We start from the raw sequence: 72,089 nt of genomic DNA on the forward strand, positions 1-72,089 counted from the left end.
TTGTTATGTGATTTACGCTCACGAGTAGCAGAAGCTCTAAGGAAATAAGATTAGATTAGTTCTGAAGGATGATTTGAGTTAGAGTAGAGTGGCAACTTGAACAAAAGGGAAGCGAGGTGGATCTGAGAGGAATTGAACCCGAATCTAACGAAGCAAAGAGAATCTGGTCGGACCAAAGCGGTACGACTGGCAGAAGTGAATTGATGACATTTGTCTTGTCGAATCTGAGCAGTCTGGTATTGGTTGGAATCTTTGACAGATATGAACAACCCACATGAAACATAATGGATTTGAGTGATCTAGTCAGAGTGGTCTTATTAGCGGTATCTGATTAGAGTTCGTGAAGGTTGAGGGGCGATAACTAGGTCAAGGCTCTGATACCATGTGTACTTATATATTTTATTGATTATTTTGAGATGTATTTTACATAGCAATAAGAAGTTGTTAAATATACAAGCCTATACAAATAAATATGGAAAGACAATAAATATGAATGCAAATACTCCTAAATTGCATAATTTACATTTACAAATATTTCACTATATTTGTACATAGTTTGATTGATTTTGCTATATTTAGAAAAAAAATACCGAAAAGTATACGAAAAAGGTAAGATTATGGTGCTCTTTTTAAGTTTATGGTTAATGCAATAATATTTGTCTAAGTTTGAGGGCAATTTTACAAAATTGAAAGTTATAAAAGAGAGAATGTTCAAAATATCTTGACAAGCTTTATGGAAATTTTTTATCACTTCTCCTTAAAAACCATAGAAAAATGTAATCTTAAGTTGGATGCAAATGACTTTTAACTATGACATACCAAGTCAATTATGAAATCTGAACTGTTACGTGGATCCATGTGATTTGAAGGAACAAATTGGATAATTTAATCATGAATGTTTGAGATTGCATGTAATTAGTGTCTTTAATAGACTTGTGGTTGGATTAGAAAATATAATATGTGTGTTTAATAAAATTAAGTCGGCAATTGTGATCTCTCTCTTCACTCTCTAAATGTTCATATTTTTATCTTTTTATTATTAAAAGGTTAATTTATATAAATATAACAAAACCCAAAAATAGTTATGGTTCTTCTACCAAAAAATTAAAGCCCATGAATCCATCATTGTTTTTCATAAATTCCATATTTTCCCTTTGTTGTTTTTTAATATTGTAGCATCATTCTGTTCACTTTCACTTCTTTTTCTTCTTTATAATTTATTCTTCTCTACTTCATATTATTAAATTCTTCATATTATTACTTCTTTGTCTTCATATTCCCACTTCTTCTTGTTTACGATTTCTTCATTTTCTTTTCTAGAATTTCTTCCTTCTTCTTCATCTATCATCTTTTTTCTTCTTGATACATGATCTAAATGATATTGGTATAGGATCTAAACAATCATGAAAGATCGTGTACCAATATTTAGATGATCAGTTGTCTATCTCGGATAGATAGAGATAGATCACTATCACTAATAGATCATTTAAATTTGGTATAAGATCATTTAGACCGGGTACAAGGGTACAAGATCGTTTAGATAGGTACAAAATTGTTTAAACTAGGTACGCGACTAGGTACAAGATCTCTTAGATTAGGTATAAGATCGCTTAGACTGGTACAAGATCGTTTAGACTGGGTACAAGGGTACAAGATCGTTTAAACTGGGAATAAGGGTACAAGACCGTTTAGATTGGGTATAAGGGTACAAGATCGCTTAGATAGGTACAAGATCATTTAGACTGGGTACAAGATCGTTTAGACTAGATACAAGATCGTTTAGACTGGATACAACATCGCTTAAAGTAGGTACAAGATCATTTAAACTAGGTACAAGATCATTTAGATTGTGGTACAAGGGTACAAGGTCGTTTAGATATGTATAAGATCAATTAGATTGGGTACAAAATCATTTATAATCATTTTTTCACGTGTTTGTGATCGGGAGGTATTTTGGTTATTTCACGTTATGGGATTGTGGGTTTTTTCCTTTTTTCAAAGTTGTTCTATAAGGCGTAAATATTTTCATGTTTGATATATTTTCCTTATTAAAATGTTCATCTTTGTGCTCGTATTTTTAATTTTGGTTCATTTTAGTTGAGCTTTTAAATAGTAATTATTTTGGTCCGAACATGAAATGAAAAATGAATTAACCAAAATTATCACTTTTTAAAAGTAGACAAACATAATAAACATTTGGAAAAGTACTTGGATTTAAATCTGTTGGAATTTATGTCCTAAAACTTGTACTTTGTTATTTGATTCAATAAAGTTTATTATTGAATGCTATAATCTTAAAACCAATAAGTATTAAGGTCTCAAGGCTATTTTACTGAGTTTGTCAATATACTTAAACTTTATGTAGAGACATAAACATGGATTAAGTTCGAGTTAATAGCCCAAATAGTCTATAGTATATGAATAATGTTGGGTGCCTTATTTTGGAAAAACACTATGGATGCGGCCCGCTCTGTAATTAGTACAAACGATGTAATCCTAAATCGTTCATGTAAAGACGTGGAAGTGGGGGCATCCTATGTAAATGGTTTGCATAAGACTGGAACCACGAAATAGTCACTTTTAGTTATAACACCGTAAACTATAAATTGACTATTTCAATTATGATGACCTAGGTAACTTGATCTTAATCCTGAGCTAACTATGAACTTTTGTTCATTCGGTAGTATCCTTAGATCTGCATAGGTGAGGGCAGCTCATCATTGCTGGTCCAATAAGCCTCCCATTTCAGGGATAAGACCGAGTGGATAGCTAGAGACATAGGGTGCAAGACGGAATTCACTCCTACCCACTTCTGGGATAGTAGATAGGTTGTTCCCTTAAGGATTGAATCCAAGTCTTGAACAAGGGGTCCCACCTTCTCATTGGCTTGAGAAGGATTCAGGTTTATAGGTTGGACCTTAAACCAATTGTTCAATAGTGGATCAGTGGGTCTTAAGAAGCAAGATGTAATCTCGGGGGTAAAATGGTATTTTGACCCAGCCAAGATTACGAACAACCTGCGAAGGATCAACTAACTCATTATGGTTATATCAGGTCGACAGAAATATATCTATAGTGAAGGGAGTGCAACTATGAGTTTTTAGTGGAATGACTCATTAGTTAACGAATGTTGATTAAGGTTGGTCTAAAAGAGTTTAGCCAGTTAATCTCGAATCGTTAGAGCCTATAATCTATAGGTCCATTAGGTTCCCCTACTAAGCTCATATTGATTCAACTAAGAACAATATGTTGGAATAATTCGAATTAGGAAAAGAGAGAGAAATCGACAAGTATATAAGATATAAGTCAGTAGATATAAACTTTAAGCTTTGTGTTTAAATATGATTTAAATAAATATGAATGTAGATTCATATTTAAAAGCTTGGAAAGTTTTGAAACGGTCAAAGTTGTAAAAGTCAACATGTTGACTTTTGACTTTGAAAAACAAAACTTTGATCGAATTTATATTCAAATATGATTTGAATTTTATAAAAATGAATGCGGATTCATACTCGGGAGGTTAGAATTAGTCAGGACGGGTAAAATAGCAAAAAGTCAAAAGTTGTCTTTTGACCAACAAAAGTCAAAGTTTGACTAATAAAAGTCAAAGTTTGACTTTGACTTAAATTGGTCAAAATGACCAAATTGTCCTTTGACTAATATATTTTCTACTAAATGTTAGTGGGAAATGTGGCAGATTGTAATGCAATTAGAAGCCACTAATTCCATTAATAGTTAGTGGATTAATTAGGTGTTGAGTTTATATGAAATAAATTGCATGCAAATTGCATGTAATTTTTCTATTTAAACTTCTCATTTCAGAATGAGAAGGGATGATGATTCTCATATAAAAAAAACTCTAAACGATTCACCTACCTCTTTCTTTCTCTCTAAACGATTTCCTTCATAGAAACGAGTCCCACAACTCAGTTCTTAGTCCTGAGATTAGTAGGTCAACTTAGTGGTTGTCCTTGCTCGTGATCTGAAGGCAGAGAAGAAGTTTTAGAACGAAGTAGAAGTTGAGAACTTCAAAGGTAAGTTCATCGTTTACCTTTTTCACTCTTCGTTTAGGTCTTTCGTTTAGAAGTTGCATGTTAATTTCTAAATCTTTAGATGCATATAGAGTAAAATATGATTCTTTCTTTCGCTGCTGCATGCTTTTGGTGTTTTTTTCCACCAAAATTAGCAAAATTTAAATATAGGACCAACATAAACATTTTAAATGTTTAAGAACCAAAATAAAACTAGATGAGTATCTTATTGCACCCAGACTCCCTTATGATTAACTGATTTCATTGTTTTAATAGTTTTTTTTTTAATTATAATAACAAATTAAAACATGTGCTTCCATCACCCTCGTTACAGGATCAAATGGTGTGATCCTGGTGTAAATTAATGGAAGGAAATTGTCGTGATGTGACAAACCACTATCCTAAAATCAATTCATCTGCGCAATAATATTGGTGCTAGTCGCGATATTGGTTGCTCTCTGAGGTTAACATAGCTCCTCTATTCAGACATGGACTTGTCAGGATAAGAAATAAAATCAAGAGGAAGAAAGCTTAGAACAGAAAAACGAGATAAAGACAAAGAGAGACATATCCAAATTTTATTGCACAAGCACAAGAGAAGGAAGATGATAGTTCAAGAGGAGGAAGAGAAACAAACGGCTAGGGTTTTCCAATGGGTGAAAAGCGGTAAAACATATAAATACAAAATGTTTAATTTTCAAAGAACAGTAAAAAAAAAGGTAATAAAAAGTTGTTTCTTTTTTGCACAAGCACGATTACTTAAACTCAAACCCACATTCAAATGGGTAGATGGCGGCGGCAACGTGTTAGAATTTATGTCCTAAAACTCGTAGTTTGTAGTTAAAATTATATTCTATTCAATAAAGTGGTTATTAAGGACTTATTAGTGAAAATAGAATACTATAATCTTAAAGCCAATAAAGTAAGGTCCCGAGGCTATCTAATGTAGTCTTAAACTTTATATAGACATAATCGTGGATCAAGTTTGAGTTTATAGCCCAAACGGTCTATAGTGTATGAATAAGGTTGAACGCCTTATTCAGGGAACACTATTGATACGGTCTGCTCTGTAGTTAGTACAAATGATGTGATCCTGAATCGTTCATATAAAGACATGGAAGTGGGGGTATCCTATGTAAAGAGTTTACATAAGACTAGAACCATGAAATAGTCACTTTTAAGTTATAATACTGTTAACTATATAAACTGATGATTTCAATTATGATGACCTAGATAACTTAATCATAATCTTGAGCTAACTATGAACTTCTGTTCAAACGGTATTATCCTTATATCTGCATAGGTGAGGGTAGCTCAACGACGCTGTTTCCATAAGCCTCCCATTTCAGGGATAAGATCAGGTGGATGGTGTTGGAGTTGATGCCCTAAATCTCGTGGTCTTGTAGTTTGTAATTGTATATATTATACAAACTTTTTATTTATCTAATAAAATAAAGTGTTTTATTTTATTTGACATTTAGTTGCATTAACCCACAAAACCAATAAACTAACATTCAAGGTTATCTTTTGTAACCCAAACATGTATGTGGAGACATACAAGTGGATCATGTTTAAGTGATAACCTAAATGGTCTGTAGTAAATGGATAAGGCTAGATACCTTATCCTGGTGACACTACGAATACGGCGTGCTTCGTAGTTGTTACAATTGTTCTAAAGTGTTACAAATGATTTGATCCTAATCATTCATGTCGAGACATTAGAGCATGGGTATTATATACAAAGAGTTTGTATAAGACCGAACCATGAAATGAATAGTCTTTCTTATTAACACCGTTACTAGTTGAGACTACATTTCACCAGGATGACTATAAGTGACTTGACCTGAATCTTGAGTGAGTTGTGAACTCCTGCCTATGAAGACGATCCTTTGATTTGTATGGGTGAGAGTGGCCTATGTAGCCGACTCAATATGCCTACCATTTTGGAGATTCGCCTGATTGGTGAGTTGGGAACACACCTACACAAGAAGGAATTCACTCCTTCTCTATAGATAGAGTAGGTAAAGAAATTGCTCTCTTAAGGGTTGATTTTAAGGCTTGAACAATGTGGTGCCACACCCTCTCTTGGTCTGAGAGGAGTTTAGTTATAGTAGGACTATAATTATTGTTCATTAGAGGAATCAATGGTACTTAAGGAGTTAGATGTAATTATAGGGGCAAAATGGTAATTTTTGGCCTAGCTGTACTTACTAGGGGTGTACATAAGCCGGGTTGGGCCGAGTTGGAGAAAAAATATGGACCAACCCAAAGTGACCGGGTTGGCAAAATTTGAACCCTATCGGTTCAATATTCAAGGGTCAACCCAACCCAACCCAACCCTAAAAATTTGGGTTGGGCCAGGTTGGGTTGGCGGGTTGGTCTTTTTTTTTTTTTTTTAATTATATTGTATTTTAAAATTTTTTATTGGTAAGAATTTAATTTTCACCATTTTCATAGTCTTTCAACCCAAATTTTCATATTCTTTTCAAATTTGAAGTCTACAATAATATTCATTCAAAAGTTCACAATCATTAAAAAAATTAATCACACAAACTAGCAATGTCCATGGACCAAAATGACTCCTCAAATTTATATAAGCATTAGAACTTAAAACTTACATGATTGTATAACTATCCAACTAAAGCAGTAATTTTTAGATGAATTTATAATGACACCCAACCTTTTGGCACCTCTCCAATTGATAAAATACAATACTTTAGTTAATTTAATAATGATGTTCTGCATTTAGAAGGTGACCAAAATTAGTGTTTGCGAGATGCATACATGCCAGCCTTCTCATCACTTACTCAACAACAAATAGCAATGTAATAATGAGACTTTAAACTATATATCAATTAACCCAAAATCTTACTCTTTAATTCAAAAGAAAAATAGAGTCAAAGAAACAGTGCACATGTAAATCTTTACTCCCTCAAACCCCTATTTTATAAACACTTCTAAATATTCAATTCCACACTGTACTCTCATAAGTCATAAGCCACCCCCCTCAAATAAAATCATCTACAAAGGATTTTTCTATGTGTGATTAGAATTAATAAGTTGAAAATAATAATAATAATACACACTGAGGTTTGAACAAAATATTGCAGTATTTTTCAAAGCAAAAAAAAAAAAAAAAAACAATTAGAAAAAAAAAATGAAAGTTAGGTCAGATGGGAACAATGAACAAACCTTGTACAAGACAAGATGAAGAACCCGACAAAGCAAGATGAAGAACTCAGAATGTGAAGTATGTATAACTTGCGATCTGAATGTGCAGTCGATTGGAACGTGTAAAGGCCGTCGCAACGTGTCGTGCCGTCGAACTTAAATGTGCAAAGACCGCTGGAATGTAAGGGTCGCCGGAATCTTATCGATTATCGCCAAAGAGATTACGAAATATGTCGAACTGTCGAAGGATTGAATGCGCTAAAAGGGGGATGGGGCGATGGCGAACGCGAAACGAAATGGAAAGGCAAAGGAACGCTGAAATGGAAATGTTAATTTAGGTTTTTTTTTATATATATATAGATATACCCTTAAACCGGGTTGGGTTGGGTCAACCCGGCCCTTAATTTCCCAACCCGGTAACCCGACCCATCTTTTTTTTTTTTTAACCCAACCCAACCCAACCCTTACGGTTTGGGTTGGGTAGTCCGGGTTGGTCGGGTTACGGAATTTTTTGAACACCCCTAGTACTTACGAGCAATTTGTGAAGGGTCATTGCACTGTTGATTGGTTATATCTAATGGACACAAAAATATATCTACAGTAAGAAGAGTGCAACTATTAGTCTTTAGTGGAATGACTAATAGTTAATGAATAGAGATTAATTTAATTAAAGAGTTTAATTAATTAATCCCATTTCATTGGAGCTTCAATCTGTAGGTCCATAAGGTCCCCTTGTTAGCTCAATAAGGATAAATGATAATCAAATTTATTTTGGTTTAATTTGAATTGTTCAAATTGATTAAAGGGAATAAATTGATATGATACAATTAATATAATGTATTTGATACATTATAATGTAAAGTTTTTATGAGAGAAGTTAATATTTGAATATGATTCAAATAATAATAATAATATGAATAAGATTCATAAATAAACTACAGGTTAAAATTAATATGAATTGATTCATATTAGAACTATAGATTATATGAGAGATCTAAACCATTAGTTATATTATATATGATATAATATGATATGATATAAAGTTTATATTATATGAGATATAATATATATTAATTAAATTTATATTAATTTTATTTAATTTAATTAATATTTTTTAAATAAATAGAATGAATAACTCACTTGGGAGTTATTCTACATGGGAAAGAGGGAGGAAATTATTTAATAACTTCCTCCTCCAGATTTGTTTTTAAAAGAAAAAGAGATAGATTTTTTTTAACACTCTCTTATCGATCTCTCTGTATTCCAAAAGGAAACAGAATTCTCTCAAAAGAAATTTCCCTCACCAAAATTACGGAAGCCCACAACTCTCTGTGATTCTTTACCTGAAGAATAACAAGGAAGATTTCGTGGTGTCTTGAAAGCTTGGAAGAAGAGTTCTTTAAGGTTTTACAAAGGTTAGTTTCTTTTCACCTTTTCCTCCATAAGAAGCATGCTTAAGTTTTGTTTATTGTTTTTCTTTGAATTTATTGATTTTACAAATTGAATTTCACTTGCACGGCGTTCATACGCTTCCGCTTTGGGAATTCAATTTCTTCAGATGGCTAGGGACATAGGGTGCAAGATTGAATTCTCTCCTACCTGCTTTATGGTTAGTAGATAGGTTGTTCCTTTAAGGACTGAATCCAAGTCTTGAACAAGGGATCCCACTCTTTCATTGGCCCGAGAGGAATTCGGTTTATAGGTTAGACATTAAACCAATTGTTCAAAAGTGGATCAGTGGGATTTAAGGAAGAAGATGTAGTTTGAGGGTAAAACAGTATTGTGACCTAATCGAGGTTACGAACAACTTGTGAAGGATTAACTTACTGATCATGGTTATATCAGATGGACAAGAATACATCTATAGTGAGGGAACTGCAACTATGGAACTTTGGTAGAATGATCATCAGTTAACGACTTTGTTATCTTATTTTTGGTATTTCCTATTATGGGCTTGTGGGCCTTCTCCATTTCCAAAATTGTTCTGCACAGTGTAAATATTTTATCGATTTGTTATATTTTTGAAAAAAAAACCCCTATTATCATCTAAGAAACTGTATATTTCATTTGAATTTTATCATTTTTTTTGTATTTTTTAAATTTCTTAATTTTCTCTCCACTTTATAAATATATATAAAAACAACAAATTATAAATATTATGATCTAACAAACGGTATATTATTATTTAGCAATCTAAATAAAATAATATAACAAAAAACCCTAAATCTCATGTTTTTGATTGTTGGTTCAACAAACCTTTCTCGAATTCTATCGTCTTGGTTAACTTTTGACGATTACCCTCTCTAGGTCACCGACTTTAGTCATTTGCACACAAGCTTTATGCTTTTGTTTCTACTTTGTGAACATGATTTTCATTAATGACGATCTAGGATTGATGGTGTATATATGTTTAGATTTGGCTTTCAAGATCTTATAAGCAAACTGGTCACATGAAACTTGAATACTCACTTGCCCACAATAAAATTCACTTGTACAATGAACTATGTTTTGTCTCACCATATCGTCGGTTCCCTCACATACATGTGTTCTATTTGATGTTTTGGTAGGTGCATCTCAATTACCGTGGTATTTGGTTTAGTTATATAGAATTTTAGTGTTTTTTGAAATATTTAGAAAGTCTCCAAGTTGAACTCTTTAACATTATTGTACGTTTTAATTCAATTGAGGGCACTTTTGACAATTAATTCTACTCTTTTATATTTTTATTATTTATTCAATTTTTTCATTTTTTTTTTGCAAAGTAAACCTTTAATTTTGTCATTTATCTAGTCATCCCTTGAATTTAATAAAAAGAAAAACCCCACTGTTCACACAAGATTTTTGAAGAAATTTGGTTTGTGAAGTTGAACTTGTGTTGATGTTGTATTTATGTTGATTTGATGCGATGTGGTTTGATCTCTAGAATTCGATCTTCTGATTCACTCTTGTCTGGATACTTATACTTGATTTGAGGAAGCGAAACACGTGATATATTTAAAGTTGGAGTCTTGGAAGAAAGCTTGTATCTTCAAAGGAGCTTCAATCTTCGAGGGTGATCGATTTCAGGAGTTGAGGAGTCTTCTATCTCTTGGGAGAATTCTCTCTAGACCTTCTGAAGTCAAAAAATTTCCTTATCCACAAATGAATAGAACTCGAGTTCCCTGGTGGGCTTTTATGGACTTGAGCTTGGTACCCATGGGCTCAATCATATGGATTTAGATCATATTTAATTTTGGGCTAAATTAAGCTTATTTTTGGGCTTAATTGAATTTTAACCGAAGTAAATAATATTTAATTGAACCAAAATAATTAATTTGATCCAATAAAGACATATGACATCATTAAAATTGTCCAATTTATCTTAAAATTTAATTTGGGACACATGCCAATTTTTAGTTAATCCCAAATACAATTATCTTAGTAAATGACATGATAATTTGTAATTGGTTTCAAAATTTCTTATTCAACACCGACGATGGAGTTTCAATCAAAATTCAACATTGATCACAAGCCATTATAAATTCCATAATTGTTTAAAGAAAAAGAGGATAGATATGAAAGAAAGAAAACAAAGAAAGAAAACATGTTTTCTATTTCTCCCTAAACTTTAAATAATTGTTCTAAAAAAATCAAGAAAAAAAAAAGGCAAGGCATATCTAAACATAATTCTCTCCTCTGATCTCCCTCACGAGAGAGAGAAAAGACAAATAAAATATAAACTCTATTTATATCTTTACCCAATGACCATTCTTCTCCATTGAATAATTTAAAAGTTTCAAAGTTGTTATTATCATTCAACATTGAGGTGCATTTTCTATAAGTTATTAAAAGAATAAATAAAAGATATAAAATAAAGTGAATTTGGTTTTCTCCAAGTAATTCTTAATTGTTTCTTTCTTTTTTGCCTTCCAAAGAGGGGAAAAGAGGAATGGGTAGTTATTTTCTAAAATCATATGATTTTTAACTCACCAATCCCACCAAGAAAAGACATCAAAATGTAAACCAAATCATTTCAACAGTCAATTGAAATTGTAAAGAGGAAAAGAAAATCAGAAAGTGGTATAATGCCCTTCAATGGGAGACCAACTTGCATTCCAAAAGAAGAACAGGTTAGGTCAAGCAACAACAATAATTTAACATTTCTTTTCTATTTTATATTTTAATCACCATATCAGAGAGCATATCCCCTTTTACTTTTCCTACAAATTCCAAAGAGGCCAAAAAGAGACTATGAATCTACTCACGACACGTGTAAACTCAATGTAAAGAAAATTTTGAAGTCATCTATAATTATTTTGCCTTGCACATTGAAAAAGAGAAAAAAATACATATCTTAGCACTTGTTTAGATAAAAAAAAAAAAACAAAAAAAGAAAAAAAAGAAAGAAAGAAAGTGAAACTTGAATAATATCTAGACTTTTTTATTATCTTTACTTCCTATCATTCATTTGAAAACTTCCTATTAACTAAATTACGCCATACCTATATTTTCAAATATATATTTGTAACAATTATTTAAATTATCAAAAAGCATGTTTATACATTATACTTAAATGAAAGTTCAATCGCAAAATTGAAGTGATTAAATAAATTTGGGAACTAAATTAGAATAAGCTTATGGAGTAATAAGAATTAGGAAGGAAGAAAAAACATTATAGTCTAGTGTATAAACAAATGTATTCATAACATTTCTAATTACGCTGATGTGGCAAATGAAAACACTGCCACATCATCTTTGTCCTCATCATCATGGGAGGAAACAAGAGGAGTTTAAAATAATATAGTTGAGGAGATGTGCTATAAAAACCTAAGAGAGACTTAAAGAATAAATATATCTTTTTTTTAATTTTAGAAAAGGCATTAGCCTTATCATGTTTCCCATGAGACTTACATTCCACTCTTATCATGTCCCTTTGTCTTTCACCAATTATTTTTCTGGGTGAATTTTCAAATCCCCTTTTTCATTTTATTCTTGTCGTCAAATTTTGGATTCTTGTCGTCAAATTTTGGATTATTATTATTATTATTATTATTATTATTATTATTATTATTATTATTATTATTATTATTATTATTATTATTATTATTATTATTATTATTATGATTATTATTATGATTATTATTATGATTATTATTATTATTATTATGATTATTATGATTATTATGATTATTATTATGATTATTATGATTATTATTATTATTATTATTATTATTATTATTATTATTATTATTATTATTATTATTATTATTATTATTATTATTATTATTATTATTATTATTATTATTATTATTATTATTATTATTATTATTATTATTATTATTATTATTATTATTATTATTATTATTATTATTATTATTATTATTATTATTATTATTATTATTATTATTATTATTATTATTATTATTATTATTATTATTATTATTATTATTATTATTATTATTATTATTATTATTATTATTATTATTATTATTATTATTATTATTATTATTATTATTATTATTATTATTATTATTATTATTATTATTATTATTATTATTATTATTATTATTATTATTATTATTATTATTATTATTATTATTATTATTATTATTATTATTATTATTATTATTATTATTATTATTATTATTATTATTATTATTATTATTATTATTATTATTATTATTATTATTATTATTATTATTATTATTATTATTATTATTATTATTATTATTATTATTATTATTATTATTATTATTATTATTATTATTATTATTATTATTATTATTATTATTATTATTATTATTATTATTATTATTATTATTATTATTATTATTATTATTATTATTATTATTATTATTATTATTATTATTATTATTATTATTATTATTATTATTATTATTATTATTATTATTATTATTATTATTATTATTATTATTATTATTATTATTATTATTATTATTATTATTATTATTATTATTATTATTATTATTGTAACGACCCAACTCTTTATACTAAGCTGAGGTCGTTACTAAAAGGGAACGATGACAAGAGACACTTTTTTTTGAAACGAGGGAAGAATAAATTTTCATTAAAAATGGAATATTAAAACACTGAAACATAAACGCGGAAGCAAAACTGAGTCCCCATATGGCATGCCACGGATCCTTCTCTGTCGCTCGCCAGCTTTCCTCTACCTTTACCTTCGCCTGAAATGTTAAACATAGAAAGAGTGAGTATAAACATATACTCAGTAAGGGACCTACTACTAGTCCCACTAGGTGTCTGTTAACTTCCCATTAGAGTCCTGAAAATGGTACCCAATCTCTGGCACGTTCCCGAACACGTGCAACATGCGTTCCCGTAGGAACGAAAATCTGGTCTTCGGTGTCCCGGGGGAGCACCTAGGACATGCTGGTCTGTAGTGAACCCGAGGGTAACACTAAGACAATCGGGATGCGAGGACCCCGTCGAATCACTCGAATCATATCTATATCCATGCTAGACTGGCGTCCCGTCGGACCACACAGTCCTAAATAGGTGGTGATCCCGAAGGACACCCATGCAGGTACGACTCTAATAGACAAAGTTAACAGAACACCCTATCCATAGCATGTAGCATAACATAACATCATAATATGGCATGAGTATTAATCTTAACGTCCTTAATCATGTGATTAATATATCATGCATTAACAATCATCAACAGTCATCAACAACATACTACCGGTCATTAACATAACATCAGTCATCATCATCAATCATCAACATAATAATCTCAGTCATCATCATCAACATCAACTATCATCATAATCTCAGTATAATCATTATCCTCAAATTATGCATCTTAGCTACCATCAATGCATAATCATAATTACATGCGGTCTCTTGAATTCAGTTCGAAGGTCTAGTAGGAGAATCTCTTACCTGGAGATTTTAGCCAAACAAGGTACTCCCTAGTTGACAGTAAAATTCTCCAATTAACTTGATCCTAATCATAAAAGGAAAACTTAGTATCTTAATTAATGAAATTGGCAATTGGCTAACACCCAAAAATTCTCCCAAATTAATTAACTTTCTAAAAATTGGGGTTGAAACCAATTCAACCTTGATTGGGAAAAATCCAAGATTTAGATCTTAAAAAGTTTAGCCAATTGAACCTTTAAAGAAGCCTCAAATAGATCCAAAATTAAATCAATAAAATATTAATTTAATATCATTTGCTTACCAAGGTTACTCAAATGGAGGTTGAAAAATCCTCTTATCCTTGATGAAAAATTCATCACTTTAAATCCTCAAGTTTCCAAAGAGACCAATCTTAACTTCAACTGAGGCGGCGACAGCAGAGGGTTATCTTAGAGAAGAAAATGAAGAACCTTTTTCTTTTTCCTTTATTTTCCAACTTAAGCATTCCAATCTATTTATAGACCCAAATAATAACAATAATAATAATAGTTATTATTTCCTTTTCCTTTTCCTTTTAGGATATATATATATATTATAATAACAATAATATTTATTATTATTATTTTCTTTTCCTTTTCCTTTTAGGATATATATATAATACCAAAAAATATACATATATCTTTATTCCCATTATCTTTCCTAAATCAATGCCTTAATCTTAGGCATTTATAACTATTAGTAATAATAATAATACTTCTTTATTATTATTATTTTTCTCTCACCAAAATCTACAATAAATATATATTTATTTAAACCATTATTCTCTCTTATAAATAAATATATATCTTTTTCGTCCAATCAAATCAATCTATCTCTTTCCTCATGGGTTATCTTCTTTTCCAAATAAATATAATTATATTTCATCATAGAATTAACTTCACTTTTCCAAATTATTAATTAAATATATATATCCATATATATATATACTCAATTAATTACAATTCCACCAAAACTAACTTTTCCCTCCAAAATCTCAAATTAACTTAAGTCCTCAATTAATTTAATCAATCAAATCTTTTCTAATAAATCACTTATAACTTCCAAAATATATTTATCTTTCTACAGAATAATTAATTATCATCCACAATAATTAATTATTATTTACCTTTCTTCCAAAATAATTAATTATCTTCCACAATAATTAATTATTATTTATCTTCTCCAAAAATAATTAATTATCTTCCACAATAATTAATTAGTATTTATCTTTCTCCAAAAATAATTATTAATTATCTTCCACAATAATTAATTATTATTTATCTTTCTCCAAAATAATTATTAATTATCTTCCACAATAATTAATTATTATTTATCTTTCTCCAAAATAATTATCCTTTTACAAATAATTATATTTTCCCAAAATATAATTATTTTACTTTTTCTCCCTTACCAAATATCTTTTCTCCAAAATACAATTACCTTTTCCTTAAATAGTTATATTTCAATAAATATAATTATCTTTTCCTTTAACATAATAATTATATATATATATTTCCACGTATACATATAATTATCAAATCTCCAACAAACTTTCCACCCTACGATTTAATTAAATAACGTCCATAATTATTTAATTAAATTCAACTTCAACAACACTAAAAATCCACAACTTTACTTAATCCTCTTAACCTACCATTTAATAAAACTCAACAAACACCACGTGTCAAAACCTTTAATTAATTAAATATTCATCCAAGAAATATTTAATTAATTTTAATTCCCACATAAATCAAATAATTCTCATTAAATGGATTCAAAATAACGCCCAATAAATTATCTTAATTAAACAAAATTAAGATAACTAACTCCAAAATTTTCTTAATTTTTGGGGCGTTACAATCTTCCCTCCTTTTTGAAACTTTCGTCCTCGAAAGTTCTAATCTTTGAACAACTTGGGATACTGGGTTCTCATGTCTTAATTAAAAACAATTTCAACCAAACTCCATAATCTTTAATTAAACATACACACCCATGTATATATATTTAATTAATCCAACACAAAACAACCGAATACATTCCTTAACTTCTAATTCCACTTAATGTAACACCCATAATAAGTTCCTTAAATTTATGGGGTGTTACAATCTTCCCTCGCTAAGAAACTTTCGTCCTCGAAAGTTTTAGTCCTTGAACAATTTCGAGTATCGAGCTCCCTTGTCATACTCTTGTTCCTAAGTAGCCTTCTCAACTTGGTAACTCTGCCATAAACTTTTTCCTAAGTGCAACTCTCATGTTGCGCAAAGCTTCGCTTCTCTTGACAAAATATTACTTTTCTCAAACACTTTTCTTTCCTTTACACTTATCCAAGTGAAACTTAATTCATAACTCTTCAAAAACTACGTTCTATTTTCCAACTTCGGACTTCCACCCTTAATAAGGCATTCTCCACCATTTAGCAATCTTTAGAACTCACTAATTTCTCTTTTCTTGTTTGATAAAGTTCAAACTCATGTCCAACTATTGGCTTTCTTTAATGACATCAACTTAGCTAGTTTATTCTAAAGAAGTTCGTTATTTCATCACTTGTACTTTAAACTAGCTATAACTTATCCTTCATGGTAAACTCAAAACAATTTCTTGAAATCTCACCAAAATAACTATGCACTAAAGTTTACTTTGTTCCTTCTCCAGCAACTCAATTCTAAACACCGTCAAATGTGTTTGATATACTTGAACTTAACCATGCCTTTAGTTTCCTTTAAAACCACCAACATAACTAATGTCTTAGATATCCAGCCACAAAGCAGTTCATCACGCTGAACACGTCCAACTCTTTTGCCTACTTAATCACCCCTTTGAGCACCTCTACGTGGCAACATTTTTCTTAAAACTTTACCACCAAAGCCATCACCATTAAATCATAACATTCATGCAGTTCTAGTTTAATACAGGCAAGGTCACGTGCATATTCATAATCATGTATCATAAAATACATACCTGGCGAGTGACGAAGGACCGTAATAGCCATATATAGAGACAAAATCAGAGACTCACATCGTAAGTTAGTCTACAGAACCTAAAAGCTGACGCTCTGATACCAACTGTAACGACCCAACTCTTTATACTAAGCTGAGGTCGTTACTAAAAGGGAACGATGACAAGAGACACTTTTTTTTGAAACGAGGGAAGAATAAATTTTCATTAAAAATGGAATATTAAAACACTGAAACATAAACGCGGAAGCAAAACTGAGTCCCCATATGGCATGCCACGGATCCTTCTCTGTCGCTCGCCAGCTTTCCTCTACCTTTACCTTCGCCTGAAATGTTAAACATAGAAAGAGTGAGTATAAACATATACTCAGTAAGGGACCTACTACTAGTCCCACTAGGTGTCTGTTAACTTCCCATTAGAGTCCTGAAAATGGTACCCAATCTCTGGCACGTTCCCGAACACGTGCAACATGCGTTCCCGTAGGAACGAAAATCTGGTCTTCGGTGTCCCGGGGGAGCACCTAGGACATGCTGGTCTGTAGTGAACCCGAGGGTAACACTAAGACAATCGGGATGCGAGGACCCCGTCGAATCACTCGAATCATATCTATATCCATGTTAGACTGGCGTCCCGTCGGACCACACAGTCCTAAATAGGTGGTGATCCCGAAGGACACCCATGCAGGTACGACTCCATAGCATGTAGCATAACATAACATCATAATATGGCATGAGTATTAATCTTAACGTCCTTAATCATGTGATTAATATATCATGCATTAACAATCATCAACAGTCATCAACAACATACTACCGGTCATTAACATAACATCAGTCATCATCATCAATCATCAACATAATAATCTCAGTCATCATCATCAACATCAACTATCATCATAATCTCAGTATAATCATTATCCTCAAATTATGCATCTTAGCTACCATCAATGCATAATCATAATTACATGCGGTCTCTTGAATTCAGTTCGAAGGTCTAGTAGGAGAATCTCTTACCTGGAGATTTTAGCCAAACAAGGTACTCCCTAGTTGACAGTAAAATTCTCCAATTAACTTGATCCTAATCATAAAAGGAAAACTTAGTATCTTAATTAATGAAATTGGCAATTGGCTAACACCCAAAAATTCTCCCAAATTAATTAACTTTCTAAAAATTGGGGTTGAAACCAATTCAACCTTGATTGGGAAAAATCCAAGATTTAGATCTTAAAAAGTTTAGCCAATTGAACCTTTAAAGAAGCCTCAAATAGATCCAAAATTAAATCAATAAAATATTAATTTAATATCATTTGCTTACCAAGGTTACTCAAATGGAGGTTGAAAAATCCTCTTATCCTTGATGAAAAATTCATCACTTTAAATCCTCAAGTTTCCAAAGAGACCAATCTTAACTTCAACTGAGGCGGCGACAGCAGAGGGTTATCTTAGAGAAGAAAATGAAGAACCTTTTTCTTTTTCCTTTATTTTCCAACTTAAGCATTCCAATCTATTTATAGACCCAAATAATAACAATAATAATAATAGTTATTATTTCCTTTTCCATTTCCTTTTCCTTTTCCTTTTAGGATATATATATATATTATAATAACAATAATATTTATTATTATTATTTTCTTTTCCTTTTCCTTTTAGGATATATATATAATACCAAAAAATATACATATATCTTTATTCCCATTATCTTTCCTAAATCAATGCCTTAATCTTAGGCATTTATAACTATTAGTAATAATAATAATACTTCTTTATTATTATTATTTTTCTCTCACCAAAATCTACAATAAATATATATTTATTTAAACCATTATTCTCTCTTATAAATAAATATATATCTTTTTCGTCCAATCAAATCAATCTATCTCTTTCCTCATGGGTTATCTTCTTTTCCAAATAAATATAATTATATTTCATCATAGAATTAACTTCACTTTTCCAAATTATTAATTAAATATATATATCCATATATATATATACTCAATTAATTACAATTCCACCAAAACTAACTTTTCCCTCCAAAATCTCAAATTAACTTAAGTCCTCAATTAATTTAATCAATCAAATCTTTTCTAATAAATCACTTATAACTTCCAAAATGAATTATCTTAACTCAACCATAACAACTTCACTCCATAAACAATATTTATCTTTCTACAGAATAATTAATTATCATCCACAATAATTAATTATTATTTACCTTTCTTCCAAAATAATTAATTATCTTCCACAATAATTAATTATTATTTATCTTCTCCAAAAATAATTAATTATCTTCCACAATAATTAATTAGTATTTATCTTTCTCCAAAAATAATTATTAATTATCTTCCACAATAATTAATTATTATTTATCTTTCTCCAAAATAATTATTAATTATCTTCCACAATAATTAATTATTATTTATCTTTCTCCAAAATAATTATCCTTTTACAAATAATTATATTTTCCCAAAATATAATTATTTTACTTTTTCTCCCTTACCAAATATCTTTTCTCCAAAATACAATTACCTTTTCCTTAAATAGTTATATTTCAATAAATATAATTATCTTTTCCTTTAACATAATAATTAGATATATATATTTCCACGTATACATATAATTATCAAATCTCCAACAAACTTTCCACCCTACGATTTAATTAAATAACGTCCATAATTATTTAATTAAATTCAACTTCAACAACACTAAAAATCCACAACTTTACTTAATCCTCTTAACCTACCATTTAATAAAACTCAACAAACACCACGTGTCAAAACCTTTAATTAATTAAATATTCATCCAAGAAATATTTAATTAATTTTAATTCCCACATAAATCAAATAATTCTCATTAAATGGATTCAAAATAACGCCCAATAAATTATCTTAATTAAACAAAATTAAGATAACTAACTCCAAAATTTTCTTAATTTTTGGGGCGTTACAATTATTATTATTATTATTATTATTATTATTATTATTATTATTATTATTATTATTATTATTATTATTATTATTATTATTATTATTATTATTATTATTATTATTATTATTATTATTATTATTATTATTATTATTATTATTATTATTATTATTATTATTATTATTATTATTATTATTATTATTATTATTATTATTATTATTATTATTATTATTATTATTATTATTATTATTATTATTATTATTATTATTATTATTATTATTATTATTATTATTATTATTATTATTATTATTATTATTATTATTATTATTATTATTATTATTATTATTATTATTATTATTATTATTATTATTATTATTATTATTATTATTATTATTATTATTATTATTATTATTATTATTATTATTATTATTATTATTATTATTATTATTATTATTATTATTATTATTATTATTATTATTATTATTATTATTATTATTATTATTATTATTATTATTATTATTATTATTATTATTATTATTATTATTATTATTATTATTATTATTATTATTATTATTATTATTATTATTATTATTATTATTATTATTATTATTATTATTATTATTATTATTATTATTATTATTATTATTATTATTATTATTATTATTATTATTATTATTATTATTATTATTATTATTATTATTATTATTATTATTATTATTATTATTATTATTATTATTATTATTATTATTATTATTATTATTATTATTATTATTATTATTATTATTATTATTATTATTATTATTATTATTATTATTATTATTATTATTATTATTATTATTATTATTATTATTATTATTATTATTATTATTATTATTATTATTATTATTATTATTATTATTATTATTATTATTATTATTATTATTATTATTATTATTATTATTATTATTATTATTATTATTATTATTATTATTATTATTATTATTATTATTATTATTATTATTATTATTATTATTATTATTATTATTATTATTATTATTATTATTATTATTATTATTATTATTATTATTATTATTATTATTATTATTATTATTATTATTATTATTATTATTATTATTATTATTATTATTATTATTATTATTATTATTATTATTATTATTATTATTATTATTATTATTATTATTATTATTATTATTATTATTATTATTATTATTATTATTATTATTATTATTATTATTATTATTATTATTATTATTATTATTATTATTATTATTATTATTATTATTATTATTATTATTATTATTATTATTATTATTATTATTATTATTATTATTATTATTATTATTATTATTATTATTATTATTATTATTATTATTATTATTATTATTATTATTATTATTATTATTATTATTATTATTATTAGTAGTACTACTACTACTACTACTACTACTACTACTACTACTACTACTACTACTACTACTACTACTACTACTACTACTACTACTACTACTACTACTACTACTACTACTACTACTACTACTACTACTACTACTACTACTACTACTACTACTACTACTACTACTACTACTACTACTACTACTACTACTACTACTACTACTACTACTACTACTATTATTACTACTACTACTACTACTACTACTATTATTATTATTATTATTATTATTATTATTATTATTATTATTATTATTACTACTACTACTACTACTACTACTACTACTACTATTATTATTACTACTACTACTACTATTATTATTATTACTACTATTATTATTATTATTATTTTGAACTTTGTTCGTGTTTTAGCTTATGAATTTTAAATTATCTGAGTTTATTTTATGTATTTTTAATTATCCAATTTTAATCTAGTTATTTCCAGTAAATCTAAACTTTATTCCCTACCATTGTTTATTGTTGCTTTTCTAATTAAAAAAAAAAAAAAGGAAAAATTTCCTTTTATTTATTATCTCTATTTCATGTACTGAATACCAAATGAGATAATTTAACCAATATTTTTGTAAACAATAATTTATTATTAGATAATTGTTTTGGACCATTTTTGACTTACTTTTTATGGTTAATTCTTTCCCTATTTCATATTTTATTCACTAAATCACTTATATTATAGGAAATAATAATTTAGATATTACAACAAATCCAATGCAACAAAATTCCTAGGAAAATTCTTTTAACAATGTATACGACTTAAATTGCTTTTCTTGATTAATCTTTGGGTTATTTTCTATCTTGCTTTTAATAAAAAAAAATCCATTTCTTGTTGGTTTGGACATCCAACGATTCATCAGTTAAAAATTAATTTTAGAGGCGTTAAGCACAAACTTCAAAAATGATTGTTTGATGATTGTAGAATAATTCTCTAGCATATTCATCATATTGAATTGTCTTTAATTGTCAATTTGAAATTTACCCACAACAATCTTTCTTTAGATAGAGGCATTCCTCACTTTAGGAAGTTGAGCAGAAACAGGTGTAGGAAGCAAAGAAGTAGCAATGAATGGGAAAAATCTCATGTAAGATAGGGAAACTTCATTTACGATATGAACGAAATTGGGTAGCAAAACCTATAGCGTGAAAATTCCTTCTCAAAACTAAGTTACTTCTTTCTCAACAACCTACTAGTCGAGAAAAGAGTTTTGTCATAGTGAGGGTTCAAAGAGAGTGATTTATTACGAGATAAATTCATTGTTCTTTCTTAATCGAGCCTAACTCCTCTTATTTTATTGTCTACAATATTATCAGTGTATACCATATTAGTTGTCTTAGAAACATTAGACATTGCAATCCACTAGATCAGTTTGCTCATAAAGGGAAGAAATCTCTTAGCAACCTAGAGGAACAAATAGAAGCTATAGAGAAGTGTGTACCTTGACTTCCAAGGTTAGGTCTTAGTAGCTTGACTTCCAAGGAGAGAAAGGGAACCCCACCAGATGAAGCCCCTGCCACCAAGGACAACACTTGAAAGACCGACAGAGTGGTTTCGCCTAATGAAGAGTACAAGTTGGAACCTCGTTTCTCGAGGAATGCCTCAACTTAATTCTTTGATCTTTATGAAATTTTAATCGAGCATGTGGAAACCTGTAACACCCCAAAAATTAAGATAAATTTTTGGAATTCATTATCTTAGTTTTGTGTAATAAGATTCAAAATAGCGGATGTTACTTTAACGATTTATTAATTATTCTTTAGAAATTGGAGTTTAATTAAATAATTTTGGGTGCTTATTTAATTATTTGGAGAAGCCGTTGATTCAAGTCGAAGCTATCGTTCGAGCCGCTTCTTCGTGAACCACGTAAACCGAGCCACACACGCAGACGAGCGAGCCAAGTACCTGGTCAGCAAGCCAATCCGAGCCGCGCTGAGAGCTGAACCCTCCTTGTAAGCCACCGATCCGAGTTGCCACTCCCTTCAGCCGCGCGCGCCCAGCCAATTTTGCCTTTAGCCGAGCCGACCAGCAAATTTTTTTACATTTATTTTGACCTATTTGGACCTATTTTGGTTCAGTTGGATAACACTTTGGAAAAATAATTTGTGGAATTCTGCCAATAAGGTTTCAACCTTAACTTTGGGATTTTTCTATTGGAAAGCTTCAGATGTGCTAGATAGGGAATAAACATTTAACAAATCTCGAGGTAAGAGATTCTACTATTGGTCCTTCAAATTGAATTTAAGAGACAACATGTATTACGACTATACATTGAGGGTAGCTAAAATGCATAATACGATGCTATAGATAATGATTGATGTTAAGTTGACGGCATTGACTGATGTTATGTTGTTAATGATGACTGTTATGTTTATGATTATTATGATACATGATATATTAATCACATGCTTAAGGACGTTACAATTAATATTCATGTTATGTTATGATGCTTATGATATAATCACATGCTTTTGGTTTATGGTGTGTTTGTTAACTTTATATGATAAGTTTCTTACCCCACCTGTATTGTGATCCTATCTATGGGACCACTCGCACGACTAGGGGTGTTCCTACAAAATCACTTGCACGATTAGGGGTGTGCCTAAGGATCACGTGCACGGTTAGGGGACAGTTATATTATGTATACAGGGTCGCTCGCACGACTAGAGGTGTTCCGACGAGACCACTCGAACGATTAAAGGTGTACCTACGTATTACATATATATTTATGGAGTGTGTACCAGCGATCACTCGCACGACTAGGGGTGTTTCTATGAAATCGCTTGCACGATTTAGAGGTGTTACGTACGGTCTCACTCACTCAGGTATGCTCCGTTGGACACACGATGCTACGCTTATGTTTCTAATGAAAAGTTAACAGATCACCCAGTGGAACTAGTAGTGGGTCTCTTACTGAGTATATTTATATACTCACTCTTTCCTATGTTAATATTTCAGGCTAAGGTAGAGAACTTAAGAAGCCGGCGAGCGATAGAAAAGGATCCATGGTACGCCATATGGGACACAGTTTAGCTTCCGCACTTATTTTTATGCTTTTCAGTGTTTTGAATTTTAACCATTTTACTTGAGATGTTGTCATATTTATTTGTTTTTATTCTTAGAACCCGCGCGTCACGTTTTCAAATTACTTTTGTTGGTTTTGATAATCTTATATTTCATGAGTATTTTGGTTTTATAAGAATTTTAGACGTCTGCCTCTTCAAAGAAAGTGTATTTGTCATTCGTCTTTTTGAGTAATGATCTTAACTTAGTTTAAAAAGTTGGGTCGTTACAAAACCGCTGAGATGAAAACAAGCATGTTCATTAAAGTTAGAATGAATTTTAATGAATGTCTTAACTTCCTTGTATAAGACAATTGCTCCTTGGACCAATTGGTTGAGGATTGATCTAATTAGCAATATATCTTTTTGTTCCATGATAAGAATTGTGCAAGAATACCTAATTCCCATCTTTAACTATTTTAGAGAATTAATAGCTTTTGTTGTTTAGTTTAAATCTAAAATTTTTTCGAAAAATCATTTTATTGCTTTTTCTTTACTTTCTTATTTGACACCAGCCCCGTCCCCCCTCCATTCCTTGATTCTTGATTATTTTTTATTTCTTGAGATGTGTGTACCTATTCATGAATTTATGATTTTTTTTGTGGATTTCACCCCTTAGGTTCTTACACTATTCTACTAATCTTTTTTTATAATTCTTTTCTATTTTAAGATTGAGTACTTTCTTGAGGTATTTTCTTGCATCGTTTCTATTGTACTATTGCATGATACTCTTTTTTGTACCATTAGTTTATTTTGTGCAATTGAACCTATTCTTGTATGTTTAAATCAATAGCCATTCCTACCTTAAAAACTCCTTTCAATGATTTATATAAACTTTTGTTTTATCCCTTCAACCCAAAATCCAACCTTTTCGTCTCATCAAATGTATAAACTTGATTTCAATTGGTTTTGATTTTATGAAGTTCAAACTTTATATTATAAATATTCCGGGCAACATCTTTATTTGAAGGCTCACTCATTCCTTCATTCCAAAACAGTAAATTTATTTTCTAAGGATTCTTATTCTTATTCAATTCAAACTTTCACCAAGGTTAAGATGCTACCTTACTTATAATGCTATTACTTAACATTCATGGATCGTTTTATGAAAAAAGATCGAATCTTTTTTGTAACATGGATGGTTGATGGAGATGATCTCTAAGTGATCCTTATTCTCATATACATTGTTGGTAATATAATGGAAATAAAATATATTTTGTATGCTACCATTTCATTGGTGATCATTTGATAAATATGATATGAATGTTTGTGATTCGTTGTAGTGGTGACTTGGCGAAACACTTCTTTAAGTATTTTATTTTGTATGCTTGAGATGTGGTATGGACTAAAATAACCTTTTAGCATTTAATTATTACACAATACGGAGATCATGACACTAAGCTAAAAGACTCCTAGTTGCACTCTTATGAATTTTGTAGAATATTTATATGTCTATTGGTTTTACTACTCTGTACAACAAGTATGGGCTTCCATGACTCATGATCAACAATAACAAAAATGGATGGGGAGTGAAAATGAGTTATAAAAACTCTTTTCACACGTGTTTCGTAGGAAAAATGAAGTTTTCCAGATATTTTTATCGAAAATGATTGTACTTTAATTTTGTGTCATCAATTTATGATTGTAAAAAAGAGTCATAAAATATACTAAAATGAAAAAGCACGATTTTGTTGAGAAATGACAAAAAATTTCAAACTTTTTGTTGGTGACTACAATCATTCTATGTTTCTTTGGAATGCATTAGACCAGATTGACTCATTCATGATCAAAGATTGGGTAGATTATCGTCAACGTCTTTCTTTACAACTTTTTTTCATTGCAAAGTTTAATCGCCTCTAATATTGAATAATGCCAGATTGTCCCTCTTCCAGCATGATTTTATGCATACAATAGGATGAGCTTATTTCTTTAATATCTAACAGGGTCCACCTTATTGCTTTAGTATAACATTTAAACATCTTTATTAACGTCTTCTCTTCTGCGACATTCAATTAGACAGAGACAATAATTGAGCAGAGTGTTACTCTTTCCCAAATGTGCATACTTCATATGGTTTGGTAGAGACTTGAGTTCTAACTTTGGTGGTTCTTCAATGGATGATTTTATAACACCAAATGTTTTTGCACTGTTAATTTTATAAATGAAAGGATGGTTTTGTTATTTATATCGCTTAGTGATGTATTGACTAGTTTTGGAAAGAAAGATTTTGATGTGCTGATATTGTATTCCCCAAAAAGATTTCTAAAAGTATGTCACTCACTAAGAATTTGTCTTATGTTTTAAGTTTTTTCCTCCCCAAGTAGTAAAGAGGTTCACTAGGCGTTACACAAAGCTACTGTTGCCCTATCTCATAGCATCCTCAATTAATTTATGTCAAGTTGCGTTCTTAGGTAGTTTGTATCCCATCATGTGAAAAGAGTTTAGAACTGTTTCTGTTAAGTTGTTAAGTTGTAAGCGTTGTACAATAAGAAAGTTGTTAATAATGTATAATTTGTATTCTATGTTTTGTAGCATTATTTGTTAAACGCATTTCACACCCAAAGCATATCTCTTATCGCAAAGTCTCAAAGCATCAACTTCAAGTAAGTTAAGTTCTAGGCTTTATTGACCTTTCTTTCAGAAGTGTAGATTCTGCCTAAGTCAGGCCCACACTGGGGTTTGCAAGGGGCATTCGTGATGGGGTGTGACACATCAAACTTCCTTGCATCAGATACAACATTCACTTCTACGATATCTCCTTCAATGGGGGAACTTGAAATAAAAAATGCTTGGATATAACAACTCACTAGTCATTTCTCCCTCGAAATAATCCTAGCTTATAGATTCAATTGTGTTACAGTATTTAACATCATCTGGAAATTTCAATGCATCGAAGACGTTGAATTTGTCTTCTTGATCACCCTAGAATTGATAGGAACCTCCTATTTAGCTTCATAATCTAGAATGATGAAGTCTGTGAGGAATATAAATTTTTCCACTTGCACCAAAACATCTTCATTTTTTCCTTACGACACGTAATAGATCCATCAGCCAATTTGTGCGATACTGTTGTAGGCCTTGTTGTGTCGATCTATAATTTTTTTAAAAACATAAAGTGAAAATACGTTAATTCTTGCTCTACGGATGCATAATGCACGACCAATATTTATTCCATCTATACACACAGGGGATGGTAAAGCTTTTGAATCTCGCATCTTTCCAGGAAGCCCTTTCTTTAAGATTTTCGCTTGTCTCTTGCATTAGATTCATTGTTTAAAAAAATTAGCCTTTTTTCTTAAATAGTATGCCTTTCAGAAACTTGACACAAAGGCATTAGCTCTAATGCCTCAACTAGTATGAAGCTTATGTGCAACTTTTTAAACACATCCAGAAAATGTTTAAATTGCTATTCATCTCTTTTCTTTTTCATGCAACTAGGAAATGGAGGAGGCAAGAAAGGATCATAGTTAGACACCTGTTTGGACACTTCTCTACATTCGGAGTCTCTCATTATCCTTCTCTGCTTCTTGGGTTTTGTGTATCATTCTCCAAAGAAGAATAAATCATTAGTTGTAGAAAGCTTGTTTGAGGAAATAATCATTACTACAATGATTGGTCCATTCTTAGTGTTTGTAAGTAAAAAAGTGTTGAAATTTGTGTCCTAAAACTCATACTTTGTTATTTGATTCAATAAAATTTATTATTGAATGCTATAATCTTAAAATCAATAAATTTAAGGTCCCGAGGCTATTTACTAGTTTGTCATATATACTTAAACTTTATGTAGAGACATAAACATGGATTAAGTTCAAGTTAATAGCCCAAATGGTCTATAGTGTATGAATAAGGTTGGGTGCCTTATTATGGATAAACACTATGGATGCGGCTCGCTCCATAGTTGGTACAAACGATGTAATCCTCAATCGTTCATGTAGAGACATAGGAGTGGGGGCGTCCTATGTAAATGGTTTGCATAAGACTGAAACGACGAAGTAGTCACTTTTAGTTATAACACCGTAAACTATAAACTGACTATTTCAATTATGATGACCTAGGTAACTTGATCTTAATCCTGAGCTAACTATGAACTTCTGTTCATTCGGTAGTATTCTTAGATCTGCATAGGTGAGGGCAGCTCAACATCACTGCCCAATAAGCCTCCCATTTCAGGGGTAAGACCGAGTGGACAGCTGGGGACGTAGGGTGCAAGATGGAATTCACTCCTACCCATTTCTGAGATAGTAGATAGGTTGTTCCTTTAAGGAACTGAATCCAAGTCTTGAACAAGGGGCCCCACCTTCTCATTGGTCCGAGAAGGATTCTGGTTTATAGGTTGGACCTTAAACCAATTGTTCAATAGTGGATCAGTGGGTCTCAAGGAGCAAGATGTAATCTCGAGGGTAAAACGGTATTTTGACCCAATCAAGATTACGAACAACCTGTGAAGGATCGACTTACCCTTTATGGTTATAGCAGGTGGACAAAAATATATCTATAGTGTGGGGAGTGCAATTAAGAATCTTTAGTGGAATGACTCTTTAGTTAACGAATGTTGATTAACTTTGGTCTAAAAGAGTTTAGCCAGTTAATCTCGAATTGTTGGATCCCATGATCTATAGATCCATTAGGTTCCCCTAATAGCTCAGATGAATTCAACTAAGAACAAATATGTTGAAGTAATTCGAATTGTTCGAATAAAGATAAGAGAGAGAAACCGACAAATATATAAGATATAAGTAGGTAAAAAATAAACTTTAAGTTTTGTGTTTAAATATGATTTAAATAAATATGAATATAGATTCATATTTAAAAACTTGAAAAGTTTAGAAAACGGTCAAAAGTCAACATGTTGATTTTGAACTTTGACCGGATTTATAATCAAATATGATTTGAAATTTAGAGAAATGAATACGGATTCATACTCGGGAGGTTAGAATTAGTCAACACGGAAAAATTAGTAAAAAGTCAAAAAGTTTACTTTTGACTAAGAAAAGTCAAAGTTTGACTTTGACTTTAGTTGGTCAAATGACCAAAATGCCCCTTTGACTAATTACTTTATTAATTAACATTAATGAGAAATGTGGCAGCCGATTATGAATTGAAGGCCACTAATTTCATTAAAGAGTTAATGATTTGATTAGGTGTTGATAAAATATGAAATAATTTACATGCAATTTGCATGTAAATTTCATATAAAAAACTTCTCATTACCGAATGAGAAATATAAGAGTTTTTGCTCTAAAAAAAACACCTAAATAATTGACTCCCATCTTTCTCCAATTCTCTTCGCATAACCGAGTCCCACAACTCCGTTCTTGGTCCTGAGTTTAGTAGGTCAGCTTGGTGGTAGTCCTTGCTCGTGATTTTCAAGAAGAGAAAAAGTTTTGGACAAAGGTAAGTACATCGTTTACTTTTCTCTCTTTTCATTTAGGTTCATCGCATGGTAGATGTATGTTAACTTCTAAATCGTTTAGATGCATATAGAGTAAAGCATGATCCTTTAAATTCCACTGTTGCATGTCTCTGCTTTGTTTTTTACATCATGTGGTATCAGAGCATGCTTAGCTTCACTCATATGCATATGGTGGGATCTTACAATTTATGTGATAAATTATTATGGTTGAACTAAAATAGATTAGTTTTGGTTTTGGCTCTAAATTAAGTTGTTTATTTGCTTTAATCTTTGTAATTAGCCCTGTTGGTGGTTTAATTTAATTTTGCAAAGAGTCTGTATTTTATTGGAGTCATTAGAGTTGAGATTAGACTGTAATTCTTACATGCGGGAAGAAGATGATGCTGTTTAAGAAGCTTAGAAGAAGATGAATCAAGCCTATCGTTCACCCTCTCAACGATCGCATATAGTATGCGTATCGCTTGGGCTAGTGAACTTCGTGCTTACCAGCTAAACGATCGCGTAAGGTACGCGTATCGTTTGAAGAAGAATCCATCGCTTACCAGCTAAACGATCATGTATAGTACGCACATCGTGTTGAGATGACTTTGTCGTTTATATACTAAACGATTGCGTAAGGTACGCATATCGTTTGCGTAAGAAATGATCGTATACCCGCTAGGCGATCGCGTAAGGTAGGCGTATCATTTGCGTAATAAGTGATCATATATCCGCTAAGCGATCTCGTAAGGTACGCGTAACGCTAAATGCTTAAACGATCGTGTACATGCTAAGCGATTGCGTATGGTACGCGTGTCGCTGGCACCTATAAACAATCGCATATGGTCTGCTAAGCGATCACGTATGCTTTGCTCAGCGATCGCATATGGTATGCGAATCGCCTATGCCCGTGAAGCCGTTACCTGCTCAACAATCGTGCTAAGATTGTTAAGCGATTATTGTACTCCATCAAATTATTATTGTAATAATTTAGTTTTAACTTAATTTAGAGAGCCAAAAATCAATCCATTTTAGGGTTTTTTTTAATCTTGCATGTGATGTATGGTTTAAATTACTAAAATTGTATGTGCATATTGTATGACAAATAGTTTTAAAATCCCACCATAGGTTAACATGTACATGCATGTTGAGAAAATTAATATGGAAATTAATTAATATGATTAATTAATGGTTAAATTAATTTGATTAATTTAAAAAGATTATTGAATTAATTTTATTAAATATTATTTAACAAAATTATTCAATTATTAAGCCATATTAATTTGTTTTTCTTGATGAATGGTTATAGGTTAGTCTAAGAGTTTTATAATTGTTATAAAATGAATTAGACATTAAAATCTATAACAAATATAAGATGTTATCTTGTAAAACTAGTTTTATAATTTTTAATACCTAGGTTAATACCATATCTTACAAAATTAGATTTAGGTCGATATCTTGTAAAACTAAGTTACAAGAGGCTCACTTGATTCAATCTTGTCAACAAGTCAGATAAGATGACTAAGGATTGGAGGTTTTTAAGTTGACGGTTTACGGAACACCTCCTACCTGGAGATCGTAATCGGTTCTTGAGCCTAGTTAACATAGTTTTATGAGCATGCGTGAGAGATGTAAGTTAATAAAATTGGTTTATCACCTAGACATCGTAGGTTAAAATCCAGTATAAATGTTAATACTTGGATGTTTTACCTATATTTGGGATTTGTTTAAGTTAGCCTAAATTAAATCCTGAATAATTTACCCGATTTTTTATAACACTTCAGATGGAGAAGAGTATTGTACTTCTAGCTCTAGCGTCCCTAAGAGTTCACACTGTGAGGTTCATGCAGGGTTTTGGGTCGTGCATAGGAGCGGAATCCATTCGGAGAGTGTTTGCATGAGCTACGAACAAGGTGAATGAGGGAAGTAGTTCATAGTAAGTGGGTGAGGGATATATGACAATACATCCCATGGTCTCTTCCATTGGGTCGCACCGTGAGATTCCTATAATGCGCCTGCTTGTCTGCCCTGGAGCGGCGTGCCATTCGGAGGGCTGTATTACAGGATTCAGAACACTGCAAACTCCATATTTGGATAGGGTCTCTTAGATAAGTTTTCATATTATCTTTCCACTTTCGGGAGCATAATGATTCTCATCTCTGAGGACCGAAAATGGAGGGTTACACTTACAAGAATTACTAAGTTAGTTAGTATATTCTTGACCGAAGTAAATGTTAACTAAATGCTAAGTAAATATGAGATATTTGTGAGTTAGCATTTGATCAAGATTGTCTTGATTCAAAGGACGAATAATCGGCTACCCCTCGGTAGAGGTTATTCTGAACTTTTGAATTATCATTGCAAAATATAATAAAAGAGTATATTATTTAAAGTTTTGCTAAAATGATTGGTTGATTCAGATCATGGTTTCTAAACAAAGTATGTCTGTTTTTCAGCATGAATAGCTCGATAGTTCAATTGTTAGCTTCCGAAAAACCTAACAACGATAACTATGCGACATGGAAATCATATCTTAACACAATACTAGTTGTTGATGATTTAAGATTTGTCTTAACTGAGGGATGTCCTCAAACCCCGACCTCAAATGCAAACTGAGCTAGTCGGAAAGTATATAATCGATGGATAAAAGCAAATGAGAAAGCCCGTGTCTACATTCTTGCTAGCATGTCAGATGTTTTAGCAAAGAAACATGAATCCTTAGCCATGGCTAAAGAAATTATGAATTCATTAAAAGGAATGTTTGGGCAACCAGAATGGTCCTTAAGACATGAGGCAATCAAGTACATTTACACTATGCGTATGAAGGAGGGGACCTCTGTTAGAGAACATGTCCTGGACATGATGATGCACTTCAATATTGCTGAAGTAAATGGTGGTGCCATCGATGAGGCTAATCAAGTTAGTTTTATCTTAGAGTCTCTTCTGAAGAGCTTCATACCATTCCAAACGAATGTGTCCCTGAATAAGATAGAATTTAACCTAACAACCCTTCTGAATGAACTCCAGCGTTTCCAGAATCTTACCAAGGGTAAGGGAAAAGAAGTAGAAGCAAATGTTGATACTACAAAATGAAAATTCAAAAGAGGATCGTCCTCTAAATCTAAATTTGGACCATCAAAACCCAATCGAAAGATTCAAAAGAAGGGAAAAGGGAAGACTCCCAAGCAGACCAAGGGTAAGAAGACTATAGAAAAAGGTAAATGTTACCACTGTGATGAAAATGGGCACTGGCTGAGAAACTGCCTTTAATACCTTGCTCAGTAAAAAGCAGAGAAAGAAGCACAAGGTAAATATGATTTACTTGTACTTGAAATATGTTTAGTGAAAAATGGAAATTCTACCTGGATATTAGATTCAGGAGCCACTAATCATATTTTTTTCTCATTTCAGGAAACTAGTTCTTGGAAAAGGCTTTCTGAGGGTGAGAGCACTCTCAAAGTTGAAACTGGAGAAATGGTCTCAGCTAAAGCAGTGTGAGATTTAAAGTTGTTCTTTAATGATAGATATATCTTACTCAAGAATGTCTCGTATGCACCTCAAATGAAGAGAAATTTGATATCTATCTCTTGTTTAATAGAACATATGTATAAAATATCTTTTGAAATTAATGAAGCGTTCATTTTAAGAAAAGGTATTCACATTTGTTCTGTTATACTTGAAAACAACTTATATAAGTTAAGACCAACACGAGCAAATTTTGTCTTAAATACTGAGATGTTTAGAACAGCTGAAACTCAGAATAAAAAACAAAAAGTTTCTTTTAATGCCTTCTTATGGCACTTAAGACTTGGTCACATAAATCTCAATAGGATTGAGAGATTGGTTAAAAGTGGACTTCTAAATCAGTTAGAAGATAACTCTTTACCTCCATGTGATTTTTGTCTTGAAGGAAAGATGACCAAAAGATCTTTTACTGGAAAAGGTCTTAGAGCCAAAACCCCTTTAGAGCTCGTACATTCGAACCTTTGTGGACCAATGAATGTCAAGGCTCAAGGAGGATACAAATATTTCATCAGCTTTATTGATGATTATTCTAGGTATGGTCATGTTTACCTAATTCAGAACAAGTCTGATTCTTTTGAAAAGTTCAAAGAATATAAGGCTGAAGTTGAAAATGAATAAGGTAAAACAATAAAGACACTTCGATCAAATCAGGGTGGAGAATATATGGATTTGCGATTCCAAGACTATTTGATAGAACTTGGAATCCAATCACAACTCTCTGCACCTAGTACGCCACAGCAGAACGGTGTATCAGAAAGAAGAAATCGAACATTGTTAGACATGGTTCGCTCTATGATGAGTTTTGCTCCGTTGCCAGATTCTTTTTGGGGATATGCTTTAGAGACAACTATCTATATTTTGAACAATGTTCCCTCTAAAAATGCTTCTGAAACACCTTATGAGCTATGGAAAGGGCGTAAAGGAAGTTTACGTCACTTTAGGATTTGGGGGTGTCCAACACACGTGTTGGTACAAAACCCTAAAAATTTGGAACATCGTTCAAAATTATGCCTATTTGTAGGTTATCTAAACAAATCAAAAGGTGGTTTATTTTATGATCCTTAAGAAAATAAAGTATTTGTATCGAAAAATGCTACGTTCTTAGAGAAAGACCACATCAGAAATCATCAAACTCGCAGTAAACTAGTATTAGAAGAAAGTTCCAAGAATACTACAGATAAACCTAGTTCATCTACTAAAGTAGTAGATAAAACTAGGAATATTGGTCAAACACATCCTTCTCAAGAGTTGGGAGAGCCTCGTCGTAGTGGGAGGTTGTACGACAACCTGATCGCTGTTTGGGTTTAAGTGAAGCTCAAATCATCATACCTGATGATGGCATAGAGAATCCATTGACCTATAAACAAGCAATGAATGATGTGGATTTTGACCAATGGATCAAAGCCTTGGACCTCGAAATGGAATCTATGTATTCCAATTCTGTCTGGACTCTAGTAGATCAATCAAGTGAGGTAAGACCTATTGGTTGTAAATGGATATACAAGAGAAAACAAGACCAAGCTGGTAAAGTACAGACTTTCATGGCAAAAGTTTATACACAAAAAAAAAAGGGAATAGATTATGAAGAAACTTTCTCTTCTGTTGCCATAATAAAGTCGATTAGAATACTCTTATCCATCGCCACTTTTTATGATTATGAAATTTGGCAGATGGATGTCAAGACAGCCTTTTTGAACGGTAATCTTGAAGAGAGTATTTATATGGTCCAACCAGAGGGGTTTATACAAAAGGGTTAGAACAAAAGGTTTGTAAGCTTCAAAAATCCATTTATGGATTGAAACAAGCATCTAGATCCTGGAAAATAAGATTTAATATTGTGATCAAATCCTATGGTTTTGAACAGAATGTTGATGAACCTTGTGTTTACAAAAGGATCATCAATTCTACTGTAGCATTCTTAGTTATGTGTGAAGATGAGATTCTACTCATTGGGAATGAAGTAAGTCATCTAACTGATATTAAGGAATGGCTAGCTACGCAATTCGAAATGAAAGATTTGGGAAATGCACAATATGCTCTTGTTATCCAAATAGTTCGGAACCTAAAGAACAAAACTCTAGCCATGTCTCAAACATCTTATATAGACAAAATGTTGTTAAGATATAAGATGTAGAATTCCAAAAAGGGTCTGCTGCCGTACATATATGGAATTCATTTATCAAAAGAACAATGTCCAAAGATACCTCAAGAAGTCGAGGATATGAGTAACATTCCCTATGCTTCTGCTGTTGGGAGCCTGATGTATGCAATGTTATGTACTGGACATGACATTTGCTATTCAGTGGGGATTGTTAGTAGATATCAGTCCAATCCTGGACGTGATCATTGGACAACCGTTAAGAATATTCTAAAATATCTTAGAAGAACAAAAGGCTACATGCTTGTGTATGGTTCTAAGGATTTGATCCTTACTGGATACACTGACTCTGATTTTCAAACTGATAAAGATGCTAGAAAGTCTACATCAAGATCAGTTTTCACTCTGAACGGAAGAGCAGTAGTATGGAGAAGCATAAAACAATCTTTTATTGCCGACTCCACTATGGAAGCTGAATATGTAGCTGCCTGTGAAGCAGCAAAAGAAGTAGTATGGCTTAAAAAGTTCTTAACAGATTTGGAAGTTGTTCCAAATATGCATCTGCCAATCACCTTGTATTGTGCAACAGTGGTGCAGTTGCAAATTCAAGAGAACCTAGAAGTCATAAATATGGAAAGCACATTGAACGAAAGTACTATCTTATCAGGGAAATCGTACATGGAGGAGACGTTACAGTAACAAAAATCTCCTTTGAGCAAAACATGGCTGATCCATTTACAAAAGATCTCACGGCTAAAGTGTTTGAGAGTCACCTACATGGTTTAGGAATACGCGGTTTGTAAACTAGGACAAGTGGGAGACTTATTAGGATTATGCCCTAGTTTATATATGTTTATTGTACTCATATATATTCTCTCATTATAAAATTCTAACTTACTTGGAGTTTTAATCCAAGTGGGAGTTTGTTGGAATTTGTGTCATAAAACTCATACTTTGTTATTTGATTCAATAAAATTTATTATTGAATACTATAATCTTAAAATCAATAAATTTAAGTGTAACGACCCAACTTTTCCGGACTAAGCTGAGGTCACTACCAAATACCAAAACTCGACCATTAAACGTAAAAGTTTAAAACGGACCAGATGCGATTCATTAAAACAGTATAAACCTTACAAAAGACAGTTTCGGGCCCTATTTTAAATAATTCAAAAAAAGTCACAAAATAAAATGTCAAGTCACCAGTCCAAAAATCACAATAAAAAATATTCTGACAAAATACATAGCGGAAGCGAAAGAAAAACAGACGCGTCCATATGGCCTTCACGCACCCTTCCTGCCTCTCGTCGGTCTGCCCCTCGCTGTACCCCTACCTGAAAAGTTAAAGAAAAGAAAGGGTGAGTATAAACATACCCAGTAAGGGACCCACTACTGGGCCCGTTAGGGAACAACAGTTAACTTCCTATTCGGGGGTACCCTACATAACAGTCTAGTGGTTCCGTAGAACGCACATATCAGTCTAGTGCTCCCGAAGGATGCACATATCAGTCTAGTGCTCCCGAAGGATGCACATATCAGTCTAGTGCTCCCGAAGGATGCACGTATCAGTCTAGTGCTCCCGAAGGATGCACATATCAGTAAGGTACACTACCCCATAGATGAAGCTAACCGTTACCCCTCAGCCCTTACCAAACTGTCTACATCAGTCACATCTCAACGGCTTTCATATCACAGTCCCGCCATAGGCTTTGTCAGTCAGATAGTATAGGATTAACATCTACACCCTCAGTTGCTTTACGCATTACCGATTCGCACACCAATAGCGAAACCCTAGGTCCAATCGACTAACCAACCAAAACCGGACTCACTGTCCTTCCCCGTCCAAACTTCATGAACCACATCCAGACCAGTGTTTAATACATACTAAACCGTAACTTTAAGGTCCATCAACATATAATTTCAATCCACAAACAGCAGTCACAGTATATTTCCATCAGACAGAATATAATATCAGTACTTAACAGTCAACACGCATACAGATATTCAGTACAGTCACTAACGTGTAATCCCCTGTGGATTACTACGGTTTTAGCCTGGACTCGGGGTCCAGTAGTAGGAAAACCCTTACCTGAAACTCGGTTATGCCCCTCGATCGAAATCCACGCTCAACAGATCCACCTAACGAAACACGAGGTTTTAGTTGATGACTTAGTAGCAGTTGTTTTAAAAAGGTCAGAAGCGCTAACCGTTGACTTACCCAAGGAAAGGAAGTTATCTCCAACCAGGCCTACCGCGAGACCCGAGAACCCAAGTGTCAAATCTGAACTACCTTCAAGGGAGACAAGTAGGGCCATAACTTAATCCAATATTCAAGCTCTAATCGGAAGTAGCAACATTAGGGAATTCATCGAAAACAATCCTTACCGAAGACTCACCGTGACCCGGAGCGGAGGAAGGAAAGCTTAGGTGGCTTGGCGAAACAAGGAGCTCGGCTCGGCTTGAAGGCGCTCGGCTCGGCTCGGCTCGGCTCCACCTCGGCTTGGCTCGGCTTGGTCTCGGCTCGGCTCGGCTTGTGGCTCGGCTCGGCTCAACTCGGCTCGCGGCTCGGCTCACTCGGCTCGCGGCTCGGCTCGCGGCTCGGCTCGCGGCTCGCTCGGCTTAGGGCTCGGCTCGGACAAGGATGGCGGCTCGGGTACGGCTCGCGGCTCGGCTTGCTCACTCGGCTCACCCGGATCTGTGTGGCTCGGACTGGAAACGGGTTCGGGTCGGTTGGAACCGGGTCGGGTCGGCGAAACGGGCAGCACGATTCCGCGGCTTCTTTTCTTTCCGGCGAACGACGGCGCTCCCTCCGTGCTCTGTCGGCGTTGGAGACACGAGCTGATGACGGAGAGTAAGCCGGCCGTGATAGAAACGAAGAGAGAGAGGGTTATCTGCTGCCGGCGGTTGGGGGCGAAGCGAAAACGGGTGGGGCCGCGGCGGACGGACGTGCTGTCGTCGGTGGGGGCTGTAAGGAAGATGAAGGAGAAGAGAAGGAGAGATGGGCTGCGCGAACGGCGGCGGTGGTCGGGCGAAGGATGGAGGAAGATGAGGAAATGGATGGCTCGGGTGGCGGCGTCGGCGAGAGGAAGAACGGAAGAGAAAGAAGAAATTTCGAGGGGTAGCGGCGCGACTTTAGGGTTCTTTATTTTTTTTTTAAAAAAAATATATATATATATATATAAACCTTAATAATTATTTATTATTAATAATTTTAAATTAAATAATAATTATATATATATTAAATACAAATAATAATGATAATAATAAAGTAATAATAATAATATAATAATAATATTAATATTAATAATTAATAATTTATTTTATTGTTTTATAAATAACAATATTTCTAAAATATTAATTTATAATAATATTTATAATATTAATATTATAACAATTAAAATAAATATTAATAATAATAATATTTATAATATTAATATTATAACCAATAAAATAGACATTAATAATAATAATATAATTAATATTATATTATTATTATATCGACTTGCATTTTACATAAAACGAGAAAAAATTTTACCTTAAATTTTTCGGGGCGTTACATTCTTCCCTCCTTAGGGAACTTTCGTCCTCGAAAGTTTTATTCCTCGAACAGTTCGGGATAACGGGATCTCATGTCGTCTTCACGCTCCCATGTAGCCTCTTCTACCTGGTGATTCCGCCATAAGACTTTAACTAGGGGAATTTGTTTATTTCTCAACGTCTTCACCTCTCTAGCAAGCACCTCAACAGGTTGTTCAACATAGCTCAAGTTTTCATCAATCTCTAGTGGCTCGTAATCCACTACATGGGATGGATCTGGCACGTACTTCCTCAACATAGAAACGTGAAACACATCATGAACTGTCGAGAGTGATGGAGGCAACGCCAAGCGATAAGCTACAGAGCCAATCCGCTCCAGAATCTCAAATGGCCCAACAAAACGGGGACTCAACTTTCCTCTCCTTTCAAAACGCAAGACACCTTTCATAGGTGCTACCTTTAAGAACACCTTATCCCCTATCTCTAACTCAAGGTCCTTCCGCCTCACATCTGCATAACTCTTCTGTCTACTCTGAGCGGTATGCATGCGTGATCTAATCTTCTGAATTGCTTCGTTAGTAGACTGAACTAACTCAGGACCCATCAATCTCTGCTCACCTACCTCACCCCAGCAAACCGGGGATCTACAACATCTGCCGTACAGGGCCTCAAACGGTGCCATGCCAATAGTAGCCTGATAACTGTTATTATAAGCAAATTCCATCAAATGTAAGTGGGAGTCCCAGCTACCTGGAAATTCCAATGCACACGCTCGCAGCATATCCTCTAAAACCTGGTTCAGACGCTCAGTCTGACCGTCAGTCTGTGGATGGAAAGCCGTACTAAAGTCCAACCTCGTGCCCATAGCAGTCTGCAAACCCTTCCAAAATTTGGAAGTGAAACGGGCATCTCTATCAGAAACAATCGACACTGGCACTCCATGTAATCTCACTATCTCAGACATGTACAACTGTGCCCACTTACTAGCAGTATAGGTGGATTTACCCGGAACGAAGTGCGCTGATTTAGTAAGTCTGTCCACCACAACCCAGATCACTGTAAAACCTCTCAGAGTTCTCGGTAGCCCTGTAATGAAATCCATGGACACGTTCTCCCACTTCCATTCCGGTATGCTCAAAGGTTGTAATAAACCCGCTGGTTTCTGCCTTGGTGCCTTAACCTGCTGACACACCAAGCATCTACTAACAAATTCTGCTACTTCTCTCTTCATGTTACGCCACCAATAAACCCGCTTTAGGTCCTGATACATCTTCGTACTACCTGGGTGCATGGAAAATGGGGAACTGTGCGCCTCAGATAATAATTCTGTCTTAACCGCACTATCTGACGGAACACAGAGGCGTCTCTCAAACAACAGTCCACCATCAGAGGATAATGAGAACTCAACCGCTTGCCCTGCCTCTGCTAGGCCACGTTTCTCAACCAGATAAGGATCGTTACTCTGAGCATCAATGATCCTCTGCCTCAAAGTCGGCTGTACCGTCAACTGGGCTAACTGCATAGTAACTGCCCCCACTGACACTGCAATCTCAGCCCGCTCGAGATCCCGATGCAATGGGGCCTGCCGGGTAATAAGTGCTGCTGAATGTGATACTTTCCTACTAAGGGCATCAGCTACCACATTTGCCTTGCCTGGATGATACAGTATCTCACAATCGTAATCCTTCACTAACTCAAGCCACCTTCGCTGTCTCATATTCAATTCTTTCTGAGTAAAGAAGTATTTCAAGCTCTTATGATCTGTGAATATCTGTATCTTTTCACCGTATAAATAATGCCTCCATATCTTCAAAGCAAAAACCACTGCTGCCAACTCTAGATCATGTGTAGGGTAGTTCTGCTCATGACTCTTCAGCTGACGAGACGCATAAGCGACCACCTTACCCTGCTGCATCAAAACACAACCCAGACCCTTCTTGGAAGCATCACTATAAATCACGAAACTGCCAGAACCATCGGGTACAGTAAGAACCGGTGCGGTAACTAGCTTCTGTTTAAGGGTCTGAAAACTGTCCTCACATGCCTTGCTCCAAACAAAAGGAGCTCCCTTTCTGGTCAACTGAGTAAGAGGAGTAGCTATACGAGAAAAGTTCTCCACAAATCGTCGGTAATAGCCTGCTAAACCCAGAAAGCTACGAACCTCACTGATTGTGGAAGGTCGGGTCCAACCAGTGACTGCCTCTATCTTAGCTGGATCTACAGAGACTCCAGCCTTAGAAACCACGTGGCCCAGAAAGGACACCTGCTTCAGCCAAAACTCGCACTTCGAGAACTTTGCGTATAATTTATTATCCCGAAGTGTTTGCAAAACCATGCGTAAATGCTCCTCGTGTTCGGCCTCCGTCTTGGAGTATATCAAGATATCGTCGATAAACACAATCACAAAAGTGTCTAGAAACTCCCTAAACACTCTGTTCATCAAGTCCATAAACACTGCCGGAGCATTCGTCAAACCAAAAGACATCACAATAAACTCGTAGTGTCCATATCTGGATCGAAATGCTGTCTTCGGTATATCCTCATCCTTAATCCTCAGCTGATGGTATCCCGACCGAAGATCAATCTTAGAGAACACTGTGGCTCCCTGTAACTGGTCAAATAGATCGTCAATCCTGGGCAAAGGATATCTGTTCTTCACGGTTACCTTATTCAACTCCCTATAGTCAATGCATAGACGCATCGATCCATCCTTCTTCTTAACAAATAAAACTGGCGCACCCCAAGGTGACACGCTCGGTCGAATGAATCCCTTATCAAGCAATTCCTGTAACTGTATCTTCAGTTCCTTCAGTTCTGCGGGGGCCATCCTGTAAGGGGCTCTGGATATAGGAACCGTGCCCGGCTCCAACTCTATGGCAAACTCAACCTCTCTGTGCGGAGGTAATCCTGGAAGTTCCTCAGGAAAAACGTCCGGATAGTCCCTCACTACTGGTTCTGACGACAGGGATACATCCGCCTCTCTAGTATCCACCACACTCGCTAAGATACCCCAAGTACCCTGACTGAGCAGTTTACTGGCCCTGATGGCTGAGATTACCTGAGGCAACGACTTTGACCCTCCTCCCTTAAATTTAAAACTGGCCAACGAGGGAGGGTTAAACGTTACCTCCTTACGTGAACAATCTATGCTGGCGTGGTTAGCGGCCAGCCAATCCATACCCAGGATTACATCAAAGTCCAGCATATCCAGAACTATCAGCGCTACTTCAATCACATGGCCTACTATCTCAATCTGACATTCCTTCACCTTTTCCTTCGACAACATACATTCCCCGGAAGGAGTAGATACCGACAGAACATGGTGTAAGGGCTCTACCTCTAAGCGGGCATGCGACACAAATGCGGAAGAGATAAAAGAATGTGACGAACCCGAATAAAACAAAACTAAGGCGTAATGCCCCAACACTGGGAGCGTACCTGTCACTACTGTGCCCGCCTTCTCTGCCTCAGTTCTGTTGGTAGCAAAGACTCTACCCTGATGTGGAGCACCTGCTCCCTGATTCTGCGCGATCCCCGTGACTCTCAACGGGCATCTGTCAGCTGTATGACCCTCTTGCCTGCACTTAAAGCAGGTCCTGGTCCCGAATAAGCAACGGCCCAGATGGTGCTTCCCACAAGTGGTACACAACGGCTTCCCTCTGGCAGCCTCCCCTGCCTCAAAAGGTTTCTGCTGGAAGCTGCGAAACTCACCACCTGGTCTGAAATTCCGCTGTGGCACTGGAACAGGCTGCTGCTCAGCCTTCCTCTTCTGTCCCGACGTCGAACCTCTACCAGCGGTCTTAGACGAGTTGGCCCTCTCCTGTAAACTGAGATCCACTGCCAGGCGCAGTGCATCGGCATGAGTAGCGGGTCTGAAAGCTCGGACCAAACCCTGAATGTCCAGTCTGAGGCCTCTAACAAACTTGTCAGCTCTGGCCGCCTCAGTCGCTATCATCTCGGGAGCGAAGCGGGATAACATGTCAAACTCCACATCATACTGCTCCACTGTCATGTCACCCTGCTCTAAGTTCAGAAACTCCTGCCGCTTGGCATCTCTCAAACTGGCAGAGAAGAATTTCGCATAGAAACTCTCCTTGAACTGCTGCCACGTGATCTGACTCACATCACCACCTAGCATCCTCTCTGTAGTCTCCCACCATGCAGTACCTCTGTCAGTCAACATAAAAACAGCACACTGAACCTTCTGATCCTCAGGGCATTTCATGTAACGGAATATGGTCTCCAAGGACGATAGCCACATCTGAGCTCTGGTGGGGTCCTCCAAAGACCCATCGAACGTCGTGGGATTATACTTCCTGAAATCCCTCAGGTGCTTAGCCTCTGCTGACAGCTGATCCGGCACAAACTGGGGTGCAACTGGTACCGGAGCCGGAGCTGGAGCAGGAACTGGTGCTGGAGCTGGCGCTGGAGCTGGCGCCGGAGTTGGCGAGGCAGGCTTCTGCTGCTCCCGCATCTGCATAATCATATCTCTAAACCTCTGCTCCATGGCGGCTAGGTCCGCATGAGTAACTGGCGCAGCCGGGTCAGGGGCTTGGGCTACAGGCTGCACCTCAGGCTGAACGCGTCCTACTCCCCTTCCTCGGCCTCCTCGGCCACCCCTTCGTGCACCTCTCCTTGGTGGCATTTTCCTAACAACCACCAACGATTTCCTTTAGTCACAAATGGTAATCGAATTTTCAGTTTAACTTAGGTAAGGTAATGCATGTAGAGTTATACATATACTTTCATGAGAGCGTACCTGACGAGCGGCAAGGATCGTTTCAGCCATAAGGACACAAAACACAGACTCACATTATAAGTCAGTCTACAGAACCTAAAACTTAGGCTCCAACTGTAACGACCCAACTTTTCCGGACTAAGCTGAGGTCACTACCAAATACCAAAACTCGACCATTAAACGTAAAAGTTTAAAACGGACCAGATGCGATTCATTAAAACAGTATAAACCTTACAAAAGACAGTTTCGGGCCCTATTTTAAATAATTCAAAAAAAGTCACAAAATAAAATGTCAAGTCACCAGTCCAAAAATCACAATCAAAAATATTCTGACAAAATACATAGCGGAAGCGAAAGAAAAACAGACGCGTCCATATGGCCTTCACGCACCCTTCCTGCCTCTCGTCGGTCTGCCCCTCGCTGTACCCCTACCTGAAAAGTTAAAGAAAAGAAAGGGTGAGTATAAACATACCCAGTAAGGGACCCACTACTGGGCCCGTTAGGGAACAACAGTTAACTTCCTATTCGGGGGTACCCTACATAACAGTCTAGTGGTTCCGTAGAACGCACATATCAGTCTAGTGCTCCCGAAGGATGCACATATCAGTCTAGTGCTCCCGAAGGATGCACATATCAGTCTAGTGCTCCCGAAGGATGCACATATCAGTCTAGTGCTCCCGAAGGATGCACATATCAGTCTAGTGCTCCCGAAGGATGCACATATCAGTCTAGTGCTCCCGAAGGATGCACATATCAGTCTAGTGCTCCCGAAGGATGCACATATCAGTCTAGTGCTCCCGAAGGATGCACATATCAGTAAGGTACACTACCCCATAGATGAAGCTAACCGTTACCCCTCAGCCCTTACCAAACTGTCTACATCAGTCACATCTCAACGGCTTTCATATCACAGTCCCGCCATAGGCTTTGTCAGTCAGATAGTATAGGATTAACATCTACACCCTCAGTTGCTTTACGCATTACCGATTCGCACACCAATAGGGAAACCCTAGGTCCAATCGACTAACCAACCAAAACCGGACTCACTGTCCTTCCCCGTCCAAACTTCATGAACCACATCCAGACCAGTGTTTAATACATACTAAACCGTAACTTTAAGGTCCATCAACATATAATTTCAATCCACAAACAGCAGTCACAGTATATTTCCATCAGACAGAATATAATATCAGTACTTAACAGTCAACACGCATACAGATATTCAGTACAGTCACTAACGTGTAATCCCCTGTGGATTACTACGGTTTTAGCCTGGACTCGGGGTCCAGTAGTAGGAAAACCCTTACCTGAAACTCGGTTATGCCCCTCGATCGAAATCCACGCTCAACAGATCCACCTAACGAAACACGAGGTTTTAGTTGATGACTTAGTAGCAGTTGTTTTAAAAAGGTCAGAAGCGCTAACCGTTGACTTACCCAAGGAAAGGAAGTTATCTCCAACCAGGCCTACCGCGAGACCCGAGAACCCAAGTGTCAAATCTGAACTACCTTCAAGGGAGACAAGTAGGGCCATAACTTAATCCAATATTCAAGCTCTAATCGGAAGTAGCAACATTAGGGAATTCATCGAAAACAATCCTTACCGAAGACTCACCGTGACCCGGAGCGGAGGAAGGAAAGCTCAGGTGGCTTGGCGAAACAAGGAGCTCGGCTCGGCTTGAAGGCGCTCGGCTCGGCTCGGCTCGGCTCCACCTCGGCTTGGCTCGGCTTGGTCTCGGCTCGGCTCGGCTTGTGGCTCGGCTCGGCTTGGCCTCGGCTCGACTCAACTCGGCTCGCGGCTCGGCTCACTCGGCTCGCGGCTCGGCTCGCGGCTCGCTCGGCTTAGGGCTCGGCTCGCGGCTCGCTCGGCTTAGGGCTCGGCTCGGACAAGGATGGCGGCTCGGGTACGGCTCGCGGCTCGGCTTGCTCACTCGGCTCACCCGGATCTGTGTGGCTCGGACTGGAAACGGGTTCGGGTCGGTTGGAACCGGGTCGGGTCGGCGAAACGGGCAGCACGATTCCGCGGCTTCTTTTCTTTCCGGCGAACGACGGCGCTCCCTCCGTGCTCTGTCGGCGTTGGAGACACGAGCTGATGACGGAGAGTAAGCCGGCCGTGATAGAAACGAAGAGAGAGAGGGTTATCTGCTGCCGGCGGTTGGGGGCGAAGCGAAAACGGGTGGGGCCGCGGCGGACGGACGTGCTGTCGTCGGTGGGGGCTGTAAGGAAGATGAAGGAGAAGAGAAGGAGAGATGGGCTGCGCGAACGGCGGCGGTGGTCGGGCGAAGGATGGAGGAAGATGAGGAAATGGATGGCTCGGGTGGCGGCGTCGGCGAGAGGAAGAACGGAAGAGAAAGAAGAAATTTCGAGGGGTAGCGGCGCGACTTTAGGGTTCTTTATTTTTTTTTAAAAAAAAAAAATATATATATATATATATATATAAACCTTAATAATTATTTATTATTAATAATTTTAAATTAAATAATAATTATATATATATTAAATACAAATAATAATGATAATAATAAAGTAATAATAATAATATAATAATAATATTAATATTAATAATTAATAATTTATTTTATTGTTTTATAAATAACAATATTTCTAAAATATTAATTTATAATAATATTTATAATATTAATATTATAACAATTAAAATAAATATTAATAATAATAATATTTATAATATTAATATTATAACCAATAAAATAGACATTAATAATAATAATATAATTAATATTATATTATTATTATATCGACTTGCATTTTACATAAAACGAGAAAAAATTTTACCTTAAATTTTTCGGGGCGTTACATTAAGGTCCCGAGGCTATTTACTAGTTTGTCATATATACTTGAACTTTATGTAAAGACATAAACATGGATTAAGTTCAAGTTAATAGCCCAAATGGTCTATAGTGTATGAATAAGGTTGGGCGCCTTATTCTAGATAAACACTATGGATGCGACCCGCTCCGTAGTTAGTACAAACAATGTAATCTTGAATCGTTCATGTAGAGACATGGGAGTGGGGGCGTCCTACGTAAATGGTTTGCATAAGACTGGAACCACGAAGTAGTCATTTTTAGTTATAACACCGTAAACTATAAATTGACTATTTCAATTATGATGACCTAGGTAACTTGATCTTAATCCTGAGCTAATTATGAACTTCTGTTCATTCGGTAGTATCCTTAGATCTAAATAGGTGAGGGCAACTCAACATCGCTGCCCAATAAGCCTCCCATTTTAGAGGTAAGACCGAGTGGACAGCTAGAGACATTGGGTGCAAGATGGAATTCACTCCTACCCACTTCTGGGTAGTAGATAGGTTGTTCCCTTAAGGAACTGAATCCAAATCTTGAACAAGGGGCCCCACCTTCTCATTGGCTCGAGAAGGATTCTGGTTTATAGGTTGGACCTTAAACCAATTGTTCAATAGTGAATCAGTGGGTCTTAAGGAGCAAGATGTAATCTCGAGGGTAAAACAGTATTTTGATCGAGCCAAGATTACGAACAACCTGTGAAGGATCGACTTACCCATTATGGTTATATCAGGTGGACAAAAATATATCTATAGTGAGGGGAGTGCAATTAAGAGTCTTTAGTGGAATGACTCTTTAGTTAACGAATGTTGATTAACTTTGGTCTAAAAGAGTTTAACCAGTTAATCTCGAATCGTTGGAGGCCATGATCTATAGGTCCATTAGATTCCCCTACTAGCTCATATGGATTCAACTAAGAACAAATATGTTGAAGTGATTCGAATTGTTCGAATAAAGATAAGAGAGAGAAACTGACAAATATATAAGATATAAGTCGGTAAAAAATAAACTTTAAGTTTTGTGTTTAAATATGATTTAAATAAATATGAATATAGATTCATATTCAAAACCTTGAAAAGTTTAGAAAACGGTCAAAAGTCAACATGTTGATTTTGAACTTTGATCGGATTTATAATCAAATATGATTTGAATTTTAGAGAAATGAATGCGGATTCATACTCAGGAGGTTAGAATTAGTCAACACGGAAAAATTAGTAAAAAGTCAAAAAGTTTACTTTTGACTAAGAAAAGTCAAAGTTTGACTTTGACTTAAGTTGGTCAAATGACCAAAATGTCCCTTTGACTAATTACTTTATTAATTAACATTAATGGGAAATGTGGCAGTCGATTATGAATTGAAGGCCACTAATTTCATTAAAGAGTTAATAATTTGATTAGGTGTTGATAAAATATGAAATAATTTACATGCAATTTGCATGTAAATTTCATATAAAAAACTTCTTATTACCGAATGAGAAAATATAAGAATTTTTGCTCTAAAATAAAAAACACCTAAATGATTGACTCCTATCTCTCTCCAATTCTCTTCACATAACCGAGTCCCACAACTCTGTTCTTGGTCCTGAGCTTAGTAGGTTAGCTTGGTGGTAGTCCTTGCTCGTGATTTTTAGGAAGAGAAGAAGTTTTGGACCAAAGAAGAAGTTGAGAACTAAAAAGGTAAGTACATCGTTTACCTTTCTTTATTTTCGTTTAGGTTCATCGCATGGTAGATGTATGTTAACTTCTAAATTGTTTAGATGCATATAGAGTAAAGCATGATCCTTTAAATTCCGCTGCTGCATGTCTCTACTTTGTTTTTTTTTTTTTTTCCATAAAAAAGATGGTATTCTACCTTCTTGGTCAGGTTCAGTGATAGTCAAAGGCCTTTCACTGCTTAATGTAACAGCCTTACGCTATTATTTTCTTGATCCCCCAACGTTACTAGGTGGCTCTGTGTTGCTCGAGAGGGATTCCCTAGGATTTCTAGCCATCTTAGCTTGCAATTTGTCCCATTTGAACTTCTAATTTTCGAATAGTGGTGGCTTGGCTCTGCAGGACACCATTCTTTTACATGTACTCCTTCAAGAGGCTTTCCATAGAAGAGGTTGAAGAAGATGCGACATTTTGATGTTGTAAAGGAGGGTTATGTGATGTGGCATTATTTTTGTTTTGGTTATAACCAAATATTGCACTATGTCCACTATATTGGCCGCCTTGTCTATTTTGTTGTTGACCACTTCCTCCCCAGATAAAGTTTGGATGATTTTGCTAACTAAGATTGTACATGTTAGAGTAAGGGTCATGCTTTACATAAGCTACACGTTTGGTGTTTTATGGGCATAATGTGTTCGTGTCGTATGGACCACCGCATCCTATACATCCCATCTCCTTTATTTTCTTGACCATTTGGACTTGACTTCTCATTGCATTGGGTTGGGTCAATGTCATAGACTGGAGTAAGTTGTTCATCGCATTCTTCTGTCCTTGTAACGCTGTAATTGCATCCTTAGCAAATCTTTCATGATTTCCTCGCCTCCTTCCATAGTGTAAGCCAAAGTTGTTATCCTCACACTCTTTGTGGTTTTTGGACATTGCATCTAAAGTATCATTAATCTAGGTTAGCGTTATGTTTATTAACCTACTAACTCTTGCAAATGCGACATCAGCTTTCCACTGTGTAGCTCTGTTCAGCCCATGATAGAAGACTTCAATCTATATGCATTCAGTAATGTCATTGTATGAGGAGGCTCTAATGAACCTCTTTTATCTATTCCATACATCATACAAAGTTTCTCTATTTTTTTATTCAAAATTCATCATGTCTCTTCTTCTCTTTGCATTCTTTTGTACTGGAAAGGACTTCTTCATAAATTTCTCAATTAGTTGGTCCTAAGAAGTTACTTCGCTAACAAGTACCTACCCAGATGAAAGGATAAGAGCCCTTGCACAGCGGAAGATTTACAGAACCATTATTCAATTTAATAGAAATTTATAAATACCAATACATTGACAAAAAATATACAGAAACTAATTTCTATATCAGGCTAAACATGCTTCTAAAAATTAAATTACAGAGAATTACAGAGAAGAGGCAGAATACATACCCCGTCGACGACTCTAGATCTACAAATCACAAAATTTGGAGATACTATCACTTGGAAACCTCCCTATTCTCTAATTGAGATTTTGGTTGGTGGAAACTAAAATTGGAATGGAAATTTTTTTGAGAGAAGATTTTTTTTAGAGAATTGCAGTATCAAAATTCTCATAGAATTGTTCTAAGATGGTACTCAATATCTCCCTCTTCTTCAGACGAAAGAAGAGGGAAGTTGAGACAAAAAATGAGAATGTAGGAAAACCACCCACGTTCCCTATTAATTTAATAACTTATTATTAAATTAATATTAATATTAAAAGAAAATAAATTTAATTAGTATTTCATTTAAATCATATTTAAATGAATATCTCTCACATAATCTATAGTTTTAATTTAATTAATTAAATTAAATCAAATTAAACTAAAATATTAATTAATTTTACAATTAATTAATTACTAAACGAAATATCTTATATTTAATTTAATCTAAATTTGAATCATATTAAACTATTTCTTTTTTGTAAAGGTAATATTATTATACAACAACAAGGAGGACCTTACAGCATGAGGTCAAGGCAACAGAGCATAAAGGGCTCACAAAAACAATGATACACACCAAGCATAACAAAAACACGAAAATAAAGTACATCAATGTCACAAAAAGACAAAAGGACAACAAACTTAAAACAGTCCCACTAAATAAGGGAAAGGAACACAACAAAAAATAAGAAAAAACCCCACAACATGGGGACAAGCAGATAAAACCAGACAATAAAACAAGTTAAATAAGAAGTTGAGCATCAATCATATTCAAATATAAATTTCTCTTATAACCTATAGTTTTTATGTGTATCATATACACATTAAATTTTAACCTATAGTTTTAATATGAATCTAATTCACATTGAATTAATATTTGAACTCATTAAAATATTTATTCTCTCATAAATTAATTTTGAATCATATCCAAAATTAAATTTATATAATAAATTTTAATTAAAATATAAATTTATATTATAATGTATCACCATACATTATATTAATTCTCAAAGTAAATTTGAACATTTTAGATTACGACCAGTACAATTAAATCTCATTACCCCGAGCAAAGAAGGGGACCTAATGGACCTACAGATCAGAAGCTACAACGATATGAGATTAATTGGTTAAACTCATTAACCACATTAATCAATATTCGTTAAATGTGTGTACACTCCACTAAAAACTCATAGCTAAACTCTTCTCATTATAGATATATTTCTATGTCCATGGATATAGACCAATACTAGGAAGTTAGTCCTTCACAAGTGTTCGTAACACCAGCTGGGTCAAATTACCATTTTACCTCTAGGTTACTTCTAGTTCTTAAATACCAATGCTCCTCAATAAACAACCTGTTTATGGTCCAATCACTAAACAGAAACCCTTCTCATGCCATATATCTATATGATGTATACAGAGATTGAAATCTATTTCTTATTATTTTATTAATTGCCCTTATTTGTGTTATGTATTAGGTTGATCCAATAAGTACAACCGAATACCAAGTAACGGATGGAAATCAACAGTTTATTGTGAAGTTAAATGTGGGATGTTGTAGTTGTCGAGTATGGGATGTTGAAGAAATTCTTTGTGCACATGCTCTTGCTGTTCTACGAATGCTTAATTTAGATACCTATTCTTATGTTCTGAGTTTTATTATAGAGAAACACTATCAGCAACATACAATGGTTGTATTCAACCTGTTGGATCTCATTTTGATTGGAGAGTTGTAGATTCTGTCATGAAAATATTACCTCTAGTCTTTAAACGGTAGGCTGGAAAACCAAGAAAACAAAGAATTCCATTTGTTGGCAAATTTAGTAGTTCAACCAGATGTTCCAATTGTAATCGTAAAGGACATAATAGTAAGACTTGTAAGCAAGGCAAAGTTTGAACAATTAATGAAAATGCGTACTCTCTATCTTTCATTATTATGTATACACGTTTGATATTAAATTTGATGGAGAGTTGATATCGTTTAGATATTAGATATAAACGATCGCTTAATATTGTTAATGTGTATTAAGAAGATCGTTTAAACTTTACTAAACGATCACTTAAAGATATATGCACGATCTTTTACATTAGTGTTATACATATAAACGATTGCTTAGTATTCTATACATGCACGTTTAGGAAATCGCTATATTCTTTTAAATATTAGTGTGGTTTATATAAACGATCGCTTAATATTTTTTATTTGTATTAAGAAGATCGTTTAGACTTTACTAAACGATTGCTGAAAGATATATCCACGATCTTTTACATTAGTGTGATACATATAAACGATCGCTTAATATTCTATACATGCATGTTTAAGAAATTGCTTAATACTCTTTTAGATATTATTGTGTTTTATAAACGATTGCTTAATATTTTTTATGTGTATTAGTTGATCGTTTAGACTTTACTAAACGATCGCTGAAAGATATATCCACGATCTTTTACATTAGTGCGATACAGATAAACGATCGCTTAATATTCTATACATGCAATTTAGGAAATCGTTTAATATTCTTTTAGATATTAGTATGGTTTATATAAACAATCGCTTAATATTTTTTATGTGTATTAAGAAGATCGTTTAGACTTTACTAAACGATCGCTTAAAGATATATCCACGATAAATATTTCTCTACATGAATGTTTTTATATTTTTATACAATTGTTTTGTGGTATCTATCTAAACGAATACAAACATTCACTCAAAAGTACAAGAACCAAATATATATTGATTTACCAAAAGTATTGATTTACCAAAAGTATTTATTTTCAGTACATACTGTTGTCTAAATAGTTTCATGTTTTTCACAATTAGACAATCATAGTCAGCATTTGTTACAAGGCATTCAATAAATTTTGAATAGAAAATGCCATAATCCAATGAATGCCCTTTTTGTAATGTGGTGTTTAATCTGACTACTGGCCAAGGGCATGTATTTGAAATGTTTTGAATGGAGGTTAATTCCAATTACAAATGTGAGTGAGGGGATGCATCGTGTAGGCATTTCAAGAGCTTCATCAATAAGTTTCTTCTCAACAAAATTTGGCATTGAATCGAACACGTAGATCTTGCATTTCCTCATATCAGCTGCAATAGCCAACTAGTGTTCTCTTATGTTGATGCAGCCAATCACGTAGTTGACATCTCCCCACCCTTGTTTATCTTGGAAATCACTAAGAGCTGTATTGAAATAGTATTCCAAATCTTCTTCTGTCCATAGATTTAAGTGTGTTGTTGTGTCTATCCATTCAACTTTCTTATTGTTTGCTGTCAGCACATGAGTATCAAAAAGTCGTTGCCAAACAATGCAGTGTGGTTTATTGATTTCAGTCTTGAAGAACAAGTAAAAGTTTTAGTTAAAATATAATTATGTAGTTTAAATTTTATAGAAAAAAATTAAAGAATAACAAATTACTATAAACGCGAAATCTATTACTCTAAATGTATACTTGCAAAGCTGCTTGATATGCAACATTTTATTCTGTAAGTGGGACAATAGCAAATCCATGGTCTACAAAAAACTTAAACGATCTTTTAGTAAATAGAAACGAGATTTTAGCAATCGTTTAGAAAATACAAGTGACCGTTTACTTACTAAGCGATCGTGTAATATATAGAAACGATCGTTTAGTGAATAGAAGCGATCGTTTAGAAAATACAAGTGATCGTTTACAACATTCTTTTCCTTACTAAGCGATCGTCTGATATATATAAACGATCGTTTAGTTAGAGAAAGTATATTATACTCGATCCTGTATTTTTATATATAAAATGAAATTTGGAAAGAGTACTTACGTCTCCTAGTATTTATGTGTTTTCTTCAAGCTTTTTGAAAAATTCTTTCTTTCTGGTTGTGGAGATTATTTTCCTTTCTTCATGTTTTTTTTTTATCTTTTTCACGATAAGTATGTCTTCCATAATTTTGGATCCACTTGCCACATGGGATCATATCTATCTACATCTCTGATTTCGACATCTGGGACAAGTATTGTAGGTTCTGATATGATCTCAATATATGTTGTGGGTGGATAAACTTGTTGATCTTGATTAGACACCTTTTTATTTGCTATTTTACATAGCTTTCTTCTCTTCATTGGTTTTTGTTGTTCATTTATTTTCTATAATGCAGAATGTTGTTAACTAAGGAAAAAATAAAAAACAATAATAATTGATATACAAAGTACTTAAGAGTTCTTTTATATACATACCAATAAAGATTCTAAATCAATTGTAGAACTTTCTTTCTTCGTTAGTGGTTCATTTTCAACCAAAGTAGTTGCTTCATCAATTTTTTGAATCTGAACCTATTGTTTTGGTCTTTCTTGTAATGTATGATATTAGACAAGTAACAAACTATTAATTTAAAGAACTACACATTTTGTTGTGTATACATACCAATTGAGATTCTATTTTTCCAGTTGAGGTAGATTGCTGCACATTTCCAATTGTTTGATCCTTAGTTACTTGTTTTGTAACGCCCCAAAAATTTCGAGGTAAATTTTATCATCTTATGTTAATTTTTAGGATTTAAAATTTTTAGTGTTAATTTTTTGTTGGCCTTGAAGAGAAAAGGAAAAGAAAGTGAAGGGTGTAATTTTTTTTAAAATATAATATAGTATAAATTAATATAATAATAATATAATATAAATTATATTATTATTATTATTAATTATATTATTATTATTATCATTATTATTTAATTTAAATATATATATATATATATATATATTTATAAAAAAAAACCTTAATCCCTCTCGCACGTCCCCCCTCCCCGTGTTTTTTTCTTCTCCTTCCCCTTCTCCTTCTTCTTCTGTTTTTCTTTTTCTTCTCTACCCAACGCCGCCACCGTCCCCTTCAAGTTTCTTCTCCTTTTCCGTCAACGCCAGTAGCTGTCTCCGTCTCTGTAGCAGTCCGCCTCGCAACGCCGTCATCCGCAGCCGTCCCTATTCTCCATCCGCGCACGGCCAGCCACCGACAGGATCCCCGAATCGGTCATCCGACCGTGTACATCCGACGTTTTCTCCCTCCCTCTTCGTCTCTGCCACTTCCGGTGCTTTCTCTCTCCTCATCTCGTGTACCCGACGCAGCCTAGAACAACCAAGGTGAGCTGCTCACTTCCGCCGCCATGCGTTCCTCATTTAGCTGTCGTCGGGTGAAGTAAATAAGGCTAGCCGTTTGTGTGTACACTTGCTACTTCGAGCAAGTCGAGCCGTACCCGAGCCGCGAATCCAAGCCGAGTCGAGCCGCGAGCCACAAGCCGAGGACTGAGCCGAGTCGCAAGCTGCGAGCTAAGGACTGAGTCGAGCCGCGAGCCGCGAGCTGAGCTGAGTTAAGTTGAGCCAAGGATTGAGCTGAGCCGCGAGCCGCGAGCTAGGACGGAGTCGAGCCGCAAGCCGCGAGCTGACCCGAGTCGAATTGAGTCGAGCTGAGAGCCGAGCCGATTCGAGCCGAGCTGCGAGCCAATAACAGAACTGAGCCGAGCCGAGCCGAACCACGAGCCGATAACTTAGCCGAGTCGCAATTCGAGAGCCAAGCCAAGCCGCCTCCCAAGCGAAGTCAATTTTCCAAGCCAATCTCTTGATCCACCGAGCCACTTAAGTCGTGTCCATTCGTGCCGAGTCTCGGTGAGTCTTGGTAAGGTCAATGTGAGGAATTTCTAATGTTTTCAATATTCTGTGAGAGCCTAAATGTCAGATTAAAATGTTGAACTGATTGATTGGGTTATCCGTTGATCCCCTAAAGGTGTTGGGAAGGTGACGTTCGAGTTTAGGAATTTTACGGCAAGCGTAGTAGAAGTCAACTCTCCTCTGCTTGGGTAAGTCGGTAGTTGTTGCTTTGGAGCGTTTTGTACTGTGGATTGTGGTGATGTCATTGTTAAACCAGTATGTTTGTGTTTAGGTGGATTTGTTTGGATGCGGACTTGAATGAGATTTTAGCTACATCTCAGGTAAGGAACTTCTTACTACTGGACCTTGAATCGAGGCTGGAAACGTAGTAACCCACATGGGGATTATACGTTAGTAACTGTATTGAGTGGTTTGATGCATGTTTGACTAATACATATCACTTATATGCTCTTGACTGATTAAAGGTAACGTGACTGTTAGTTGTAGCTTATGTGCTATCATATGTAATGAGTTGTTTACTGATAGACACCGATGCCCGGATGTTCTGTGTATTGTAGTTATGTTGGTGGTCTACGTTGCAAACTGGATTAGTGTGTCGATGGACTATAAAGTCTTAATGTTATGTAAGTTGAAGTTTGTTGTCGGGATATTGGTTATGGAATTATGTCGTGGAAGGATTAAGAGTCCGTGAACCTCTCATGTACATTGAGTATACGCCGTTGAACTGTGGTATGAACAAAATATAATTGTCAGACATAATGTGGGCGTTACGCATAACATAGATTACCTGGGGCTACACTAGAGGTTGAACTGAGTCGAAGTATCGTCAGGTAACTTTACAAGTGAGGATTTGACGGGTTGACTGGATTTAAAGAAATGTCACAATGATGTGTATATTGGATATGCATATAGTAACTGAGGATATAGTTGTTTAAACCTATATTGTCTGACTTGCTAAGCCTATGACTGAACTGTCAGTTTGAACGTTATCGAGGTGTGACTGTTGTAGATGGTTTAGTATAGGCTGTGGGGTAACGGTTAGCTTCATCTATGGGGTAGTATACCTTACTAATATGTGTATCCTTCGGGATCACTAGACTGATATGTGCATCCTTCAGGATCACTAGACTGATACGTGCATTCCTTCGGGATCACTAGACTGATATGTGCATCCTTCGGGATCACTAGACTGATACGTGCATTCCTTCGGGATCACGAGACTGATGTGTGCGTTCTACGGAACCACTAGACTGTTTATGTAGGGTACCCTTGAATAGGAAGTTAACTGTTATTCCCTAATAGGCTCAGTAGTGGGTCCCTTACTGGGTATATCTTATACTCACCCTTTTTTCTCTTTAACTTTTCTGGTAAGGGTACAGCGAGGGGCAGACCGACGAGGGGCAAGAAGGATGCGTAAAGGCCATATGGACGCGTCTGGTTTTTTTTATGCTTCCGCTGATGTATTTTGTTACTCGTTATTTTCATTGTCAGGTCAAGTCATGGTTAGAACATTTGATTTATGGTTTTGTTTATTGACGATTTGAGTACTATATTTTGGAACTCTCGGGAATGTGATTTAAAATAGGGCCCGAAACTGCTTTTGTGATATTTTTTAACGTTTTTAATGAATCGTAACCAGTCTTTTATGAGTTTGTGTGTTTTATTGTCGAGTCTTAATACTACGTAGTGACCTCAGTTTAGTCCGGAAAGTTGGGTCGTTACATGTTCATTTTCTTTTTCTATCTCAGCCAAAGTAACTGCTTGATCATTTTTTTTGTATTTCCTACAATGCATAATATTAGATAAGAAATAAACTCTTAATTCAAATGACTACATAGTTGTTGTGTACACATACCAGTTGAGATTCTTCATTTACAGTTGAAATTGATGGTGGCACTTCATGAAGATGTATAGTTTGATCCAATGGAGCCATTGCAAGTTGTTTGAGAGTAACCTTTGAGTTTCCTCTTGATGTTCAGTATGTTATTCTTTGTTGTTCTTCAACATATGGTTAGTCATTGGTGATCATATCTTCTCTATTCTGATGATCATCACTGTCATTCTCATAAGTATGATCATTCTCTTGATTTTGATTTTGATTTTGATTCTAATAAATAAATAAAAACGAAAATAAAATTAAAAAATAATGGATTGTTAAACGATCATGTATATAAAAGTAAACGATGATGTACCATACCTAAATGATCGTGTAACTTTGACAAACGGTCGTTGAAATATAATAGGTGATCAGATATTTTAGTTAAACGATCGTTTATTTAAACAACTGGTAACGAAATACTTTCTGAAAACAAATTTTACTTGGACCAATCTCTCCAGCATCTACTTCATTTCAGACAGCTTCAATGACTGCTTTCTAATTGTGTCATCCATCTTAGAGACTATAGAAGTCAGTGTGGATAAATCCTTACGAACTTCTTTTATTTCGTTCTTCAGCTTTTTGTAGGATTTCGAATGACTTTGTTGTTCTTTGTCATTGGACTTCTTTGATTTGCAATATTTTTTGTTGGTGATTGGATGCATTTCAGACTGGTCAGCCACTATTTGACTTTGTTTCCTTCGTGGTGACAATTGTGGAGATGATTCTGATTGCTCCAACGATTGGTTGTTCATTGCATGATCCAAGTATTGGTTGACTATTGTTAATATCTGGAATGGATTCATCATCCTCCATTTCCATGTTATCATCCCATCGAATTCGACTCTCCATGAAAGCTTTCTCTTGGGTTGATAGCTCCAGTTTAGGTTTAATAATAGTCTGCAATGTTACAATCAAAGAATTGTTAATATAAACGATCGTTTATAAAATAATATGATACTACATATTGTATTGAATATAAACGATATTGCATTAAGCTAAACAATCATATATGTTAAAATGTAAACGATCGTTAACAAGTTTTACTTACATTTTTTGTGAGTATAAGATATATCCTAGAGGCCCATTACTGGTCTCATTAGAGTGTAAGAACAATTAACTTCCTATTAGAGTGGTACCCTACAACATAACAGTCTAGTGATCCGGTAGGATACACACATCAGTCTAGTGATCACATAGGACGCACATATCAGTCCAGTGATCCCGTCGGATACACATATCAGTCTAGTGATTCTGTTGGATACACACATCAGTTTAGTAATTCCGTCGGATACACACATCAGTCTAGTGATCCCGTAGGACACACATCTCAGTCTAGTGATCCCAAAGGATTCATAACATGTGGTGATCCCGTAGGACATTATGCCTGCAAGGTATACCACCCTATAGATAACGCTAATAGTTACCCCTCAGTTCATTCTAAACAGTTCATGACAGTCACATAAAAACACAATTTAAACTACAGTTCAGTCTCTACGTACAACCTGTTGAACAGTCTAAGTTAAGTCAACAGTACCATCCATCAATATATGTAACTAAAATATACATCATAGTTACACCATCTAGCTCCAATCTATGGAACAAACCATCAATATGTAAGTACACCTGACAGTCAAATCATGTATGTTCAGTCAACAGCACAACCCACCAATACACAAACTACACACGACAGTCAAATCATTACTATTTAATTCAGTCAACACAACACATCAATATCCAAACTACACATAACAGTCAACTTATCTAAGTACCGTCAAAAGAGTAAACTATGAATACTTTCTATCTACAAATAACAGTCAAACTAGTGCAATCAATATATTTTAACTTTCGTATCTGTCAATACATTCTAATTCTATTTTAAGTCCAGTAGTAGGAATTTCTTACCTTACGCCTAGCTAAGATTCGTGATAAAAGAAGTCCAATGAACCTACCTAACATAAACATAAAGGATTCAAATAGAAAATCAAATACTTTCATAATTGAAACCCACATTCAATTTACTCCCATATCATGTCCACAAACTTACCCAAGTAATTAGAGGATCGAACTCCAATCAAGCTTGTTATATAATCCAAGAACTTGAGCTTCAACACCTTCAAAGATCAACAATTTGAATCCAACAAATTTCACTTAGAATGACTATGGAAACAACTACCAAAATTCACAAATTCACCTTTACCAAATACCCACATCGATTCACAAAAAGTGCAAAGATGGGACGAGATGAAGCCGACTGGACTATGGGAGATGCGATAGAGGGATGGACGACGACTAGCCACGACTGAAGACAAAAACTCAATGGCTGCAGCGGCAGAATCAATTATATTATTATCATCTTTTTTTCTCTTCTCTTTCTAAAAAAAAAACCAAAAAAAAAAAAAAAAAAACATAATGCCCAACAAAATAAGATCTTAATAACTTAGAATAAAGTTAAGAATTTACCTCGAAATCTTGGGGTGTTTTACAATAATCAACATCAACACAAGTTCAACTTGAATTGAATTAAATTTCTTTGGAAATCTGAGGTAAACAACCTCAATTTTGGTTCATTAACAAAATACGAAATAAAAATATAACCGTAGATCTATGCTATGTTTTCTTAAATTACTACGGAGAACATGTTACCATACGAAATAAAAATTTTGGTTCTTCTCCAAGTCTTGTTCAAATCACAACATGAACAACCTTTAAATGAGCAAAGAAGGTTTATCTGCTATGTTTTAGGGTAATGATTGAGATGGTGGGATCCTTATTCTGAAAGAAAAACAAGGAACATATAGAGAACCTTTCTTTGAAGACAGTTTGAGAGTTTAGAGAAAGTGATTGGCGTATGTTTCTTTCTCAGTTTTCACCTATTTAGTAGAGCACACTTATGAGATCTTCACTTAGATGAAAAACACAATTGATAAAAGAAATACGTGACAAGAGTTAACGACCTTACCCACCCCCACTCCCTTGCAATTGATTTAATTGCATCTTATTTAATTAAATCAATTAAACCAAATATAATATATATATATATATATATATATATATATATATATATATATAAATACATACATACATATATATATGTATGTATGTATTTATATATATATATATATATATGTATGTATGTATTTATATGTATGTATCTATATATATATGTATGTATGTATTTATATGTATGTATCTATATATATATTTATGTATCTATATATATCTATATATATATACATATATATATATATATATATATATATATATATATATATATATATATATATATATATATATATATAATATATATATATATATATGTATTTATGTATGTATATATGATGTATATATTTCTGATGTATATATATGGAATAATATTCGAATATACTTCTCTCTCTCGTAACCTATCATTCACATTAATTTTAACCCATAGTTTTAATATGATTCCAATTATATGAAATTAATACTTAAATCTTATTTCAAGTATTAATATTCTAACATTGTATAGACTAAACTTGATTTTAATTCAACACTAACTTTATATTATAATGTATCCGTATACATTATATCAATTGTACCATATACCATTAACATAAATTTCTTTAATAAAAATTGGAGCATTATAAATTGTTTCGAACTAAATATTTTTGTTTTACTCATTGTTAGCTAACAAATGAATCTAATGGACCAATAGTTATAAACTTGAATGACTTGAGGTTAATTAATTAAACTCTTTAAATAAATTAATCAACCTTTACCCTAGTCGCACTTCTGTAAACTGTAAAATATTTATGTATCTATTGATCTAACCATTACATGTAAGTTGATCATTCATTAAGTTGTGCGTAATTATAATTGACTACAATTACCATTTTACCCTTGTAATTACATATTGCTTCTTAAGCACCACTTATCCTCTAATCAACAATCTATTTATGGTGCAACTGTCAAACCCCATCTCGGAGCACCTCCTCACTAAGCCTAAGATGTGGCGTGAAGCCAACCAACATCGTTTTTCTATTAATGACCCTGCTTAACCAGTAACTCTTATATCCATATCTTTTATAAAACTTAGACATATAGTGCGGAAAGAAATGTCTAGACTTGGAAACATTAATTTAAATCTTAACAAAATATCTTTAGGAGCTAACATGAGCTTAGATCAACTGACACCTGTATGTACCCATGGACGAGGTTCTGGGTTCAAATCTCCCTTCCCCTACATTGATTGCAATACCTTTCCAAAAAAAGAAAAAAAAAAGAAAAGAAAAGAAAACATCTTCAGGTGTACCTAACCAATGGACAATTTGTTTAACAATCTTATATAGACAAAACTAAGTTTAAAGTCTCAAGCAAACAACACTATTACAACACTTGAATCAAAAGCCTTTTTCCAAATCTATTACGACACAACTAAAACCCTTCTAACTTAATTACAACTTAGCATGCATCCATGGAATGAACCGTACAAAATTTTGTTCAACTTCTAGTAGAACAGGCAGAGCTCTAGTAGGCACCGGAACCATGATCTCTACCTGTAAGGGAAATAAAATAATGGACGGTGAGATATAAAGCCCCGTGAGTGACAACTTTTAAAAACAAAACATATTCAAATACTTAAACTCAAAGCATTCTTAGAAATAAAAATTTGTAAATAGCTTAGAAATTCCTTTTTAAATTTGTTTTTGTCACTCACAACTTTTTGATAGATTCTCGATCTATCGATTTTTCCTATTTCCTCTTGCCCTCAAAATAACAAGAAAATATCAAGTTACTTTGGTTCCAATAAAGGGAAATTTCTTCAACTTCTTTATCTTTTCCTTTTTCTACTCAAGAGAACTATTTTCTTTACTAACCTTGATTTCTTTAAACTCTTTGGGAGGTCTTAGCTTGCTAAAGACCGACTCTACAAACTTGCCGTATCTCAACATAAGCTCCCAAAAGATTTACAGCCTAAAGCAAAAAGCCCTAACTTAGAATACTTGCTCTTAAGCTTCTTAAACAATGAATAAGAAACTTGGACTTACTTGGATCTAAACCTTAGACTTTAACTCTTCCTCCTTAGCTTAAACTTGCAAAAATTCTCAACTGCTTGGAATCCTCTTAACAAAAAACTCAACTAGAGCTTGGTCAAACGACACCCTCGCTTGGCGAACACTTGCAAGCATGCCTGAGAACCTTAATATTTTCTTTACCTTGCTCTTGAGGTGAAAATGGTGAGAAACGAGATAAATGAGAGCCTGCTGCACTTAAAATGTCTCCTTGGGTTAAAAAAAAAAAAACGCTAACCTCGCACAATAGAAATTTTAAAAAAACTTTCCATCACAAGTCTTTTAAATTATGCTTAAAACCATGCCTGAGAACCTTAATATTTCTTTTTTTGCTTCTAGTCTTGGCCAAACACGATCTTGAGATGGCCTGAGAGTACATCTCCAAACCTTTTTGTCTTTCATCTTGGTCGACAAGCATCGAGACAATCTTCCTTAGCATCGAGATTTTATCTCTATTTTTCATCTCGCTTGAGATTACTCAAGGTTGCCTGAGATTTCTGATTCTAAAGTTCTCTGTCTTTTTTCTTGGCTAAACAAGATTGAACCTCAACCCTTTTGTCCCAAGATACTTGGCTTAGGCCAAGAATCTTGGGCAACTTTTAATACCTTTCAACATTTAGAAAGTCAATGGGTAGAAGATACGAGTATTACACCAACCATAAACAAAGTTCCACTCGGACCATGAGAGGGTTAACCATCATTGTTTAAGTCACGAAGTCAGCACTTAAGTGAACAACCTATTTTTAAGGTTGGTTGCTTGGTCGTGCTCTACTTGATCATTCATTGTTAGAGTTGCTTGCGTTATTTTCATCCTTTTTTTTTTTCTCTTCCATGGTTGTCCAAAATTCTAAAAAAGTAAAGCACTACAAAAAATATGATAAATGGTAACATGAGTTTTAGAAATTTAAAATTTTCAACCCTCTTTTTATGCTCGATCGTTAGGTAAATGGGAGAGGAAATTTTTGTCATGCATATTAAGTTTTGATAGCACCTAAGATGTGCTATCTTCCTCTTCTTAATTCAAGATATCCTAGTTGGTTTGTTTGTGGTTAATTTTAAGTATTAAGGTTAATTTGAAGCAATAGGAGCTATAAAGAGAAACCATACTTCAAAAAGGAAAAAATAAGGAAACTTCCTTTGAGGACAACATAGAAACTCTCTTCATTTTTCGATTCCTATTTAATGACCTAGGATGCAATCTGGGACATGAAAATAAAAAAATTCTAATTTCTTTTCCTCTTCTGCTCTGATTCTTTCTTCTTTCGTCGACTCATTGAGCAGTAAGGTCAATCAGGTCTAGCGTCACTCTCTTGGGATCCCTACTCAATTGAGTTATCGCTTATATTGGTGCCTTGGTACTCGAGGATGATGTCTAAATAACTTCGAAGGAGGAGCTTTCTTGTCTTAAAATATCCTCTTATTCCTTTATTTCTTCATGTCATCCTAAAGTTCTTATAAAATACATAAAGAATAAGAGCTTATATAGGGACCGAAAGGAACAACGCCAAGAAAAAAGGAGAAATTTATCAATGCCTATTCGTGATAGATCTTAAATTTTGTCATATTTTATAAATATTTTTGTTCATCTTATAATATTTGAAAATATCCCTATCATAAAATTAAATGAACTAAAATGATAATGATAATATAAAAGGAAACAATTAGTTTAGAAAGAATAGTTACAATGGAAGAGAAAGTGAAAGATGAGCATAAACATAGAAATTAAAGAAGTCAATAAAAGCTAAAAACAGAAATCGGAGAAAAACCACAAACTAAACAAATACTACTATTTGAAAATTTAATACAATCACACACAATATTTTTCACTCCCCATTTCCAATTACAAAATCACCATTTTCAAAGCTTTCAACTACTCACACCCTTTTTAATTCTCAAATTAGAAAATACAGAAGGGAATTTACTTTAAGACAATACACAAAAGCTTAAAATGTAATGAATTGGGACATTTGTGAACAAAGAAGGTGGGAGTCACCCACATTTCTACAAGATAACCGATATGGGACTCCCACATCCCACATTTTGCCAAATTCAACAAATTTCACCTTGGCAAGATGTTTAAAGAATCCACATCTTATATTGTCGTTATAGACAATCATTCCTAAATTAGAGAATTGTAAATCACTCCACCATAAAGAGAAAACCACTTAATACCCTTCCAAGAATTTCCCTTTTTCGTCACATGTCGATAAACCTTACTGATATATTTGGTGCAACTTCCATCTACTTGGCCTGAAAGTGTTCTTCAGTCATAGACATAAATTCCACCACACACCTTGCATAACCGTCAAGTCAATGTCCATGTGCAAACTTGTGAAGTTGCTAACATCACATCCCCTAACATGGTAAAGCAAACATAACACGAGGATGAATTCTATCTTCTTCAGAGGAAGTCATTGTTTCCCTCAATGAGAAAGACATTTTCAGCATTTGATCTAAAACCCTTTGACGAAGTTGCCCTGTTTTTTATGTTCTCAGACTGCTCACATCCCCAACAATCTATTTTTAGCTCAAAGACCGTCTTCTTTGAACCTATGCTTGAATCATTCTTGGACTGCACTAGAACACCATCACCATTTAACTTGCACTTGTATAACCCAGGTTGTATCAACACATTCTGGACTTGCTCTTACTTCGAGTCGAAGTTCATCTTTCCATCAAATTATATTTCTTCATATCAAACTTTACTTCTGTAACGAACCAACTTTTCAGACTAAGCTGAGGTCACTACGTAGTACTAAGACTCGACAGTAAAACACACAAGCTCATAAAAGACCGGTTACGATTCATTAAAAACGTTTAAAATATCACAAAGTAAATTTGGGCCTTATTTTAAATCACATTCCCGAGAGTTCCAAAATATAGTGCTCAAATCATCAAAACACAAAACCACAAATCAAATGTCCTAACCATGACTCGATCTGACAATAAAAAATAACAAGTAACAAAGTACATCAGCGGAAGCATAAAGAAAACCAGACGCGTCCATATGACCTTCACGCATCCTTCTTGCCCCTCGTCGGTCTGCCCCTCGCCATACCCTTACCTGAAAAGAAAAATTTAAGAGAAAAAGGGTGAGTATAAGACATACCCAGTAAGGGACCCACTACTGGGCCCGTTAGGGTAATTACAGTTAACTTCCTATTCAGGGATACCCTACATAAAAAGTCTAGTGGTTCCGTAGAACGCACACATCAGTCTTGTGATCCCGAAGGATGCACATATCAGTCTAGTGATCCCGAAGGATACATATATCAGTCTAGTGATCCCGAAGGATACACATATCAGTCTAGTGATCCCGAAGGATACACATATCAGTCTAGTGATCCCGAAGGATACACATATCATTAAGGTACACTACCCCATAGATAAAGCTAACCGTTACCCCACGGCCTATACTAAACCATCTACAACAGTCACATCTTGATAACGTTCAAACTAACAGTTCAGTCATAGGCTTAGCCAGTCAAACAATTTAGGTTTAAACAACTATCTCCTCAGTTGCTATATGCATATCCAATTCACACATCATTGTGACATTTCTTTAAATCCAGTCAGCTAGTCAAATCATCACTTTGTAAAGTTACCTGACAATACTTCGACTTAGTTCAAACTCTAGCGTATCCACAGGTAATCTATGTTATGCGTAATGTCCACATTATGCATAACAGTCATATTCAGTCTATAGCACAGTTCAATGACGTATACTCAATGTACATAAGAGGTTTCCGAACTCTTAATCCTTCCACGACATGACTTCATAACCAGTGTCCCGACAACAGACTTCAACTTTACATAACATTAAGACTTCATAGTCCATCGACATATACTATTCCAGTTCACAACATAGCCCACCAACATAACTACAATACACAGAACATTTGGGCATCGGTGTCTATCAGCAAAAACAACTCATTACATATATAATAGTACATAGGCTACAACTAACGGTCATGTTACCTTTAATCAGTCAAAAGCATATAAGTGATACGTATTAGTCAAACATGCGTCAATCCATTCAATACTATTACTAGCATATAATTCCCATGTGGGTTACTACGTTTTCAGTCTCAGTCCGAGGTCCAGTAGTAAGAAATCCCTTACCTGAAACTTGGCTATGCTCCTTGATCGAGTCCACGCCCAACGAATCCATCTAAATCAAATTATAAGGATTTAAACGATGACACTAGTAAAAGTCACTTTTAAATCGTTCTAAACAACATCCATCGACTTACCCGAGTAAAGGAGAGCTATCTCCAATTAAGCCTGCCGTGAAACCTGAGAACTCAAGCGTCAACTCTCCAACACCTTCAAGGGACGAAAGGTAGTTCCATGTCTTATTCCAATTTCTATACTCGAATCGGCTATAGCAACATTAGGAAACTCACTAAATAATCCTTACGAAGACTCACCGTGACCCGATGTGGAAGGAAAGTGGCTTAGTTCAGCTCAGGAAACAAGGAGGTCGGCTTGGCTTGGTTCAGCACGCGGCTCGGCTCGGCTCACGGCTTGGCTAGCTTCAGCTCGCGGCTCGACTTGGCTTGGCTCAGCTTGCGGCTCAGTTTGGCTCGGCTCGCGGCTTGGCTTGATCTAGCTCGTGGCTCGGCTCGGCTCGGGGCTTGGTTCGGCTCGCTCACGGTTGGGTTCGGGTAGCTAACGACTTGGTTCGGTTAGCTCACGGCTTGGTTCGGCTCAGGTACGGCTGGCAGCTCGGCTAGCTTGGCTTAACTCAGCCGACTTGGAGTCGATTTGGTTTCCACACGGCAGCAGCTCACGGCGGCAGCGGCAAAGAAGACTTGCTCGGTTACCTTCGTTGATGCAAGATGCACGACGACCGACACTGCACTTCCAAGGCAGAGACGGTCGATGGTTGGCCGTGCGCGTGGAACCAAGAAGAAGGACGGTCGGAGACGGGCCGCCGCCGGATGTCTTCACGTCGGTGATGTGCGGCTGACGGCGTACGAGGCAGAGACGGAGGTTGAATGTAGCTGAGGCAGATTCGGCGTCGAACGGAGGAGCGGTAAATAAATTCGGCTGTCGTGAGGGCTCAACGACAACGATCAGCTGAAGAGGCCGACTGCAGGCAAGGTTTCGACGTGAGGCGCGGCTCAACGAAAAAAGAAGACGAGGAGACGCGGAAGCGGCTACGCGCTGAACGAAAGAGGAATAGAGCTCGGAGGGGACGGCGATGGCTGCTCGGGAGAGGACGGAAGAGAAAGAAGAAAATTCGAAAGGAGGGGGTGGCGGCGCGATGCGGGAGGAAGATGGTTAGGGTTTTCTTTTTAAAAAAATTATATAAAAATTTATATTTTAAATAATAATAATAATAATAATAATAAAAATAATAGTAATATATAATTTAATTTAATTTATATTATTAAAATTTATACCCTTCATTTTCTTTTTCCTTTCTCTTCTAAATCAAATGAAATTTAACACCCAAAATTTTAAATTCCTGAAAATTAACATAAAAAAATGTTAAAACTTACCTCGAAATTTTAGGACGTTACAACTTCACTCATAAAGCTTTACACACATAATTTGCTTTTTTCCTAGCAAACAACACAATAATTTATGTAAAAAACTACCAAATTGGAGAAAAAACACGGACCATAAAAACACTATAATGTGGAAAGTTATTATGATCACACATAATATTTTTCACTCCCCGTCCATAATTACAAAATTGCTCTCTTTTAAGCTTTTGACTACTTAGACTCTTTTTTACTCTAAGTTAGAAAATACAAAAGAAAATTTAGTTTAAATCAATATATAGATGTTGGGGTTGATGTCCTAAATTGTTTGTAATTGTATATATTATTTACATTAACCCATAAAACCAATAAACTAACACCCAAGGTTATCTTCTGTAACTTAAACATGTATGTGAAGACATACAAGTATATCATATTTAAGTAATAACCTAAATGGTCTGTAGTATATGGATATGGCTGGATACCTTATGCTGGTGACACTACGAATACGACTTGCTTTGTAGTTGTTACAATTGTTTTAAAGTGCTACAAATGAATTGATCGTAATCATTCATGTTGAAACATTAAAGCGGGGGTATTCTATACTAAAGAGTTTGTATAAGACTGGACCAAAAAATGAATAGTCTCACTTATTAACACCATTACTAGTTAAGACTAAATTTCATCGGAATGACCATAGGTGACTTGACCTGAATCCTGAGTTAGTTGTGAACTCCTACCTATGAAAGCGATCTTTGATTTGCATGGGTGAGAGTTGCCTATGTCGCAGACTCAATATGCCTACCATTCCGGAGATTCGTCTAATTGGAGAGCTGGGAACCCAGCTATACGAGAAGAAATTCACTCCTCTATAAATATAGTAAGTAGAGAAATTTCTCTCTTAAGAGCTAATTCTAGGATTTGAACAATGTGGCGCCACACTCTCTCTTGGCCCAAGAGGAGTTCAGTTATAGTGGGACTATAACTTATTGTTCATTAGAGAAATCTATAGTACTTAAGGAGCTAGATGTAACTACAGAACAAAAAGGTAATTTTTGACCTAGCTGTACTTACGAGCAATTGGTGAAGTGTCATTGCACTGTTGATTGGTTATATCTAAGGGACACAAAAATATATCTATAGTAAGAAAAGTGCGACTAGTAGTCTTTAGTGAAATGAATGATAGTTAATGAATAAATATTAATTTAATTAAAGAGTTTAATTAAATAATCTCATATCTTTGGAGCTTCAATTTGTAGATCCATAAGATCACCTTGTTAGCACAATAAGGATAAATGAGAATGAAATTTATTTTGGTTTAATTTGAATTATTTAAATTGATTAAAGTGAATAAATTGTATATGATACAATTAATATAATGTATTTGGCCAACATGAGCTTAGCTCAACTAGCATCTATATGTACCTATGGACGAGAGGTCTTGGGTTCAAATCTCCCCACCCTTGCGTAATATACATTATAATATAATGTTTTATGAGAAAAGTTAATATTTAAATATGATTCAAATAATAATAATAATATGAATAAGATTCATAAAAAAAACTATAGGTTAAAATTAATATGGATTTGATTCATATTAAAACTGTAGATCATATGAGAGATCTAAACCATTGGATTTGATTCTCACTTTGAGATTAACGAGGAAGACTTCGTGGTATTCTTGGGAATTTCTAACAAGCTTAGTTTTTTTTTTTTCCACTTTCCTCCTTCGTGGTGTTCTTGGGAGGTTCTACCAAGCTTAGTTTTTTTTTTTCCCACTTTCCTCCTTCGTGGTGTTCTTGGGAGGTTCTACCAAACTTAGTTTTTTTTTCCCACTTTCCTCCTTATAAGCATGTTTAGGCTTTACTGCTATTTTCTCTTAATTCTTTTTTGTGTTTCAAATTGAATTCCATTTGCACGACGTTCGTACACTTCCGCTATGAGAATTTCATTCCTTCAACACGAACTTAAAGTGTATTGAATTGTTGTGTATTGAATTAGGATATTTGTAAAGAAAGGAAGTGGGTTCCTTTTATAGACTTGGAGTGATACACCTTTCTACAAAATAATCGATGTAGACTCTTCATTCCACATCTATTCAAACACAACAGTAATAACTGTGCATTGTGTAATATTATGAATGGACGGAGGATTTCAAACCAACCATAAACTTGACAAACCAGACCTTTGAACTACAAACTCATTCTTGTCCGTTCCAAATTACCAACTCCATTACAATCTCTAAAACACCCTTTTGGTGCATTTAAATAACCACATCTCTATAAAAACTACTTCATTCAACAGGGATGAAATATAAAAAAACTAAGGGTCCATTTGGATTGTCCATGAAATAAATATTTTTTCCAGAATACATTTTTTAAAAAATCTTTTTTTGTAAAATAAGTTTAAAATCTAAACACTTAAATATTTGGTTTGACCTATTTATAAATGTTTATATGCAAAATTATGTTTGGTTTGTACTATATTAATAATGTTTATACTTAGGTCAAATTACCATAAAAAACTATTTAACATGAAGTAATTTCATAAACAAATACATATATTTCCAATCTTTTTTTCAAAAATATATTTTAAAATGAACTGTATGTTATCTTGAAATTATTAATGTTTTAGTTTCTTCAAACTAAACATTAATTTCATTTTTTTTTTGTATTAATTTTTTTAACAATTCAATTTTAGAAGCACAAATATCTTGAAACGTAAATACATAACCATAAAAAAGATAATTGATTTCCAACAACAAAATATAAATAGGATAATAATTTTTTTGAGACAATGTAATCTCAACTAGGCAAAAAAATGTGCAATTCAATCATGTTCTTCATTCATCTTTATTTCACGAACTGAACGATTGTGTTATTCATTGACGTTGTCATGATTTCTTTCATCGATGTTAAGGCGAAGTAGATTTGGCTTAGAGAGGAACATTTGCAAATCCCTATATTTAAATGTATATGAACACAGATTCAAAAAATATTCAAAGTATTAAAAAAAAACAAAAAAGAACGATGGAGTGAAAAATAGATAGTAAAAAGTAATAGAAAAATTAGAGGAAGAAAAATGAATATTTAGAGAAGATTTCAGATTTTAAAATTTAGTTGAATGTGTTTTCTTCTGAAATGATAATCTCATTTTTCTAAAACTTATTTCAAACCAATGCCAAACACTTCAATTGAACTTAAAATGAATTATTTTAAAAATTAAATACTTCAAAAGTTAATTCAAACACACCCAAAATCTTTTAGGGCACGAGGATATATTTGATAAATCTTAACATCCTTCAAACGTATATTATGAAACAAACCATAAAGTTTAGACATATGACGATCAAGAAAAAAAAATAGATAGTATTAAAATTCACGAAGAATCCAAAATGATAATGAATTTGTAGCTACGATGGAAGTCTTTCTCAGCTCAATAATCCTTTTCCCTTTAAAATTTATCTTATTTGTACATTAAAAAACCTGTTTTACACATTTAGTAAAACATATGTGATCCAATGGACCATTCCCTATACCAACCACAAAAGAAAACATTTCCCCACATCAACTACTTACAACCATATATATTATCTTTTTTTAGAGGAGAGAAAAAAAAAAAAGAAACGAAAAGAAAAAAAAAATGTAGATGTCAATCAGCTGTTTGATGAGAGTTTTTCATATCCTTATTATTTGAAGGTATTCCACCAGTTTATTATTCGACCCACTAATGATATTGACATAATATCAATCATATTCATAATATATATATATATATATATAACAACATAAAGTCGAAAGGTTTAGTCCTCTATACCTATATTAAATTTATCGGTATCAATAGTACTGTAACAAAAATTTAAGAACTCATTGCAATTATCGATACAAGAATAATGGATCAAAAGACATTTTGAAAATTAATAGGTTCTATGTTAAGTAGTTAACAATGAGATAATTTATTGGTGGTAAGCAATCTTCAAATACCAAGATCTTTTTAAGTCCTAACAACAATTATGGACATATATTTTAGAAAAAAAAAATGTGTGAACAATACAAAATCTTAAACGCCTTAAGCTGTTTGTTTTTGATTGTTTCTATATAGTAGCCTTGTGTTAGGATTAATTAAAAGCTTTGAATAACTTAAAATTAAAATATAATTTTTTTAAACTAAGAGGTCATGGGTTTGATCCATGTTGAACCACCTATTTAAGAATTAATTTCTTATGAGTTTCCTTGACACCCATATGTTATAGGATCGGGTGGGTTA

Source organism: Cucumis melo, chromosome 8 (assembly GCF_025177605.1).
Source record: "Cucumis melo cultivar AY chromosome 8, USDA_Cmelo_AY_1.0, whole genome shotgun sequence".
Lineage (NCBI taxonomy): Eukaryota > Viridiplantae > Streptophyta > Magnoliopsida > Cucurbitales > Cucurbitaceae > Cucumis > Cucumis melo.